At 38.4% G+C, this 62,682-nt stretch overlaps 3 protein-coding genes across 5 annotated transcripts; all 3 read left to right on the top strand.

The window, feature by feature from the left end:
• Nucleotides 1-2,553: 2,553 nt before the first annotated feature.
• On the top strand, nucleotides 2,554-18,732 carry NAE1 (NEDD8 activating enzyme E1 subunit 1). Of its 3 annotated transcripts, XM_063312831.1 has the most exons (20): nucleotides 2,554-2,646; nucleotides 3,222-3,325; nucleotides 3,409-3,469; nucleotides 4,919-4,949; nucleotides 5,790-5,861; nucleotides 6,449-6,528; nucleotides 8,082-8,191; nucleotides 8,787-8,896; nucleotides 9,663-9,725; nucleotides 11,003-11,066; nucleotides 11,312-11,403; nucleotides 11,511-11,570; nucleotides 11,679-11,812; nucleotides 12,622-12,697; nucleotides 13,980-14,019; nucleotides 14,930-15,016; nucleotides 16,545-16,637; nucleotides 16,975-17,089; nucleotides 17,172-17,221; nucleotides 18,437-18,732. In XM_063312831.1, the coding sequence occupies exons 1-20, from the start codon at nucleotides 2,576-2,578 to the stop codon at nucleotides 18,544-18,546; spliced, it is 1,623 nt and encodes a 540-aa protein (XP_063168901.1). In that variant the 5' UTR covers nucleotides 2,554-2,575; the 3' UTR covers nucleotides 18,547-18,732. The 3 variants fall into 3 exon arrangements, with proteins under 3 accessions (XP_063168901.1, XP_063168903.1, XP_063168904.1); XM_063312833.1 differs by lacking the exon at nucleotides 11,511-11,570; XM_063312834.1 differs by lacking the exons at nucleotides 2,554-2,646; nucleotides 3,222-3,325 and having other exon boundaries at nucleotides 3,432-3,469; nucleotides 4,919-4,978.
• A 6,610-nt stretch (nucleotides 18,733-25,342) lies between these two features.
• Nucleotides 25,343-42,475, top strand: TERB1 (telomere repeat binding bouquet formation protein 1). Its single transcript, XM_063313063.1, has 17 exons — nucleotides 25,343-25,451; nucleotides 25,574-25,702; nucleotides 26,542-26,673; nucleotides 27,425-27,485; nucleotides 27,576-27,688; nucleotides 27,795-27,917; nucleotides 28,921-29,073; nucleotides 29,534-29,665; nucleotides 33,850-33,975; nucleotides 34,592-34,755; nucleotides 35,840-36,213; nucleotides 36,946-37,010; nucleotides 37,471-37,554; nucleotides 38,244-38,474; nucleotides 38,581-38,681; nucleotides 38,811-39,020; nucleotides 42,158-42,475. The coding sequence occupies exons 1-17, from the start codon at nucleotides 25,343-25,345 to the stop codon at nucleotides 42,473-42,475; spliced, it is 2,625 nt and encodes an 874-aa protein (XP_063169133.1).
• A 311-nt stretch (nucleotides 42,476-42,786) lies between these two features.
• On the top strand, nucleotides 42,787-62,394 carry DYNC1LI2 (dynein cytoplasmic 1 light intermediate chain 2). Its single transcript, XM_063313042.1, has 13 exons — nucleotides 42,787-42,927; nucleotides 44,863-44,936; nucleotides 45,398-45,514; nucleotides 46,804-47,034; nucleotides 50,253-50,416; nucleotides 51,614-51,707; nucleotides 52,598-52,733; nucleotides 53,412-53,523; nucleotides 54,674-54,733; nucleotides 55,658-55,699; nucleotides 55,987-56,104; nucleotides 57,398-57,514; nucleotides 59,328-62,394. Exons 1-13 carry the CDS (start codon nucleotides 42,797-42,799, stop codon nucleotides 59,432-59,434), a joined length of 1,503 nt encoding a protein of 500 aa, XP_063169112.1. The 5' UTR covers nucleotides 42,787-42,796; the 3' UTR covers nucleotides 59,435-62,394.
• The last annotated feature ends 288 nt before the right edge of the window (nucleotides 62,395-62,682 follow it).

Raw genomic sequence — 62,682 nt, 5'->3', positions numbered from 1 at the left:
AACATAAAATTAAAAGCTATACAGGCTCATTCCTTTCAACAGGATGACAGCAGAAGAATTTTACCACATTGTGATAAATATGCTCTAGTCGAGAATCCTTTCCACTCTCATTTCTGAAACAGCATCTTATCTTTGTGTCTCTCCTTTTAGTTTACTCTGAACTTCATGATACTGTCTGAGCTACTATAAGAATACTTGTTCATGTTATGCTCTAAAGAAAGTTGTATGAGCTACTTCTTTATTATGAGTTATATACCTGAAATTATAGACAAATCTTCTTCTTCTTCCTAGCATTTTCCCATTGTTGCAGGGTCTGCTTTTTGGATCCTGAAAAGCCACTTTGCCCGATCATCTGCATCCTCAAGGTGCAGACCCTCAATTTGCATGTCCTTATTGATGGTGTCTTGCCATTCTCCATGTGGTACTGCTGGAAACTGCCCCCCATTTGGGGTGAGGCCGAGCTGAACATGGACCCCGAAGTCAGGCCGTGGCGACAGGTCGGTTGGTATTTCAGTCACAACAAACGGACTGAAATTATAGACAAATGCCACCCCCAAAATAAATGTTCTATTTAATTGATGTTTATACTGCTTCCCATATCAAGAATGATATCTTGAAGCAGTGAACACAGTATTTTAAAACGTATCATCATAAACATTACATGTATATAATTACACAGTAATCCTGGAATTAACATCTCAAAATAACACACACAGCACACAGTCAAGGCTGGGTATGCCAATTAGCCACGGTTTGCTTCAACCATGATGTTGCTTGGTTCATCCAACATGCTAAGCCAAAATTAAAAAAATGCACATTATGGCTTTGTGTGATGCAGGAACCAGGTCAATTTAAGTTCATTGTAATGTTATCTGTATTTTATTAATTTGCCTTTTTTTTTCAGACTACATTTTAAGCCTCATGAGTATTTGTTTATACCGTACCATGTTCTAGAGTTGTAATAATATGTGTGAGCTGGGAGGCTGTCTGAAGGTCTGGCGTCTGGTAAGAAGGGTGGTTTTGTTTTTACCTCTGTTCTTATTGGCTGTTGTGAACCGCCTAGGATCATGATATGAGATAGTAGCCATGTATTTCTGTAAATAAATAAATAAAGCAAAGATAGCTAAACACTAAAAGTCACCATCCCTGACCAGATGCTCTGCAGATGTTTGGACTACCTTCCATAGCCATCAACTCCAGTTGGGGAAGATTGACATTAAGAGCACGATCCATAAAGTTCTGATTAATCTGACCAGGGGAAATCATCAGGAACAATGTGTTCCTTTTGATTTCAACCAGCAGAGTGTCAAGTATTTAAACCCTTGTTAAAACTGCAAAAAGAGGAAGAAAGTTCTAGCAGAGCAAACAGAATGCACGAAGGAAGGGAAAAAGGGACATCAGATAAGAAAGTTGGGAAAGAGGAAGTCCTTCCTTGCTATCAATCTCTTCTCCACTATAAAGCATTACAGCAATCTTCTCATGCATATTTACCTAGGACCAAATCCCAGGGAACTTTATGGGACATGCCTCTGTGAAGACGTGAGGATGGAAATCATATAAATACTCATCCTGTTCCAACTGTCCTCAATACCTTTGTGTTAACTCAGGTTCCAAACCTAACATATAGTTTGTAACTGGTCACCAGGTTTGGGGTGGGAAGACACTGTAGAATCGGTTATGTTTTGAAAGAAAGTAATGGTACAGGTAGTCCTTGTTTAGCAACTGCCTCGTTTAACAACCATTAGCAGTTACAACGGTGATGAAAAAGTAACTTTACGACCAATCCTCGCATTTATGACCTTCGCAAAGGAACGCTGAAGTAAGCTCATAACCACAGTCATGGTTTCACTTAGTGACTGCTTCCCCTAACTACCAAGTTGCTGGTCCCAACTGTGGTGGCTAAACGAGGACTACCTGTAGAAAAGTTTCATCCCTGCCACGTCTGCAACTATAATTGCTTCCAGAAGCTTTTCTTGAATGTTAAAACCAATCTATTGGGAGTGAATGATGTGCATTGACATCGAACTTCCATATTGTACCCACGTGCCTTCTCCCACCCAACTCCTACTAAGTAGTGCTGGCTGAAGAGGAGGAACGTAAGACTTACTCAACTTGAGACAGGAAGATGCTCCCAAGCAGAGTTGGGCTCCGAGGGATTACATGCATACAACCATGCCCCAAATGCAGAAGTGGTTTGCCACTGCCCTCTTCTGATTTGGGTTTGTTTTCCCAATTTAGCCTGGCACTCTCCCTTCCTAATCTAAGAGGGTTTAGCTCCTCACGATCAGCTCCGGGCTGCCAGAAAGGAAACGACTGCAGTTATATCCGATGCTTGACGGTCCTAGCCTAACCCATCTTTGGCATTTCAGAGCGGACCCCGCGACCCTTCGGTTAGTTCTGCAGAGCGGGCGCCCCGTCGAGTTCTCGCCCGCGGGTCCGGCACCGCGCAGACGTCCGGGCGGACTGGGAAGCCCAGGCGGCGGACGGGTGGCCGCGCAGGCGCAGACGCCGCGCACTCGGGCGCCCTCCCCGGCGGCGCGCGGAAGCGCAGGAGGCCGAGCGGCGGACGGGAGTCATGGCGTCCGGGCAAGCGACGGGATCGGGCCGGCTCAGCCTGAAGGAGCAGCGCTACGACCGGCAGCTGAGGTGAGGAGAGCCGGCGGGGTCCGGCCGCGAGCTGTGGGGAAGGAGGGCTCTCTTGGCGGCGGCTCCGGGCGCTTCAGGCAGCGGGGCCGAGGAGGAGGAGGAAGGCGAGCTGGAGGAGAGCCTCTGCCTTGGGGCGCCCGCGGTGTGCAGCCTCCGCGGCTCTCTTTGGCCCGGCTCCTCCGGTGCAAGGCCCCTTTTCCTCCTCTCTTCCAGCCTGAGCCTCCCGGCCGCGGGGCAGTAGGCTGGGCTCCGGTTCCTGGGGCTCCCGATCGCCCGTATCCGCCAGACGGAGGATGGCCATTCATTGGCCCGATGGCCGGCCTGCCTTGAATGCTTATTTCTGGAATCCTCGTTTGTTTCTTTCTTCATCCATCCATTCCAGAGAAAAGAATAAGAATGCATAGTTTATATATGCAAATCTGTTTATATGTGCATATTTTATACATGCATATATATTCATGTATAGAATGCTGGGAGTCGAAGTCCACATATCTTAAAGTTGCCAAGGTTGAGAGACACTGCTCTAATTCCTTGGTCGTGGAAATCATCTTTGTATTTCTGTCTTCGTGGTGCAGGTTATGGGGTGATCATGGACAAGAGGCTTTAGAATCTGCTCACGTTTGTGTGATAACTGCAACGGCCACAGGAACAGAAGTTCTCAAAAACCTAGTTCTTCCAGGTACAAATAACTTTTAAAAGCTGTAATTTTGCCCCAGTGAAGTTGGAGTTTAGTGTGATCACTGACTTGGTTTCTTCTTTAAGGTATTGGATCATTTACAATTGTAGATGGGAATCAAGTCACTGGGGAAGATGTTGGAAACAGGTAATGTGTTTTCTACAAGTATTTGATAATTTTTGTATCATTGAATATTCCTCTTATAAGCTATGGAGCCATATAAAAGCGTATAAAAAGAGTCCCTCTTTTCGGGGGAGATGGGCAGTAGTAAAATTTTGAAAAATAAATAAATCAGATCAAATCAAATCTACGTCATTTGCAGCCTCCTAAATAGAATGAGGAAATAGACAGAAAATCCTGTTGATTTCTTCCCTGTTTGGTTTTGCTTGGGTGAGTGTGTCCAAAAAGGGTGGCCAATGGTCTGGCAGCTCAGATACACCCCAGCTGTGACAACATAAAATTAAGGTTACAGCTATTGCGGAAAAGCACCGGACTGCAAAAATGCCAGCTTGATATCCTGTTGGCTTCAGAGCTCTCAGTGCCTTTTATGTAGAAGGAGAAAGAATGACATGTTTGCAGCTGCATAGGGTCCTCTTGTAAAGGGCTTGTTTGTCTTTTCTAAATGATAAACAGATATACACAGCATATACTGAGAACATGAATAGGGGATTCTAATTACTTATGTGGATTCGAGGTAAGGGTTGTTTTTTTTTTCCAGTTACTCCACGAACTGCAGTAGATTGAGTGCCATTTTTTGCACTTCCATATTGTTTAACTGGAAGGAGTACTGATAGACTCATAGTGCTCCATGTTTATTTTCACTGTTTTAAGGCTGGTGAAAACAAAGATATGAGAGCCAGTTTGGTGTAGTGGTTAAGGCATCAGGCCAGAAACTGGAAGACTGGGAGTTCTAGTCCCGCCTCAGGCACAAAGCCAGCTGGGTGACCTTGGGCCAGTCACCCTTTCTCAGCCCTAGGAAGGAGGCAATGGCAAACCACTTCTGAAAAACCTTGCCAAGAAAACTGCAGGAACTTGTCCAGGCAGTCGCCGAGAATTGGACACGATTGAATGGATTGAAAAAAAAAAAAGATAATTTCAGGTCAATTTCAAACTCTTTTGGTGGGAATATGGAGCAAAAAGATGTGAAATGCTTTCTTGCTGCTGTAAATATAGTTTGCATTGATATGTGAACCCTTGCTGCTTACCACTTTTGATTATTTCAGAACATATCCATGTTGAACCTTAGTCAGTATTCATATGCCACTGTTCACCTCATTCTTTGACACCATTCTAATGGCATGGTAAAGACAAGTGGGATGTTAAGTTGTATATCTTTAAATAACATAGAGATTTGTGTAGACTAAACCTGAAACACTCTGGTTTTATAAATGGAACTGTAGGTTATATTTATGTGAATCTACAAACAAGAAAACATACTCAGGTGTATTGATTTCAAGCAAGTCTTTAAAATGTTGGAAGATTTTAGAGAGGAAAAATGTAATAGAGGTTTTCTATGGGGTGAATTGTTCACATAGTTTTACTTACAGAAATTGTAATTATAATAACATTCTAAAGGAATTATTTCTTCTTTTTTAGCTTCTTCCTTCAAAGAAGCAATATTGGTCAAGTAAGGAAATGCTAAATGTGTTTATTTATGTGAGTGATTATGTAATGCATAGGATACATTCAGTGAAATGTTTTTTTTCCTTTCCCTTTCATAATAAACATATATAGCCTGCATATCTGTAGAGAAGTGATCCCCTTTGTGAGAACTTATTCCTAAGTAAATATATGTTGGAGCCTAAATTCATGTACTTCTATGACACAGCTTTAATACCGATATGCAGGTTGCTTAGGTAGGAGCACATGAAATCTTTTACAAATGGTTTGTTCTGATTAGTTCATTCACAATGAAGATCTGGCCATGTGCATTTGCAAACAAGAGTGTTCTTCTGAACAAAACTTGAAGCAGCTTTTTGTCCCCTATTGCAGAAGTTGTGTGCCCTTCTGTGTTCATTGCTGGACATTTTCTGATACACCTCAAATCACACATGTCTGTTTTCAAAAGTAGCCTCAGGACTTCCCCTGATATTTCCCCATTAATCTTTATTAAAGCATTTTTATTCATATCTCTCTGAATGTAGTAAGCTGTCTAAAATTACATCTACCCAGAAATCCTTAACTTGGAAATGTAACATGCAACACAAGTTTGTGCCCATTTATTGTGCAATATCTGATTTGGATCCAGATTGAGGTATATTTGAAATAGGCTAGTTGAAATCAGTAGGACTTAATGGCTGGCTTAAGTTCCATCAATTTCAGCATGTTCATTTAAATATAGTAATTTTATTTGTTTTTTGTTTTTGTTTTTTTGGAATATTTCTATTCTCACCTTTTAGGATAAAATTTTAAATCTGTTTATGTCAGTCATAGCAATGTAACACATCTGCTTATTATTTTTAAACAGAATCGAGCACAGTGTGCCACAGAACTGCTGCAAGAATTGAATAATGATGTCTTTGGAAATTTTGTGGAAGAGGTTTGCATTAAACATTTTTACACACATTAATGTGCTAACAAGTTAGAAAAGTATGTAAGACTAAGTTAGGTATTACTACCGTACACAATAATATAATACCAAATCTTGCTGTAGTGTAGGCTTATATCAAAAAGCATCCTTTTTCTCACTTCAAGCAACAAATCCCATTTAAGATGTATGTGATTTGATATCATAAGCGACATGAATTCACTCCTATAACAGTCTGCCTTTACAGTGTGTTCATCAAAATCCATCATATCCAATGAAATTGATATTTCTTTTATGATGTGTAATGTGAATTTAATAATAGCCAAGCTAGAATAGTCTTGGTTGGAGAGACTCTTGTCTCACCTATGTAGGTGATGTATGCCAGTTGTAGGGGACAGATGGACAGAACTGGACTGTCTCTAGCACGAGGTGGCACTTAGAAGGGGAAAAAGTTTGAGTTTAGATAATTGTACATATTAAAAATACATTTGCAGTTCATGAAGAAGTGCACTGAGCTAGGAAAGGTTTTAATTTTGAATCCTTTAATATTGATTGCTTTATGCTGCAATACAGATGGATGTTTTTTATGTTTTCTCAAGAATCCAGATAAACTTCTAGACAATGATCCTTCTTTTTTCTGTCGGTTTAATGTAGTGATTGCAGCTCAACTCCCAGAAAGGTAAGCTGGAATGAAATTGATATTATTGTCTTTAAATACACATGTTTTATTTCACATTCGTTTTGTAAAAATGGAAATTGTATGTTTTTATTTTCAGCACGTACTCTCCATAACTGGTTATTTTTCTTTATTCTTTACTTGCTATATTGTTGCCTCAGTTCAAACATGGTTTATTAATTAAGCCATAATATCCAAGTTCACACATTATACCAAGTCAAAACCAAACATAATATTTGATTTAATGTGATGTGTGGTCTCATTGTCCATCTCTTTTCATTCCAATACACCATTGGCTTTGTAATTGTGTGAGTGTGAAACAGTCAAGCTTCCTTTTTATATCTTCATAATACATGAAGGTCAAAAATTGTCAGTGGGATGTTCTATCAAAAAGGCTGAATGGGAATTTTGCATGTGTTTGCTTGAAGACAAGTACAGTCCTTTTACTGATTCACATAGTACACTAAACCATGATGTGTGTTGTTGGGTTTTGGCTTGTTGCACTGTATGAATTCAACTATTATATGGTTTATAAAACATGGTTTATGGTTTAGATCTGTGTCCATACCCAGCTATTGGACTTTATTCAGTAAGCTTTTGGTTAGTATAATGTGGGAACTCAGTTTCTGCATGATTATGGGCAATGATATAGTGGGATTTGTAGTTGCATGGAGTTCTACTTATATTGAGACCTACCTGTTCAGTATAGGAACTTGTGCAGTGAAGGTTCTGAGGAGGTGCACATGAGACTGGAAAAGGTAGAGATAGCCTACATAACTGTGCCCTTTATACACTTTGAATCTTCCTACCTTCTCGGAGGATCAATAAACAAAGTTGAAGTATTCCAGGAATCTGAGTTGCTTGGTCATGGAAAAAGAGTAGGGTTAGAATTTGCAGGGGAGAAATTAAGACCTACCTTCTTCTATCTTTAGCTGGTTTTCCTCCCCTGTTGCAGGTTGTGTACTGTTACAGCTAGAGGAAAAATATTGCTTAGCACTGTGTGTTTGTAAATCATATAGAGTGTATTTGAGGAATTCTGGTGAACTTGTTTGATCAGTCAATCAAAATTTACGTACGGTCCAAGACCACACACAATAAAAGATCAGCGTATAATACAGTAAGAGAAAATTTTAAAAATTGCAAGAAAATCCTAAAGCGTTCAGCAGCTAACAGTTAATAGCATGAAGGAGGAACCAGACAGTTTCTAACATCTATAACTATTGATAACAATTTAGCAACCTTCTTAGAGGTTTTGTGTGATTCTGTCCTGTCTTGCCATCCAGATGTAACATGTCTTTCAAAGAATTGCTGTTTTATGTACAATATAAAATTATAAATAATTTAAATTGTTTAAATAAATAAATAAAACATTAGAATGTTATGAGCTAAAGGACCTCAGTAACAAGATATTCTTGCTTGTTCAAGAGCTTGTTGAAGTATGAGAACTGCCTATAGATGCGCTATACACCGAAGAAATATTTGCAGGTGGATTCTAGTGGCTGTGTATTTTCTGTTCATTGTTCTTTGATTTTGCCTGTACATCTTTTGTTTTTCAGTACACTGCTCAGGCTAGCTGATGTCCTCTGGAATTACAACATCCCCCTGTTAATTTGTAGGACTTACGGACTAATAGGATATATGAGAATTGTTATTAAAGAACATCCAGGTAAAATATGTAGTGATTAAAGAACATTCCATTGTTAAAGAACATCCAGATAAAATATTTAGTGATTAAAGATTATCCTGTATATGCAACCATTTATTAAAATGGTAAGTAGCAAAGTTTCTGTATTCATAACTGTTTTTTAATTTCATGTGGCTGATTTTAGGAAGCTACATCCTAAATAGTAGTAATAGATTTCTTTTATAAAGAATAGATTAGCTAATTCTTACTAGCCTAGTAACTTGTGAGACATAATATGTAATCAATTCCAAATTATATTTTGAAATCTGACTTGCAATACTCCTTGTAGTATGCTGTTTTTCCTAGGGATTTTACATTGTATGTTATCACCTCTGGATGCAATGTTAAGTAGCCATGGAGGGTCACATTGTTTACAAATCCATGTATAATCATTGAATTGTGTTTATTTAAAATATTTTGAGGTCATCTTTCAGAACAAAAGCCCTCCAAGGGCAGCTTACATAGTAACACCTCTCATAATAATAGTAGCAAAAATTGATGGGATCCACAAATTTTAGCAATAATGCTATCTTCAGCTTTGGCTTCCAAATTAAAACGTTGCTTAATGTTTCAATAGTTGTAGAATCTCACCCAGATAATGCATTGGATGATTTGAGACTGGACAATCCATTTCCAGAGCTGAGAGAACACATTCAGTCTTACAATTTAGAACATATGGAAAAAAAGGTTGGTACAGACTTGGCCTACTCCTCAGTATGTGCAGGCTTTAAAGATGGTTCCTGAATTTGTTCTAGAACTCCATTTTATGCTACATTTACTACATACAAAAGACATTCTTTTCAAAGAAGAAGATGGGGCTTGATTTAGAGATTGTCAGTGGATTCACCTGTTATAGTCAGATCTGATTTTGTTATGTTGAATGGCTTACTGAAGTTACATAGAAATTCATACAGTACCGGGTGAAGTCTGTTCTAGGAAAAAAACGAGTCCAAGCATGCTTTTTTGAACAAACTCCATTATTACAGATTTGCCTTCTCAATACGCTTCCAGCATAATTTCAAGGTGAGGCAGCCAGCCAAGAAGTTTAAATAATTCAGAAATATCTAAAATGCTTTGAATTTCTTTAAGGTGCATGGCTATATTTGGCTCTGTTGAGACTTTCCAACATATAACTGTGAATCCCTACTTTTTAACTGGATTTTCAGAATCAAATGGAAACCTGTAGAACTGAGGAAACTGTTAGATCTATCATACAAACTAAATACAAAATTCATTAGATCTGTCATACAAAGTGAAAGGGTTATTCAATGATTATTTTATAATGACTGTTACTGAAGGCAATTCTGTTTATTTATCTATTTTTTTGTTGCATTATGAATTGAGTTTGTACAGCAACACTACTTTCCAACAACCCTGCTTTCCAACTTTAGAATTGCGTTATTTTAGTTGGTTTCTTTATTTTGCTATACTTGCTTTAATTTTGCATTTGCAGGAACACAGCCACATTCCATGGATTGTGATTGTATCCCAGTATCTAGAAAAATGGTGTAATGAGGTATGTGGATACCTTGGTGGTAGTAGTAGTCTTACGTTACCCATGCTTTCTGCTGCAGAACTGGGAGAAGTAGGCCTTCCTCCAGAAGGGCTTATGTGCTTTCATATGCTGCAGTCTTGCTCACAGGCTGTTTGCATGCTGTTGAAGTCACAGGATTTAATCAGGCAAACTATAGGTGAGATTGGATTGTAGCTGGATATCAAACCCATCTCATGCCATTCAGATGAATTTTTGGAAGTCTTAACTTGGGCCTGTTGTAGTTAAGTGAAACCCCACAGACTTCAGTACAGCCCTCTTGTTCCCCATTCTCTCTCCTCCCCAATTAACTGGAGCACAGAAACCTATTTGCAGGCAGTGTGTGGAGGCATTGCAGAGAAGTGGGGGTTGTGTTCACCTCCTATACCCCATTTCAGATATGCCCCATTCTCTGCACCATGTAAGTATATATCCATATGCTCATGTTATATGGGTGGATGTGCCCATGCTAATATCATGTTTAACTGTATGTCTGTTTTTTTAATACAAGATCCTGCTGCTGAGCTTATTAGTTTTTAAGTAATGTTTTTAAAATATAAGCCACCATGAGTGCTTTGTTTAACCTAGCAACATGGTGTGTGAGAGATAATATATCTCTGTCTATTCATATCTGTATAGGTATATATATGGAAATTTTTAAAAATCTGATGTACACTGAGTCATTGAAATGAATGGGGCTTAAATTAGTCACAGCTTGTTCCATTGATTGCAGAGATTTACGCTAAACTTGATTAAACTTGGCTCTAACTCACTGGTGCACTCTGGCTTAAACATTTGGGCTTAAATATGAACTAGTTAACAGTCTGATGTGCTCCACTTTATATATTCTTGCTTGAACCATCTGCTAGCGGGCGCAGCTATCTATGATTTGGTTAGCATTACATGTAAAATGGGAATTCTGGCTTGTTTCCTAATAAAGTAGACTTTTAAGGCACATTAATTTATTTTTATTAATTTATTTAATTTTCATATTTGTTCTTGACTTATGACAAAACCAAGCCACATTCACATATAATGATAGATAAACCGTTGACAAACATTCTGTTCGCTCAGTTGCCCTTATTGGCAGGAGCACGTTGGTTTCTTTCTGATCGGCACTGAATACTAAAGAATCATGGTTCTTGCCTATAAACACAGTTATAATATTCAGGTATCATATCCTTGTTACTTTATTTGAAGTAACTTTTATTTGCCTTAATACCCAGTTTCATAAAATTCAAATCTCTGATATTTCTATTTAGAACAATGGTCAGATACCTAAGAACTACAAAGAAAAGGAAGCCTTCCGTGAGATGATTAGGCAAGGTAATACCGAGAGATTTTGGCAATCTGGTCTGTTTCTCTATTGCAATGTTACGTTTTTGTGGGCTTTAGTTAAAGATACATGTAAATATGCATCCTCATTCTGCTTCAGTGGCATGCAATATTATTAAGTTACTAAAAAATTCCCTGCATATTAATATGAACTCAAAAGAAGGAAAGAATGTCTGTTTACCACCTATTTCCTAGTTAATAAAGTCCTATTCAGTCAATTCTTCATTTCTTCCTAGGAATTTTAAGGAATGAAAATGGAATTCTAGAAGATGAAGAGAACTTTGAAGAAGCTGTTAAAAATGTAAACACAGCTGTAATTGCTACGAAGGTAAAGAAAAGTCTCTATCTCCCATCAGATCTTTTAGTTGCATAATGACTGAATTCCTAATGGAAAGAAACTGTGGAAACAAATATTTTGTTAAATTTGGCCTTTAGGTACCAAGCTGTATTGAAGAGATTTTCAGTGATGATCGTTGTATCAATCTCTCACAGCAGGTAGTAAATACAAATGGCTTGAATTAATGTCCAATATTCTGGTTCTCTAAATAAAAGAAGTCAATATTGGTTTTAGTTTTGACTTATTTTGTTCTTCTATGTTCTTAGACTCCACCTTTTTGGATTCTGGCTCGAGCGGTAAAAGAATTTGTGGGCAAAGAAGGTCAAGGAAATTTACCTGTCAGGGGTACAATTCCAGATATGATAGCAGATTCAAGTAAATTTATCAAATTGCAAAATATGTAAGTACTTTTCTATAATGGTTTAGTTTTATATTAGCATTGAGCTCCCCTTCAAAACAAATGTTTTCTGCAGACATTTTCAATGTGACTTTATCAGCTCCCTATTTTGGGGTGGTTTCAACTTTGATATCACTGTGCCCTTAAACTGATTGCAAAGTTTTGCTGCCCAGTATCTCTACATATATCAAAAGCTGCTTTTAATTCATAGTAAAAATAGTAACTCAAAATCGCAAAGGAAAAAGCTTTCTGCTTCTCTCTCTGTAGATATATGCATGCATCTAAGCAGAGGCAGTATACAATAATGATAATTTTTAGTGGGTTGGCTCCAGATTTGTGCTCAGCAGAGTTCCAGTGCTACTGGAAAAAAAAGTAAGGGCTATGCTGTTTGTAATTCCTCTACATACCTGCCACGACTCCTCAGATCTAGAGATTTGGGGGTCCCTCCAAAACATCAGGGGAAGAAGTAATACGGGGGTTTGATAGGAATAAAAAGAAAATCACTTCCTCCGTCCCTTTCTTGGAACTCCACTTTACTCATTTGGGGGAATGACAAGATTGGATTTTATCTAATTACAATTTCTCATATTCCTAGTTTTTCTCCCCAGAGAATTCCAACTTGAATATCAAAATATTGATAACACTTAGTATTTTGCACGCTTCGGTATAAATAACCCATCATAACGAAAACACAATGGCTTTGCATTCATTTGTTACTACTAATTAAAGTGTGAATATTCATGTACCTGAAGCCTATTGATTTTTGGATTAGAATTGCTGAAATTTATTTTTTGGATTTTATTTTTTTTAAGATACCGTGATAAAGCCAAGAAAGATGCCGATGCTGTGGCTAATTATGCTGCAAAGCTGTTGCAGTCAGTTGGTAAGGTGAGTTAGTAGAAAATACACTTTTCATTCTCTGCCCTTTCCTAACATGGAGTTAAGTAAATTATTTTGTAGTGGCTCAGTCCAAAGAATTCATTACAGGTAGTCCTTGCTTAACAACCACAATTGAGACCAGAATTTTGGTTGCTAAGTGAAGCAGTCATTAAGCGAATCTGGCCTGATTTTACAGCCTTTTTTGCGGCAATCATTAAGCAAATCACTGCAATTGCTAAGCGAATCACGCGGTTCCCCATTGATTTTGCTTGCCAGAAGCCGGCTGGGAAGGTCGAAAATGGTGATCACTTGACCACAGGATGCTGCAACGGTTATAAATGTGAAATGGTTACCAAGCGCCCAAATCATGATCTCATGACCACAGGGATGCTGCAACAGTTCTAAGTGTGAGCACCAGTTGTAAGGTTTTTTTCAGCACCATCCTAAGTCTGAACCATCACTAAACAAATGGTCATTAAGTGAGGACTACCTGTAGCCTTGCTCACAAATTTACATTTGATTAATGGGCCTAGTTGTGCTGCAAATAGTTAAAAAAAACATTGGATCACATAGATGCCTTATGATGGAACATAAATATGAGGAAGAATAGAAACTGCTAAAAACACAGCTGCTTCTGTAAAGTGTGTTTTGGGAGGGCCATAACTGACAACTAAACGTATTAACTTGTCATGTAGGAAGAGGGAAGATTTGGTTTAATTTAGGAAAGAACAAGTGAGGATAATTAGTGAAAGAACCTAACTCTTTTTCTCTGTGGTAGCCTTTCATTAGCAGGGGATATGTGTTACTGAGTCTGTTTCTTTCCATTCCTAAACTGTTCTATGCTTTAGCTGGTACTGGAAACAATTGGTACTGGAAAAGGGTTGAGAACTCACAGAATCCTTTAGCTACCATGCCTTTTTTCCAAATTACATATGGATTTATGAAACATAGATATTTGAACTATTGCATTCTATAATTAAGACACTCCACTAAGGGGTAATAACAATTATTGAATTCTAGGAATTCAAAAAAAAATCAGCTTTTTATAAATGAAGGAGGGGGGAGAGGAGTGGCAGCCTGAAATCTCATATAGCCATTCATTCCTTATCATTATTGATCCCATAAACGTGCAATTGTAGAAGATAGATATAAAATTATGATTGTCCAGGTGTGCGACCCCAACTCTGAATAAATGGTTAAATCAAATTCTGTAACAGGAATTTAGAAAACAGTTGTACTGGAGAGTAGGCATTCTAACTTTACGAAAACAACTTTGCATTTTGCTTCACAGGCACCAGAGTCCATTTCTCAAAAAGAATTAAAATTGCTTTGTAAGTATTTCATTTTTCTTACATCACATTAATAAGACTAAGTTTTAAGGAATTCTGTTCAGTTGCTTCCACTTGACTGCTCCTACTAATGGAATAGGCTAAACAAGGAATCATCCATTGTTTAATGATACACCCAAACTGAACTTTTTGGATTGCTCCTTTCCTAATTATTTATTTATTTTATTCAAAATTTATTACCCCCCATCTCCCCCAAAAGAGGGACTCTGGGCGGCTTACAATAAAATCAGGCTACAAAAATAAACATAAAAATCTCATAAAAATCAAACACATTACAAATATAAAATGCAATAAATATAAAATCCAGGAGGCTATAAAATTCCAAGCTGGTGGGAGGGGCTTTAGCGTGTGAGCCACCCCCAAGAATGGTTACCCACTTTCTTGCCCCAAGTGAGACGGCAGAACCAAGTCTTCAGGGCCTTCCGGAAGGTCAGGAGTGAAGGGGCCTGCCTCACCTCCGGGGGCAAGGTGTTCCAAAGGGCGGGGGCCACTGCTGAGAAGGCCTGTTTCCTGTACCCCGCCAGATGAAATTCTCTTATAGACGGGGTCTGTAACATGCCCTCTCTGGATGATCGGGTGGGGCGGGTTGATGTGACAGGGATGAGACGGTCCCTCAGGTAATTAGCCTTAATCATGCAGGAAGAATATTAAAAAAAAAAGTTTTGCTACTGTATAACTAAAAGCCATAGTTGAGAACTTTATAGAAAATTTTAAATCTTATACTTCAAATTCCATGGCAAATTTTTGAAAACTATCTTATAAGGAATGTAATTGCAAGAATGACATAACTGTCTCTTTTAGGTTGTAGGAATTAATCATAAAGATGTATCTTTATATTTAAAGTACTTATTCTCTTCCCATTTTCCCACTCTCCTTGGTATATTGTGTTTAGGCAGTAATTCAGCATTTCTTCGAGTAGTATGTTGTAGATCTCTTTCTGAAGAATATGGACTGAATACTTCAAATAAGGATGAGATAAGTAAGCAGACTGCCCAATGTTTTCTTGTGTCCTTTTGTGGTGTTTTCATGTACAAATCAAATATGGAAATTAAGGCCTTTTTGATACGGAAGACAGATAGCTATGTTTCTGCTTTCTTAAATATTCTTTTGCTTTAAGGTAGAGACAAGATAGAATAAGGTATATTTATGGAAAAATGTGACTTCTAAGCTGGCTGGTAGGTATTGGCATAAGTTATGGTTGACCATACAAAGAGCACAGAAACCATTACAGACTGTGAGCCTAATTAAGTACATTTTAATTTATATATAAATCTTTGACTAACCAATTGAGTGATTTTTTCTCATCTTCCCCATGCACTTTTAATAGTATTTTGATGAAAGGATCAAAGAAGACTACATATCTTTTGTGATACTTCGATATTGCAATAGTATGAATTATGGTATTATGGAGAATAGTTCTGACCATAGTAATATGCAGATATCCTAAATAGGAAGAATACATTAGTTCTTGGAGAATCCTGCAGTGTTAGCATTGTGTGCAGTTCCAAGAAGCAGAGCAAATTGGATTTTAAAAGTATGCAACTGTGGCAGCAGTCCCCATATAATTTTGTTCATTTGTGGCAGCACAACACCAATATCTTGTCTGAGCTTGAAGAGGCTCAAGAGGCTCAGGTTTGATTAATACTTGGATGGAAGACTCCCAGGGAATACCTGGTTTTTAGGTTCGACTGGGAAGTCAAAAAAATTCCTGCAAGAAGGCAGTGGCAAGCCTCTTGCAATCCTTTGCCAAGACAACTACTTGGACGTGATATAATCAGGGGTTGTGCTTGATTTGAAGGTCAAAGAAAGTAGGGAATTCAGTACCTTCCAGGTGTTTTGGACCTCAGTTCCCATTAGCCCCAGCCAACATGGCGAATATCAAAAGATCGTGGCGATTGTAGCTCAAAATATCCAGAAGGTACAGGTGGCCTACCTTGTATTATAGGATGCTGCTTTTTCATGCAATTAGCTAGAACTGTTTCTGAAGTCACAGTTCGTAAGATGGCTATGCTTGGTTTTGCCCTTCTCCCTCATATGTTTGGCACAGCTGTGTAGATCTTTCTATAAGGTTTCTCTGTGAGAGACATCTACACTCTATTTTAGAATCTACTGTATTTGCTTGCTGTTCGACACTTAAGGCATCTCATGTATTTAACTCCCAAGTGGTTTGCCTTATATATGTGGTGGAGGAGAAGCTTTTAAGCTCCTGCCATGTAGATTGATTATACGTTCAGTCCTTACCTATAAACCTATAAGTGACAGAGGGCGTATGCAGAGAATAGATTGGAGGAGTTGTTGCTTTAGATAAAAATATGGAAACATTCTCACTGCTGATGGAATGTGCTATGTGATAAGTTTTATTTACTTATTTCGTGTCCAGATCAAACTTTGCTCTATGTGATAAGTTGAGAAATAGGAAACCTGTACTTAATTAAGTTGATCTTAAAACTTCAACAATATTCTCTTGATTGTTAGCAATTTACATGTTGTTGTTTTGCTACTTAAAGCTTCCCATATGGATAATCCAGATAGTGAAATGGTGCTGTACTTAATGTTACGAGCTGTGGACAGATTCTTTAAACACAATGGTAGATACCCAGGTAAAATTGTTTTCAATATATCATATACTTTCTGAGATAAAAACGTATACTTTCTGTCACGTAGACTGAATAGCACTCTGTTCAAATTCATAAATGTATCACAGATTTGAAGTTTTAATGTTTACTGCATATATCATCATAATTGTGTATATTTGACAAATCCTTCGTAAAACCTTTATCTTTACTTTTCTGCTTTAGTATATCTTTACATGGGGGTAGAGAATTACTGTCTTCTCTAACAAAATTATACTTCATTTACTTGCACTGATTACACAGAATTATACTTCATTTACTTTGTTTACTTAGCTCCGTCTATAATAATACAACTTTTTTTTAGGAGTTTATAACTATCAAGTGGAGGATGATATTGGAAAACTGAAATCTTGCCTCAACAGTTTTCTTCAGGAATATGGACTGCCTGTAACAGTCAAAGATGATTATGTCCATGAATTGTAAGTGTTATATAAATTACAAAGATATTTCCCAAGATCTTATGATATAAACATGACAACTCTTGTTACTTTCCTTTTGTAGTTGTCGATACGGAGCTGCTGAGCCACACACCATAGCAGCATTTCTTGGAGGTAAAAAGATTGTTCTTTTTATGTGTCCAAATTGAACTACAAGCCAATTTACATGCAAAAAGATTTAGTGTACATTGGTACAACTTTGAATTCTCATGTCTGTTATGCTAATATTTTAGAATTGCATATTACATCGAATTAGAGATAGTAAGTATTCATTATACTGATATAATTCCCTTTGCTGTGGTAAAAATGGGTTTGATATTTAAAATTATTTCCGAAGTTTATACATGTGCAATAAAACACATACTAGTTTGTACTCCATACTTGTTAGTATATTTTGTTACATGCACTGAGATATTAAACATGTAAGCTATACACTACAGCCAGAATTCCTTTGTGGCAAATCTTAGATGCACATAAAACTCCTCAGATTAGATTGCCCTGTTTGAATTTTAATTGGGAGAATCAACTAAGATGAACTTTGAGTATGAAATACCACACTGATACTTATTCATATCATTGATAATATAAGATTACAGTGCAGTTAAATTGTCTCAAATACATTTTTCTGAACATGAGAAGCTGTGTTACCTTTTAGTTCAAGCCATTATTGTTTATTTGATGTATTAATTACATTTCCACTCAATGGAAGCTTGAAACGTTAAAAAACCCTTGATTGCAGTAATAGTCACAGATAACAATAAAATCTGAGACTGACATTTATTGTTGGAACCTCAGCAGAATAATGTTGCCTTCACAAGCTGCTAAAGAAAATAAGGAATACATTTCTTAGGGAACAAAGTTGGTAACCAAAGTTTCCAGGTCCTATTACCTCACTTCTCTTGTTGATGATAGGCTGAATAAGGGGTCTTAACTGACAAATTCAGATTATGGACAAGCTTGTGCTGGGAGAGATTCTCTTTCATACTGGCACTGTTTTGAGCTCTGTAATCCCTGAAGCCCACAACTAAAACGATACTGATGGATAGCAGTTCCCAATGTCTCTGGTAAAGATATTTTCCAACATCCAGAATTTTTTGACTGAAGCTGCCAGACATTGAACATGGAAAAAGTGCAATTTGCCACTGAGCTGAGTCAACAATGAGAGTGTCCATGCTCTGTTTCTACTCAGTGATGTAAGGTAGCAAGTGAAGAAAAAGTAAAAAGCAAGAAAATACATGTTTGGGTTTGAATCAATTGGCTTGTGAATGTGGTGTCAATTCTATCATATATTTGTTTTTTATTTATTACCATTTCTTGGCTGTTTTACAGGAGCTGCTGCTCAGGAAGTTGTGAAAATTGTTACCAGGCAATTTGTAATATTTAATAACACCTACATTTACAATGGCATGTCGCAGACCTCAGCAACATTCAAACTATAAACTAACCCACTGCATTGTTGGAATCTGTAACTGCTTTTGATTTGCATTCTGTTCTGTTAAAGTATTGCTGAAAAAGATGTATAATGCCAGTTCCTATCTTTGTATTATTTTTGTCCTTCTAAATTCTTTCAAATTGTAATAAAGAATGTATCCTGCATTTTAATAAAAGACACTGGAACATGGAAACTATGGCTTCTTAAAAATACAGATAGATTACCTATACTGATTCTCCATATTTTATATGTTAGTACTTTTGGGGAGGGGGATTGATTGACAGTAGACTTAGCCTGTCACAAAGAACATTTGCTTGCCTACAGGACTTAGGAAAGTGTTTTTAAACATTGTGCTGAATAGATACCTTCTTGAAGCAAGTGTACAGTAGTACTAAGCATAAGCTATGTTAGATGCTCTTGAATAACAGTTTCTTGCAGCCTACCGATACATTTCTCCATGAAAAGATTGATTTACAAAGAGGACTGAGGGTCCACTGAAACTTACTGGTGAAGAAGAAGGCAACAATTTTTAACTGATTTCTCCTTTCCATTGCTGACACAGTGCCCTCTTACACATTGTTCTGGAGATTTTTGCAATGCTTGTAGCAGCTTTGGGGGATATTTGGCTGCAGTGGGATGGAGCTGACAAAAAATTGCCCAGTTTTTCCTCCACAGACTGTAGAATGTTGTTGGTCTGAACTCTAGATCCAACTCATTGTAATATGCAGTGTTCTTCTCAATATTATTGATGTGTCCTTAAACCATTAAGAAAACATGTAAAACATTTTGGAAAAGAAGGGATTAAAAACAATCCATGATATGTTACACATTGTTCTGGCTTACATGCAATAACAAACTTTTTTAATGGGTCATGCAAGTTGTATTTATATTTGAGAACAAACCATTGTTTGTAAGTTTTCTTCAGAAGAAGAATGTGGGTCATTTGTAAAAGAAATGCACCTCAATTTAAGATGGTTGTGAATTGCTTCAGGGGATCCATGGAATCCCAAAGCAGATTAAATACTTTTTAAAAACATTTTATTTGATTCTCACTGCCTCAAAAAACAGAACCAAACTACTTGACTATATGAAGTCCAGCATATTTGTGACATCCAGTTCATGAAATGAATTGTATTAGATAACTGTTGGCTAATACAATTGAAACTGGGCTCATTAAAATGTTCCTTAATGGTTCTTATCTATCAATCTTGGAGTCAGTTTTGAGATTTGCAGACAAACCATTTTCGGGAAGGAACTTAAGAATTCAAATTATTAAAGAGGAAAACAATAGGTGAACCAAGGTTCACACCTGTAGAATTAAGCCATGTTTACTCATAACTTGGGCTTGTTCACCTGCACCTTGAGGAAAGATTGCACCTTTGGGCAGATGATTTCATATATTTTTCTCATTTGATGCTCAATCAAACACACACATTTTAAATAAATGTGAAACCATCCACTAGATGTTGAACTTCATGGATGTGTGTACATGTGTATTTTTCTAATCATCCCATCTCAGAAAGTTTTCCTGTACTGTACTTTATAGGCAAATGTCATACTTCAAATACAAGTCAATATACGTGGTATCTCTACTTAAATCAGGCTGGGTGGTGTGTACTTGGCCCAAGGACAGATTAGGCCCACTTGCTTTCCACGCTCAAAACCAGAGATGAAATGGGTTTCCTGCCACTAAGATGACCCTGAAATCCAATCTGAGAAGTGATGGACATGGCTGCAAGTCTCACGTTATGGTCCAGAGGACATCATCTGCAGCTTCCCCTTCATTGCTTGCTCGTGATCCAGCTGGTGAGCAGCATCAGCATGTATCTCAGGTCCTAAGGGGCATTATCCCCATTTGGAGGTTCCCAGTGGAAGAATTACTTGAAACACTTGAAATTTGTAATGCTAACAGCAAGGCCTTGATGTCAAAGACAAAGGAAGAGAGAGAGGCTTGGGGTGGGGGGGAAATAGGAGGAGGAAGGAGTTCCTCACCTTGAGTTATTTATAAAATTAATAAAGGCGGGGAAGATGGGCCCAGGGAAACATCCCAGACAGCCTGCTTGTTCCCTCACGGGCAGCCATTCCTTGGGTGGGAAAAGGGTCTGCCATCATTGCTCCCCCCACAGGAAAAGCCTGCACAGAATTTAAAGAGGGAAGCAAGAAAGAGGCAAGGTGTTCAGACTAGCAGGGGCCGATGCTGGAAATGTGGATTGATGGTCCGCAGCTTTCCCATCACCCAAGAGTCTTTTTCAGCCCAGGCAGCCATTTCATTTGCTTTCTGGGCTTGGCATCCCTCGGAGCCAGCTGAGCAGTGCTCCCTGAGCTAAGAATGCTGGGAGTTGTAGTCCCAATTTACCTGGAGCAGGCTGTAATTGAACAACATGGGCAGATTGGCAGGAGAGAGAAGTTTCTGTATGTGAGAGGCAAAGACGCATTTATTTTAAATAGATTTGGTACAAACTGGCCCTTCAAAATAACCCACTGCCTTGAAGACCTAAATAAAAGAAGACACTATTTGGAAGAAAAATGATAAAACTCTCCTTTGGAGTACAGAGAAATGTCTTTTCAGGGCTGGACTGCACTTATTTGTGAACATTTCAGGAGAGCGCAGCGTTTCACACAACTGATCGGCCTGAGAAAAACTCTGGGCCAGGGCCTTAAATTCAAGTTGCAGATCTTATTCTCATGATCGATTGAGTCTCATTCTGTTTTTATGGACTAGTATCGAACCCACTATATCGTTTCCAGTGGGAAAGGCATATGGTTCCGACCCTGAATATCCATTTTATTCTTCAAATAACTGGGAAGACGTTTTCGGTTACGGAGGGCTGACAGGCCCCATGAACTGGATTCATATGTCACATTATGTTATAACATGGTTTGCTTGGTTTGTGCGTAGTTTATTATTAGACAGCCCAGGGGTGTCTGCAGAGCGTGGTCCAAAGAGTCAAAATGGCGGCCCCAACAGTGTGGTCGAAGCTCCACCTGTTTTTTATGCCGCCATCTTGACGTTTTGGACCATGCCCTGCAGATGTTCCAGACCCAGCCTGTGTGTTTTGTAAACCCTGCTCTAAGGCTACTCTGTCTGTAAACCAAGCCAATTATTGCTTGCAAGATAAACCTTGATTAAATATGCCATGGCATAGTATGATGCACCCACTCAGCCAGAGTTTTGAAGCTGTGATTAGAGAGGAAATACTATTTCTTTTAACTAGATTTACATCCCATCTCTTGTTCAGGAGCTGAGGAACTGTTGCAAGACCCACTGACAGAGGCGTCCACTGGGGGATTGCAAAAGTCAAAATGGCGTCTGCCATCATAGGATGGAAGCTGTGCCCCGTGCCCATAAAAACGGGACGGAGCTTTGATGGCCCTCACCAGCTTAACTTTTTTGACCCCCACCCATGGATGCCCCTGCAAACTTCCACCTGCTCTGAGATGCAAGACCCACTGACGTGGTTCATGTTAATATATGAGCCCTATCCCTACCTGCTCTGAGGGGAATCTGGAATCTGGCTCCTATCCTTCTTCTAACTGATAAATATAGTTGTGATGGGCTGTCCCATTCCTACAAATTCCATGGTCCCCATTTTCCAGAAGAAGTAGCTTTGTAGTCTGTTGTAAGAAAGATAGTGACTCATGGATCTCGCCTCCTAAAAATTAATATATTTATTCTAGGGTAAACGTCCCCAGAGGACTGTGGAGTAGGCTTGATTGCAAGCTGCTGACTTCTTTACACATTATGGAAAGCCATCAATCACATGTGGTTCATGTAACAACCTTATGGCTGGGTTCACATGATAAGCTAAGACCCAAAGCCTGGTTAACAAGTATAGATAGTTAATTTGGGGATATGTGTAAGATCATATGATTAATCTTCATAGGTGGTTGGGCTTACTTTGCTGGTTTCTTTGAATATTTAAGTCACACATATTCAAAAAAAGAAGACAGAGCCCCTTTCTGATAAAGAGGGTCTATACAGCAAGGCTATATTTGTTTCGGATTATCAGCTCTGCTGTTACATTCAGATCATCTGCTGGCATTCTTTGTGAATTACATTTAGGAAAATTATCCTAAAAATGTTATACACAGATGGATTAGACTTGTAGTATGGCTCAAAAACTGTACATTGAGCAAATAATTTAAAAAAAATCTTTTTCAAGAGTTTATTGGTAGAAATGGCTGTTGCAGCTGAATTGTTGGATATTTAATTTTGTATCCTGTAGTGAGAACTGGGATACAAAAGGGTAAGAGTTTAGTAAACTGAATATGTTTGCATAATTTTTTTTCTAAAGGAAAGCTTTTTTTTCTAATGAAGAAAGTACTTGTGTGTTTTTTTTTCTCTTCCTCCTCCATTACAGATAAAAGCTGAGAAAAAATACAGTCAAAATGGAAAATGGAAAAGATAAGAAAATCAAATGTGGTAAGATTGGCATATACACACATGCACAAATGCATCTTGTTTGTACTTAGCCTTTACAGTTTTCCTTTGGGAAATTTTGAAGAAATTGTATTTGGTTAATTGGCAGAACAAAGCCCTTACATTTAATGGAAAATAATATTCCTTGAGTACAGTATGTATGTATTTATTCATTTATTAATTTTCAGTCATAGACCAGCATAAAACTAATAAAATAGTCACTCTAAAATAGAAAAATAAAAATCATATTGCTGGAATAAGATAAGGTAAAAATAAAATTAGTAAAATTGCGAAGTACAGGAATTGAAATCAGAGAGAGATCTATAAAATTTCAATCAATTTTACAATCAATAATCTAAATGCTATAGATTACTAAGGTAGATAACTTTAAAAGGACATGTAATACTAGGATTTGTAAAACACTACAAGACTGTAAAGCTACGCTAACTTATATTAAGTCTCATACTTGCTGAAGCTCTGCTAGGGTTTGTTGGGATTAAGACCATTATGATCCAATCAGCTATAACAAATAGCAAAACAAAATATAGAATGGTATGTATATATTTAAAAGGAAAAAAAAGGAACGGGGAGGAAAGAAAAAGAAAAAAGGAGATTTCATGAGCACTGTTTAATACTAAAAGAAATGTGGTGTTACATGCTCTTACGTCACATCTAGTTTTGCCTTGTGCACCCATTTCTTCCCTTAGACAAATATGTATTTTATACATTATTTAGTAATTTTGAGGCCAATTATTCTGATAGTCAAGAAGGAATGTAAAGATTTTCAGGAAGCATCTGTCAATATCTCAAGACAGTAAAAATATTGCAGCATTTTAATATAGTTTTGTGCCACATTACTGTGGATCTAGTGCAGAGGCCCATTGGAAATTTAAACAAATAGAACAAAATAAGAAAAATATATTTCATAAATATTTAGTTTTATTTGATAAAAACTTACCAATTTTTTATTTTCATATTTGATATTATTTTTAAATTTTATTTTATTCTTTGGTGGGACTGTAACAGTAATTTTTTTAAAAAGCTTTTTTGTTAGTAGGGAATCTTATGACACTGAGGCTGTATTTCATAGTTCCCTTGTTGATGAAAAAATGAGTTTTTGCTTTGTTTGGGAACAAAAGGAAAAAGGGAAGCTGCTTCTGTCTATTCACAAAAATGGTGGGTTGCAGAGTTTTGGCTATGAAGCAGAATGCCAGTATCACAGCTACCTTTAAGAAAAAAAAAACACCCAAAGTTTTAGACTTTTTTTTTTTAAAGGATGGAGAAGGCACTGTAGCCAAGAGTTTAGAATTTCTAAGACTCCCCTTAGCTTCATTTTCCTTCCCCAAAACTTCAAGAACCCAGTTTGAAACAACCTGCAGACAACTTCACTGCAACCACCTTCAAAACTCTGAAAGGGCCACATGATAAATTAGCTTCTGAATTGCTCCACAGCTGAGCCAATGCTGCTTCAAACTCTTCATTATTAGTGCAACTACCTACCTCTCGAATTGCACCTGGATATTTGGGCTTCTTTCTGTACAATAGAATTATCAGGTGTGCTTCTGTGTTCCCTTTAAATCCAACTTGGATGCTAGAGAGTAGCCTGTACCTATAGTATTTTTTTTAAAGTGGGTTTAAATCTTTTGTGTTTTCCTTACGTAAAACAGGTAAAAGGTTTCTGTTTTTCATCTTCTCTTTTTGACTCTAAAACTATTTTGGTCTTTTGACCCATTAATCTCTGCAACAGTGTTCAAGCACTCAGGAATGTATGTATTTCTCTGTGTTAGGACTATGTGAAAGAATGCCCACGTTTGGGAGCTCAGAATGGGTCTATTGTACTTAGTTGTTTTTCTTTTTTGTAATATATATGTCTGCATGTTAAATATGGTCAGCTATCAAATAAAATTTTTATTATGATAAAAGATTAATGCTGTAGTCAACTTTGGATATGTTTTATTAAATATTTTCCAGTTTAGAAATAGGTATTAGGTATGTTCATGGCCTTGAATTATATATATAAAAAGGTGTGATAAAAATATAATAATAATCCCCAATTTATTAAAGGCTGGTACTAAATCTGCTCTGTGTACCCACAAGTCTGGAAAGAGTTCTTTTTCTTGGTATTTGTGAATATAAAGGCAAGTAAGTTCAAACTACCATGTAGATAAAGACATGAATTAACAACAGCAATTCCCGTTTATTAAAATAATAAAATTTCTACTTAGTAAATACACTGCCTAGTAATTGTTTGGAATATTGATGGAAGCCTTAACATTAGTGCAATTGACTATCATGGATGGTGAGATTCTAGCCATTGATTACCAACTGTTAAAAAAAAAGGAAAATCTAAATTTTCTGAAATCTTTCTTTTATCCTTCCAGATATGAAAACTGATCTGAATTTACTCCTTGAATGTCTTAAGTATCAAATGGACCACCCAGCTTCTCAGAAAGAAGCCTTGGTTACTATTTATACAGTTTGTCAACAAAACAGTAAGCCTTGAATTTTACAGTTGTAGTTGTATTGTGTTTGTTTTGCTCTTTGGGATTATTAGTATGGAAATAATGTATTTTAAAACATCATCTATTGTTCACCGGGTCTGTTTTTGCTACAGGTGCTGCCTGTGATTATTTTAGAGAAATAGGTGGTTTGATGTTTGTGCGTAATCTTGCGAAGTCACAAGTGCAGAGTTTGGTTAAGGAAGCTGCTTTATTTACATTAGGAGGTTTAGCTGAGAATAGTGGTAAGACACAATTTCATTCTCATTTCATTATATCATTGTTTTCATGCTATTTACAGAATGCTTTGTTTTTATTGATCTATTCTTGCAGATCACTAACATAAAATGTGAATTTTTAAAATACTTTACAGTAGCTATCTGGAATCTGATCACCTGAAAAATCACCTTTCTAAGGAAATCTCCATGTAACAGTAGCTCAGGTGGAGGGGCAGAAGATGATGAGCCAGCTATTTTTTAACAGTCAACAGATGTTCCAATGCTGGCTTCTGTTTTCTACAGAAGGAAAAGAAATCCTTATTGAATGCTGTGAAAATAGTTTATCATGGAGAGTTCTGGTTGACTTAATATCAAAGCACCTTTAAGCTCATAACATAAGTGATTCTGCAAATATTAATAAAGAGATGCATTGATAAAATAAGTACTGTTAGAGTCATGGTTGTTATGCAGTTGCTTGAACTCCCATTAAAATAAGCTCCTAAATGTCACTGAAAATACTCTTAGAGTACAATCCTATCTACTTAGAACTACTCTCAACTGAGTGTGTCTAAGGTTGCAATTTTAGATTAGAACTCTAAAGACACTTACTTCAGAGTAAGTTTCAATTAAAAATAGGGTAAAATTTTGGTACTTGAATAAATTGAAACATTTTATGCTCCCAAAGCTACAATTATAATGTAGTTCTACCCATATTTCTGAAAAGTAAGTTCCATTAAGTAGGTGAGAATAGTGATTATAGTCACTATATTTGCTCAGTTATACATATTTATCAGAAAATTCAGTTGTATTTGATCAATTAATGCAGTACAATATAGTCTTATTAACAATATATTTATTTTTTTCAGTGTTCTGCCAGCAGACGTTATGCACAGCTGAATTATTTGAGGATCTTCATATGTTTTTAACTAATAAGGATTCTAGTATGAATTTGAAAAGAATGTCTGTATATGTCTTACTAGTGCTGGTTTCAAATAACAGTAAGATTTTTTCCCCTCCACATATCAAGAAATTGTTCAAACAATTGTCCTCACTTAACGACTCTAATTGGGACCGGCAACTCTATCACTAAGCAAAGTGGTCATTAAACAAAACATCATGTGAGCACCCCTCTTAGTGATAGCAGTTCCAGCAGTCCTGGTTGCAGTTATTAAGTGAATCACCCACAGTAGTTAAGTGAGACATCATGTGACCATGATTTGTGACCTCTTGCTGGCTTCCCCATTGACTTTCCTTGTTGGAAGCTGGTTGGGAAGGTTACAAATGGAGATCATGTGACCATGGGGGATGTGACCTCGTAAGTGTGAGGACCAGTTGTAAGTCATTGTTTTCAGCCCCATCATAACTTCAAACTGTCACTAAATGAATGGTTAAACTGGGACTCCTGTAGCTTAAATTGTAATAGGCAGCTGTCAAATTAAGATTAGGTACAACAAAGTCAATTACTAGAGTGAGGTTTATAGTATCAATATATTTTCTGTTCCTAGTGAGATCCAGAATAAATTATAAATGTTTGATCAGTTTTACTTGTTCTGACAAAAAAGAGAATAAACATAATACAACATACAAACACGAGTCCATAATAGCACCCTGGGATGAGTCAGGAATCCTGGCTTGTTTTAGGTAAAATGTGGAAAATGTATAAACACTGATTAGATTTCATTGAGTTATTAGTTGCTTGATATCTGAAGTGTTCTATTTAATTTTTTAAAATGTTATTTAAAAATATAGAGAGTGGACAAACATATGTGAGAGAATCTGGATGCCTTGATATTCTCCTACAATTATTTAGGTAAACTAACAAAAAAATTCCATTACACAAGTAATTTTTTATAAGCATACATGACTGTTTTCATTATGTGCTATCTATTTTGTCTAATAGAGCAATTCCTTCAGAATCTCACATGAACCTTCTGGATCATAAAATTGATCAGTATCATCTGTGGTCTTCAGTTTGTAGTAATCTTTGTGCATGTGTCAACAATCCTCAGAATGGTAATTACTTTATCAAGCATTTGCTTTTCTTATTTTTTTATAGTAAATATAGGAGGGATGGGATGACAAATGACTAATTTTCAAAGCATATTTTGTTCACCTCCAGAGGAAAATCAGAAAGCTTGTAGTCTGGTTTTTCCACATGCAAAAGACTGGTTACAAAGTTGTATGGAGCCTGAAATAGTTCGTCCAATATGTTCATTCATTGGGCTCACTGTCGCAAATAATTGTAAGTATCTAATTGTAAGTATCTAACTGTAAGTATCTCTGTATGAAAACATTTGCTCTATGGAATAAAATATCATTCATAAGCGGGGAAAAAAGAGACAGAGTGACCTGATGCATGACACAAACTCTAATGTGATTTGTTTCCATTTAGGTGGCCTTTGAGAGGATGCAGTTTGTAATAAGCAAAGTGATGATGTGAAGTGAGCATTGTGGTGTATGCGGCATGGCTGGGATATATTTTCCTTTTTTTAATTGTGTGATTTTTCTTTGTCTTATTAGGTCTGTTTTAAGTTTATGCTACAGTTTCTATTTCCTTTCTCAAAATAGCGGAATCCAAAATTTGGCAATACAATTAGAGGGGACTAGGAGTAGCAAAAAGAGATGTAAAGGCTACAAAAGGCATGATTTGATGCGTTCCACAAACCAAACATTTATTTATTTATTTATCTATCAAATTTGTCACTGCCCATCTCCTCCGACCGGAGGGACTCTGGGCGGTTTACAACACAGAATAAATATACAATAAAAACTCAGATAAATACACAGTAAAATTCCAATAAAATCCCATTAAAAACCAAAAAAATTTCTTAACTACCTCAGAACAATTATGAGTTGTTCAGAAAAACATGATTTAGAAATTTTGATTTAAGCTTATGTGAGAACATCATTATTTCTTACAGTTTCTCCTATACTTGTTTTATGAATCTTCTATGTAAAACTATAGAATAAGCTAGTTTTGTGTACATCTGCTTCATATTTTGAACATGTTCATCTAGCTCAGTTACAAGGGAGGTTTTTGAATCTAGTGGTATTGAGTTTGAGATTCCTCTGGAGGTTTTGGGTTAGCTAGTTTTTGTTTTATTTGTCTGCTTTAACATAATTATAAAGAACCAATTAAAAATTGTTCCGCTCTCCAAATCTTGAAAACAAATGTAATTAAGTCTATACATTTTTGTCTTAAAGCAAGCTGGTAACTGTTTGTTGTTTGGGATTTTTTTTTCAAGCAAGAATGCAGAATTTTTTTATTTCTATTGGTGGATTAGCTGTTTTGGATGAGCTTCTTGCCAAACTGATACATGGTTCATTTGGGAACAGTAGAAATGTAAAACTTGCTGTAGTGGTGACAAAAACTTTGGATGCCTGTATTGCTGATAACTGTAAGTAGTTTCTATTTGTAAACTTACTATTAATTACATAATGCATTCTGTGTATCTATGGGTTTGCATTCAATTCATTGTCTTATCTGACATATCTGATAGAATGTGATATTAGCAGATGATCCATTGATCTTATTGCTAAGCTCTGCCTTGCCTTCTGACTTATTCTGAAACAATTGCAAATGTGGTTGAAAGAGTATTTCCAGTGAAAGCTACACTGGAGATACTGTAAGAAGGGTAAGGGAGCTGAAAGTTGCTCAGCGTATTTTCACATCTCATAGCCAAGTCTTTATCATGGCTACTGTGCCCAGATAGCAAACTTTGATCTACGGAGAATGTTTGAGACACCTGGAAGCAACGATGCAGAAAGTTCTCCTAAATGTACAGCTTTGTATATGCCTTCATTGTATTGCGTACCTAAAAAGGCATGTTTTTCTTTTAATTTTTTTTGTGTTGATAGCTGCCATTGGCATTCATTTACCGAGGTATAACTTTGTGCCTAACCTACTGAAACTGCTTTCTTACAACATTTTGGATTCAGGAGAACAATTCAGCATTATACTTACTCTTGGACATTGTACAGAAGTCTGTGGTAGGGTTCTTAATGATTTATTTGTTTATTTAAGGGTAGCGAATGCTGCATTGAGGTACAAACAGCATTAGAATTTCAACACGTAATTTATAATAATAAGAATGACCAAACCTGATATTGGTAGAGTAATCTATGACTGATTTTTGAAGTTGCATTTAGCTTTCATCTAAATGGGAAAATCAGCCAGAATAAAATATTCGAAGTTCCAAGTGATGTGAGCCCAATAAAATATACATATGAAGTTATTCCAACAATTTAATAGAACTTTGCTCCCTAAATGTGGCAAATTTCAATTGTGCATGAATTGACCTGAAAGATAACTTCTAAGCAAATGCAAACAGGATTTCACAATACCAAGGAATTGAGTTTAGGTGTAGTTAGTTTTACAAGTGTGGAACCATAGGAGTCATTCTGATGTCTGACTTCTGCCAAAATATATACTGAACACCTTGAACCACTAACTGTGTTTGCACATTTGTTGTTTATTCGTTTAGTCGCTTCCGACTCTTCGTGACTTCATGGACCAGCCCACGCCAGAGCTTCCTGTCGGTCGTCAACACCCCCAGCTCCCCCAGGGACGAGTCCGTCACCTCTAGAATATCATCCATCCATCTTGCCCTTGGTCGGCCCCTCTTCCTTTTGCCTTCCACTCTCCCTAGCATCAGCATCTTCTCCAGGCTGTCTTGTCTTCTCATTATGTGGCCAAAGTATTTCAGTTTTGCCTTTAATATCATTCCCTCAAGTGAGCAGTCTGGCTTTATTTCCTGGAGGATGGACTGGTTGGATCTTCTTGCAGTCCAAGGCACTCTCAGAATTTTCCTCCAACACCACAGTTCAAAAGCATCGATCTTCCTTCGCTCAGCCTTCCTTATGGTCCAGCTCTCGCAGCCGTATGTTACTACAGGGAACACCATTGTTTTAACTATGCGGGCCTTTGTTGTCAGTGTGATGTCTCTGCTCTTAACTATTTTATCCAGATTTGTCATTGCGCTTCTCCCAAGGATTAAGCGTCTTCTGATTTCCTGACTGCAGTCAGCATCTGCAGTAATCTTTGCACCTAGGAATACAAAGTCTTTCACTGCTTCTACATTTTCTCCCTCTATTTGCCAGTTATCAATCAAGCTGGTTGCCATAATCTTGGTTTTTTTGAGGTTTAGCTGCAAACCAGCTTTTGCACTTTCTTCTTTCACCTTCATCATAAGGCTCCTCAGTTCCTCTTCACTTTCAGCCATCAAAGTGGTATCATCTGCATATCTGAGATTGTTAATGTTTCTTCCAGAGATTTTAACTCCAGCCTTGGATTCCTCAAGGCCAGCTTGTCGCATGATGTGTTCTGCATACAAGTTGAATAGGTAGGGTGAGAGTATACAGCCCTGCCATACTCCTTTCCCAATCTTAAACCAGTCCGTTGTTCCGTGGTCTTTTCTTACTGTTGCTACTTGGTCGTTATACAGATTCTTCAGGAGGCATACAAGATGACTTGGTATCCCCATACCACTAAGAACTTGCCACAATTTGTTATGGTCCACACAGTCAAAGGCTTTAGAATAGTCAATAAAACAGAAATAGATGTTTTTCTGAAACTCCCTGGCTTTTTCCATTATCCAGCGGATATTGGCAATTTGGTCTCTAGTTCCTCTGCCTTTTCTAAACCCAGCTTGTACATCTGGCAATTCTTGCTCCATGAACTGCTGAAGTCTACCTTGCAGGATCTTGAGCATTACCTTACTGGCATGTGAAATGAGTGCCACTGTTCGATAGTTTGAACATTCTTTAGTGTTTCCCTTTTTTGGTATGGGGATATAAGTTGATTTTTTCCAATCTGATGGCCATTCTTGTGTTTTCCAAATTTGCTGGCATATAGCATGCATTACCTTGACAGCATCATCTTGCAAGATTTTGAACAGTTCAGCTGGGATGCCGTCATCTCCTGCTGCCTTGTTATTAGCAATGCTTCTTAAGGCCCACTCAACCTCACTCTTCAGGATGTCTGGCTCTAGCTCACTGACCACACCGTCAAAGCTATCCCCGATATTGTTATCCTTCCTATACAGGTCTTCTGTATATTCTTGCCACCTTTTCTTGATCTCTTCTGCTTCTGTTAGGTCCTTGCCATCTTTGTTTTTGATCATACCCATTTTGGCCTGGAATTTACCTCCAATGTTTCTAATTTTCTGGAAGAGGTCTCTTGTCCTTCCTATTCTATTGTCTTCTTCCACTTCCGTGCATTGCTTGTTTAAAAATAATTCCTTGTCTCTTCTGGCTAACCTCTGGAATTTTGCATTTAATTGGGCATATCTCCCCCTGTCACTGTTGCCTTTTGCTTGCCTTCTTTCTTGGGCTACTTCTAGTGTCTCAGCAGACAGCCATTTTGCCTTCTTGGTTTTCTCTTTTTTTGGGATGTATTTTGTTGCCGCCTCCTGAACAATGCTGCCAACTTCTGTCCAGAGTTCTTCCGGGACCCTATCTACTAAGTCCAGTCCCTTAAATCTATTCTTCACCTCCACTGCATATTCCTTAGGAATATTAGTGAGCTCATATCTAGCTGATCTGTGGGTCTTCCCTAATCTCTTTAGTCTGATCCTAAATTGTGCAAGAAGAAGTTCGTGATCTGAACTACAGTCAGCTCCAGGCCTTGTTTTTACTGACTGTACAGATGTCCGCCACCTTTGGCTGCAAAGGATGTAATCAATCTGATTTCGGTGTTGTCCATCTGGTGAAGTCCATGTATAAAGCCGTCTCTTAGGTTGTTGGAAGAGAGTGTTTGTTATGCAGAGTGAGTTGTCTTGGCAAAATTCTATCATCCTATGTCCTGCTTCATTTTGTTCTCCCAGGCCATACTTACCTGTAATTCGAGGTGTCATTTGACTGCCCACCTTAGCATTCCAGTCTCCTGTGATGAAAATAACATCTCTTTTAGGCGTGTTGTCCAGTAGGTGCTGCAGATCCTCATAGAACTGCTCTACTTCAGCTTCTTCAGCATTTGTGGTTGGGGCGTATATTTGGATCACTGTGATGTTAGATGGCTTGCCCTGAATTCGAATTGAGATCATTCTGTCGTTTTTTGGGTTGTATCCAAGCACTGCTTTAGCCACTTTACTATTAATTATGAAGGCTACTCCATTTCTTCTGTGGTCCTCTTGTCCACAGTAGTAGATCTGGTGGTCATTTGATGTGAAGTGGCCCATTCCAGTCCATTTCAGTTCACTGACACCCAAAATGTCTATCTTTAGTCTTGACATCTCACCAATAACCACATCCAATTTGCCCTGGCTCATAGATCTTACATTCCAGGTTCCAATGATGTGTTGATCCTTAGAACATCGGATTCGCCGTTCACCACCAGCACCGTCGGCCGCTAGCCGTCCTTTCGGCTTTGAGCTAGCTGCGTCATCACGTCTGGGGCTAGTTGAGCTCATCCTCTGTTCCTCCCCAGTAGCATTTTGACCATCTTCCGACCTGGGGGTCTCATCTTCCGATGGTATACCGACATATCTCTGGTTGTACTGATCCATTTAGTTTTCACGGCAAGAATACTGGGGTGGGTTGCCATTACCTTCCCCAGGGATCGCATTTAGTCTGACCTCTCTGTCATGACCTTCCCGTCTTGGGTGGCCCTTCACGGTTTAGCTCATGGCATCATTGAGGTGCTCAAGCTCCAGCACCACGACAAGGTAACAATCCTTTGCTGAAGGTGTTTGCACATAGTAGTATACTATGGTTAGTTTAACATGGCTTATTGAAGAAACTATTAATGGCTAGATTTGCACAACATATTGAGCCATAGACTGTGATTACAAACTACAATGTGGTGGTTCACAAAACACCTTAAAATTATGCTTTATTTGATGTATGCATTCTGTGACTATCTTTTAGAATAAGTTTAGAATTGGCTTCTGGATAACTATGGTACTTCTAATCTAACATAAGATTCTTGAGTTTATAATATATCTTAACAATCAACTGCTGATGGTAAGTTGACAGTGATAGCAAGATGTGAATTTAAATTTTAGATCTTATTGGTGGCTTGAGGTTTCAAGTAAATCAGGTCAGATGTTCTTGAGTAAGCCAAGCTATGCTGAAAACTCAGAATCAATTGCTTTTTCTTAGAAAGATGTTTTCAGATGATCTTATTTAATTGTACAGTTTGGACAAATACGTTTACTGTGGCTGATTTTTTTTAGAGGAAAATCAATATATTCTGGTTAAGAACAATGGCCTTCCACTTATGATTCAAGCACTAACTGAAACGCAGGATGAAGAACTAAATAAAGCTGCTACCTTTGTGTTGCAAAACTGCAAACAGATCAGTAAGATTATCATTATTTTGATTTCTGTATTTAAAAGCACCTAGGCATGCTTCTAAATAGTCACTTGCCTGGCCATGGTAGGAAATAAGAACTGTATTCAGGTTATCAGTATTAGAAGCTGTTGCAAAATCAGTACTTTAGGTTGAAACTAATTATATTTATTAGACTGTTCTAGGGTTTCCAATGTATAGATTGTACAGTATTTTATCGTAAGCCTAATTTCAGATTGAGAATGTGTTTTTGTGAAACCAGTGTTATAAATTAGCAAATGTTTCTAAAATTTTCCAGGTGGCACTGAATGTTGTGACCCTCAGTTGTTTTATGCTGTGCTAAAACACTTTTTGAACAATAACATATATAAAAAGAAATACTAATCAATAATGTTTGGGCAAGATGATTTTACACTAAGATGTCTGGAGCAAGAAACTGCTATTAAACAGGCCATGTATTTTGGACATTTAGGTGGTTTCTTGTGTGAATAAAATAATTTATTTGATACAAATCATACCTTAAATATGTTACACATTGGGGGGGGACTGTAATACCTTAAGTCTTTAGTGCAAAATATACATCTTTATTTCTGTGAAACACAATTATTTCTATTCTTTTTCTCAAGCTGAAAAATTGTCGGTGAAGACAAGTCAGCGTTCATTCCTAGTGGATGAAAGAAGTAAATTGGAAGTAGATTTGCAGAACAAGGAAAGGATTCTTGAAGATTACTGGAATGAAGCAAAAGAAATTTTATATAGAATCAAAGGCCTTGAAAATGAGCATGAAGAGGTTTTTTCCTTCTCTATCTCCTTATTGTAGTTGAGGAAATCTGTCAAAATCAGAAAAATAGGGAGGTTTTATATATGTGAGCAAAATGGCATTACATAATTTATAAATGAAGAATGAAAACTCCCATAAGTTACTATTAATATAGTTATATAAACATATAATTTTTATATATCCTATTTATATAAACAATATGTCTACAATTTAGGCCTCACTGCATCTTACTACTTTGACCTTTCATTTCTTTAATTTGCTGGGAATTACAGCAAGGACATTTTTATCTGTCTATATAGTGATAGGGTAGCATTCTGCTGTGACAGCATGGTGCCTGATACTGCAATGTTTACTCCCCAAGTGCAAATTAGCAGAACAGTACTGTACAGAGGAGTGGTATCTTCTCTGCGGTCACTTGGATGAGGTGCTTTATGCTGTGACGGAGTGTATTTTTACTCAGAGTGCTTCATGTTGTTTCCTCCATCTCACTTGGCAGAGCCTGAAGGTGCAGGCCTCTGCCTGTTGGAAGTGCTGGTGAGAAGGATGTGAGGATTTGCAATGGGGATTGCTGCATGGGTCTTCTCCAGTACTAGCAAAAGCCAGGAGATCATTCTGTGCAGACACCATAAACACATAACAGCCTCTTCTGACATTCTCGGAAGAATCTGGTTGTATTTTTTTATTCCAGTCTTTCAATTCTTGGAATTAATAATAACTCAATGAGCTATGCTCATTTGCATTTTAAAAATGAATACAGTGAAATTCCATTCCCTTGTCAGTGCTTGATGGGCCCTTAGCTATTTTGAGTGTTGTTTTACATATAAGTTTGATTTCTTGAAAGCAGTAGCTGCTGGGGAAATTATTCAATCATGATACTAATTTAATGAATTACATCCAAGCATTAATTCATATTATTGAGCTTTCTTGAGATCAGTTTCTCATGGGCTTTCCTGTTGTTCTTATAGTCAAGCAGAAGGTATAATATTTGTTTTGTTCTATTTAACACCTACAATCATGTTGGATCTGGTCCTGCTCTGCAGGTTTGTTTTCTCTTTATGCATTTGTTTTCTTTCACTGCTGTTTTTGAATGTAGGAAAATGTCAGAAGAGAAGTATTAATTGATGATGATATCCCTCAAAAAAAGCTTCTGCAGGCTATGACGAAACATCTTCAAACAAATTCCAGCAAGCAGCCTTCTGATAATGGCAAAATATATTCAGAAGTGAAGAGCCCACTACAAAATTTTATTACTAATGTGCAGAATAGTTCTAAATTTGAAAATAGTTCTTCCAGCATAGAACAATTGAAGTCTGCCAACAGGAATTCAACTGACGCTTTACTCACTCAAAATGATCCTAATAATCTTCTTCATGCAACTGAAAAAATGACAACATCCAGCACAAATGAAGTCTACATTACAAATAAAAACAGTTTTCATGATTTTAGAAAAGGTGATGCTCAAGCAAGGTAGTGTACCTAGGAGCTTCTGTATAAAACTGGCTTGCTACTTTGATCTTAATTGTAAATCAGATTTTCAAATGAAAATGTAGTATTGGGTTGCTTCTAGTTTTAGTTATGCTTTGATCCAGTTATTTTAGGTTACAAAGGTTCACTTAAAGTATCTTATCCTTCTGAAGCTTTGTAATGAATTCTGAACGGTCTAGAATTCCATCCTAAATTGTACAGGAAGCTTTGCTGTTATCTAAACGTTTCTTTCAAAGTTAGAAATCAACTTGCATCTGCCATACTAATTCATGACTTCTGGATAATGCCACATACAGGAACTATGTATGCTACTCTAAGGATTTTTTTCTGAAGCACGATATAGATAAATCATAGGGTGGGGGAATCTTCCAAATTTGAGTCTGAATGTGAAATATGCACAGTATCATCTGCTGGGGTTGTCAAATTGGTCAGTCTGTCAAAAGCAGTATTGTGTTGTCACAATGCAAGCCCTGTCCATTTGGTATGTGTGTCGTGGTGGTGTATGCACATTCAAAAGAGATGAAGTTTGTGGCACAAAAGTGCAACATTGCTTTTATCATTTGACAGACTCAGCTGAAGCTGTGGACACCCATGACCGATCACTGTATGTTCCTCAGTTAGCAGTGCAGTATGAAAAACTGAAGTACTTTTGAGGCAACTGTCTATCAAATCTCCAAACTAAAAATCTCAATAATATTCTTTTAATCTTTTCAGTGAATTCTTTTTTAAGAGACCAGATTTTGTAGTAAAAAGCCCAACCCAAAAGATTCAAAGTACAGGTAGATATAATTTATCTAAATATTACTCTAATTTCAATTTGATTTTTATAAATTATATTTTTTATATGGATGACAAAAAGGGACATAGCTACATGCTGTGATATGCTACTCAAAATGGCTAAGTGCTAGAATATTACATCGATAGTAAGTTTGCTTTCCATTGAAAATATGATTTTAATACTTTTTAACAATCTTTTGAAGGACTAGAATCAATTTTAAGCTAAATATTATCAATATAAGCCCTATGTTGCTGTATCATACAAAGAAAACTAGTATATCTGAGTTAATGATTAAATTAATAGATCAAAAGTTTAATCTGGGAATGTTAGTTGGCAACTGGTGTTTATGTATTTTGGCTGTATTACAGTATTTCAGTCTAATTCTTTTTAAATACATTGGCAATATATAAAAGTAAATACATCCATTTATCAATGCATTTCGCATATTTTATTTTTCAAAGAGCTACAATATCCAAGCAGCCCAAGCAGAAGGGTGTGCCGTGTTCTGACTGTTCCTGCTAAAATAAGAGAACTCAGGTGTTCAGGTAATTTTCTAAAAACTTACTTTAAAGATGCGCATAGGATTTTCTGTTCAGAAGGACGTCCCACTGAGTTCAACAGTAATGACACCCCAGGTAGGATTTCAGCCAGTCCGCCAATCCAAAGTGGCCAAAATTGTCAGGAGGTTTGAGCCAACATTCCTAATATTAGTCATATCAATGTGGGCGTAGCAAGATGGCATGGATAATGAGAATTATTTTCTGGGACTGCCCTCAATCTGGTCTGGCTATGTACCAATACCATGCCCTCATCTGGGGTGTTTGCTATTGTATAACTTGGCTCCTTCCTCGCCCAGCAGAAAAGTCATATTTTGGCTTTTCTGTGAGGATATATTGGCCTGCAGGGCAATTCTACAAGCCCATCTTTGAATTAGGTTTGCCCCATAAATTCCTTCTTTCTTTTGCAAATTCAAGTATATTTTAAAATTAAAATTGCAACTTTTTATTGCAACTTTTGAAAACTCATGCAAAGAAAGTCTTTTTTTTCATAATTTTGTATTTTTGGCTGGTTATAGGATATCTGTGCTAGATCCATTGAACATTTTCCAATAAGCGTTTTCTAGGTTTAGTGATGGCATTTATCATAATATGATTAAAGCAGTCAATAAATCTGAAATAATTAAGTAGTTTAATGTCCTGTATCTGTAACATTTTATTTCTATAATATTTTTCAGGTTGTAGAATAGGAGGACTTTCCTTAAACAGCCGAAATTTTAGCAAGACTCTGCAGTCTTGTCAACATTTATGTGAACAACACAAAATTATTCTAGAATATGAGATGCAATATAAAAGGAAGTTGAAAAGATCTATTATCTCTAACAAGAATACTCCTACATATAATGATGGTAACCACGATGTCCAGAGATTCTTTTGCAAGAGAAGCTCAACAGCCGGGAAAGAGTTAGGTGTGCCAAGGCAACATTACCTCTTGTAGTAATATCTAGTTTAGCCCCACTCTTTTGGTAATTTTCAGAAGTTCTGAATAAGCAAGTAATATTTTGTTTCAAACAGCAAATCTTAAATGGGATGCATATTCAAAGAACCAAACAATGGAACAGAATTATAGTCTTCAAGACGAGGACCTGAGTGAAAACCATCCATCTGAAGATGAGGTATGGCCACCTGAATCCCAACATTTTGTATATTGATATCTGGCTATAAATTTGAACACCTGATACAGTGTTCTTTGTTGAAAGGGCTTATACTGAAACTCTTGGTGTGCTGTTTTAATTACATTGCAGAATACTGAAACTCATCTATCAGATAGGTCTGCAACAACCTGGAAAAAAAGGAGACGGAGAATCAGGAAAGATTTTACATCAGAAGAAATAAAATATATTTTGGAAGGTGTAAGGAAAATGGGGCATCATTGGAATTCAATTTTATGGGCCTACCCATTTCAGAAAGGACGGACAAATGTCGATCTTGCTAAGAAATACCGCAAGTTACAGGTATTTCTGTTTTTGTAGTTGTTTTCTACATGGGCTGAGAGTGAGTGAGGGAAACATTGGGCTAACCATGAGTATTTACTCTCTTAGTGGAATAAGATTATCCTCTTGCATTTCAGAGAAGGCTATGCAACTGTCATGCTTGTGACTCTTTATAGTGGGAAGAGCCCACTGATGTTTCAGAATGCAGTCCTGCTAAATGAAAAGCATAGTTTGGAACTAAAGAGGATCAAGCATGAAGTAATTTAGATAGATGTTTGTACCTCTGAAGCAAAGTTTAACTCTGTATGTATACACTAAAAAAAAAATCCTGAAATTTGATTTGATAGAGCTACATTGCAATTGGAGTCATGGTGATAGCTTTTAGTTTTGAGTTTAGTTTTTAAAGAGTATTCCCCCTGGTCCCCAATCTCTCATCTGGGAATTGTTTAATTAATTAAAAAATAGGAAAGCTTTTGGTAGCAATACATCCCGAAATGCTGAAAAGTAACATCAGTTGGTAGACTCAGCTACCATTTCATCCATCTAGAAAATGTCTGTGAATCTTAATTTGAGCTCTAACCCTTTTACAAAAATGGCATAAAAAGCTGGTCAGTGACTGCAGTAAAGATACTAACTAGTAACATTTAAAAAATGGAAGTGATTTATCTGCAGAGATGGGGAACACCTGGCTTCCAGGTGTTGCTGAGCTACAATTTCCAGCAGAATCTGGATGGCCACATTTTCCCCTCTTCTTGGTTAAGACTGCAGTGTCAGTAGCTGCTTTCACGTTTCATGTCGTTCGTCTTGGTTTAATAACATCCACTTGATAAAGGGGAAGAGAACCCATGTGGGACATTATGAAAATGAAAGTTGGAATATTAGGTTGGAACTGAAAAACTAAATGAAAACTTGCCCTTGAGCTCTACTAGAATTTTAGAGAACTAGTACACTATGAGGAACTACTTGAGGAATCCAAGGCTGGAGTTAAAATCGCTGGAAGAAACATTAACAATCTCAGATATGCAGATGATACCACTTTGATGGCTGAAAGCGAAGAGGAACTGAGGAGCCTTATGATGAAGGTGAAAGAAGAAAGTGCAAAAGCTGGCTTGCAACTAAACCTCAAAAAAACCAAGATTATGGCAACCAGCTTGATCGATAACTGGCAAATAGAGGGAGAAAATGTAGAAGCAGTGAAAGACTTTGTATTTCTAGGTGCGAAGATTACTGCAGATGCTGACTGCAGTCAGGAAATCAGAAGACGCTTAATCCTTGGGAGAAGAGCAATGACAAATCTCGATAAAATAGTTAAGAGCAGAGACATCACACTGACAACAAAGGTCCGCATTGTTAAAGCAATGGTGTTCCCCGTAGTAACATATGGCTGCGAGAGTTGGACCATAAGGGAGGCTGAGAGAAGGAAGATCGATGCTTTTGAACTGTGATGTTGGAGGAAAATTCTGAGAGTGCCTTGGACTGCCAGAAGATCAAACCAGTCCATCCTCCAGGAAATAAAGCCAGACTGCTCACTTGAGGGAATGATATTAAAGGCAAAACGGAAATACTTTGGCCACATAATGAGAAGACAGGACACCCTGGAGAAGATGCTGATGCCAGGAAGAGTGGAGGGCAAAAGGAAGAGGGGCCAACCAAGGGCAAGGTGGACGGATTATATTCTAGAGGTGACGGACTCGTCCCTGGGGGAGCTGGGGGTGTTGACGACAGACAGGAAGCTCTGGCGTGGGCTGGTCCATGAAGTCACGAACAGTCAGAAGCGACTGAATGAATAAACAACAAAAGTACACTATGAAGTAGAATTATAGCAGGTCTAAAATCTCCCTAGTTGTCACCTTCCCCAGCAAGCTGGGCACTCATTTTACTGACCTTGGGAGGATGGAAGGCTGAGTCGACCTGAGAATCCAGCTTCCGCTGGAATCAAACTCGGATCATGGGGAGAGTTTCGGTTGCAATACTGCCACCTACCACTCTGCGCCATACAAGGCTCCGACGACTGGGGAAGGCAATGGCAAACCACCCCGCTATAGTCTGCCAAGAAAACATCGCGAAAGCGGCGTCCCCCCAAAGGGTCAGACATGACTCGGTGCTTGCACAGGGGACCTTTCACCATATCACTGGAGATATGATGACATAATCAGGCAGAACCTCTGTAGCCCAGAGCCAAAGTCCTTTGGCTTCTGGGATATTTTTGGAGAGAAATTTTTATCCCAAAAAACTTTTATACTATACTTTTTAGAAATTTAATGTAACTCTGGTACTTTCTGCTCAAAAATGGCAGAAGTGGCGAATGACTTTTGTTTGACAGTTTGTTTACCCATATTTGGCAGCCCTGGAGGCCTCTAGGAAAAGTCTCATGTTGACGGATCACTCATATTTTCTGTAAGGCATCAATTTTCAGCCTGTAGGTGTTTAGATTCAGTTTTGTCACTGGAGGATGCAGCTTTCATTGGCTAAAACTGGTGCCGTAACTCTGAGGTACTGGAACAAGATATCCAAGCATAAATTAGCATGGCCAAACTCAGTCCAGGATTTGGCCCTGAAATCATTATTAACACAGATCTTGGGTAAGATGTTGGCAGTATATCGTGTTAGAGTTAATAGCTTCTGATCCATTTCTGAGTGCAGTTTGCAGTTCATAATCCTCCCATAGTAGACCATCCCAAGAGGTCGGGGGTTTGGTAAAAGAACTGTAATCCTGAATAATACATTTTTTTTGAGCTAGACATCTTAAAGTTAATAGCTAGTTGGGCAAACCAGCTAAGAAAGATTAGGTGGTGATGGGGGAAACAATCAAAGCTAGTTGTATCCCTTTCCTGATTGCTTCAGCTCTGCAACCATATTAGAAGCAATGAGTAATCGACACAAAGATTAACATATGAATCTTGTATTATTTTTCTTTTACAGAAGAACGAAAAGAGCAAAAATACCTAACCTCAGTGAAACTGGTGTATAACATAAACTGAATATATGTTGCTCAAAATGTATGACTTTGGCAGCTCCATTTACACTTAATTGTGAAGATACGCCACTTGCCCAGTGCGATTATGTTGCATATTGATGCTGTATAAAATCAAAATGATCGCATTGTCTTTTAAGGAAGCATGTAACATGATAACATTTGTAGAAATAAATATGAAAAGAATGACTACGGAGCAGCTATTACCACGACGGCTAAAGTTTATTATGCTTTAAACATGCGCTCGCTCTCTGCTTTTGTGCCCCTGCAAACTATTTGGGCGCTTCACGCCACTGCTCTTGGCTCAGCGCGGAATTCAGCCCTGCATCTCGCGCTGTTACAAAACGGCGCGGCCCCGCAAGCCCTGCATCCTCCTCGAGGTGTGATGAGAAAGGGGCGGGGCCAAGCCGAGCTATTCATCTTCACTCCTGTATTGTGCGGGAAACATTCGGGCGTAGCCAACGAACCTGCAGTGCCCCATGCCGGCGCTAGGGGTCCCTAATTGGCGCAAGCTCTGGGCGGCGGCCCCGAAAATCTTGAACTCATCGTCCGGCGAAAATCCGCTGCTGTTGGTGTCCTCGAAACCGCCTGACTGGAAGGAGTGGATCAGGCTCCCGTGGGGAAAACATTACCCCTCCAAAGCCACTCTGCCCGTGACTGCTGTACTCCTCCAAAGCCACGCTGCTGATGAAGCGACGAACGAGCGTCGAGCGGTCGAAAAGGATTCCAAGAGGGAGGCAAAGATCAGGCACCAATTGGGACAGGCGGGGTCCTTAACAGAGCGTGTGGGAAAGTCGGGGTCCTCTCGGCGGAGCCTGGGCGGATGAGGTCACTCTTTGTGGCGGCTGCCGTTGGCAAGATGGCCCCGGTGTTGGCAGAGAAGAAGCTGCTGGAGCCGGACGGGCCCTTGTCTGCAGACCTCCCTAGCGAAGAGGAGGAAGGCCAGAGCCTCTGGTGAGGGGCCGGGCCGGGCCGGGCGGAGGCTTCGGACTGCGCAGGGTGGACTTCGGGAGGCTTGGTGCGGGGACGGAGTTGCATCTTTTCCCTCTCGGGGGATTCTGCCTCGCCGCGGAGGCTCGGCTTTAGCGTAGGGCGTCCCGGGCGGTCTCTTTGCCCTTGCACCCCGTCGCCCCCGATTTTCCCGGGCACTCTTCCCTGGGGCGAGGTGGGTCGGCGTCCTCCGCCCTTGGGAGGGGCGCCTCGTGCCGCTGAGCCACGGCGAAGCTGCCCTGCCAGGAGGGCGGGAGGGCTGCTCCCGGCTAGCCAGCCCTGCCCTCCCTGCACAGGCGGTGGTGCGCGGCAGCCTCCCCCGGCCCGGTGCCCGCCAGATGGACGTGACAACCCCACCCGTCCCCCGCTGCTGGCCACCCCGCGTGGAGGACCCTGGGTTGGGGCAGGTGGTTTGCGCCTCGGGGAATCCTCTGCCCGAGCCGGGGCTTCTGGCGCTGCACCTTCCCTCCGCTTGGGGATGCAGGGCCGGCCCAGGGTGAAGGGCGCTCTTTCTCTGCAGCCCAGTGAGTTGCTGGCAGCTTGAGTCTGGGCTGCCTGGCGGCCGCTGTTTCTAACTACTATGATATGCTAAAACGGCAGGCTCGGGTCTCTGGGTAGGGGTTGAGAGCCGGTGCTGTCGGGGTGGATGCCCCAGAGATCTCATCCTAAATAACCGGAGCCTTAATCCTATGCGAAGTAGGCTGACTGCTGGAGCTTTGGCGTGGCAGTTGCGTCTGACCTTTTCACTCGGTAACTGCCGCTCTGTTTTTATAACTGTAGCACTTTTTCTGCTTGGACTTCTCTTCAAAATAATAAGTGTCCCCTATCTAGTGTTATTGCAGGATGCTTGGCTGACGTTGCTTTCCATATTGGTTTTGGTAAATCAGTTACGGCATTTTCTTATTTTATCTGCGGATAGTCCCTTTATTTTCATGGATAGTGCCCTTTATAATGATTGGTGATGGAAGGGAAGAAAATTGAATATGTGCTAACTATGGCTATAAAATAGCTTAATGAGATGCATGTATTCTGAATCCTTCTAAATATATTTTATTTAGAAGGAGCAGCTCTTAACTCTAACTTTGTTTTGTTTTGTGACTCACAACTAATCTGTTGTGAAAGAATACTCTAAGATAGGTCAGTCAGTGAGAATAAGCCCTGTTTGTCTATGTACTATATTTAGTGTGTTTCTAGACAGTTAACTACGCAAAACACATGTCGGGGAGTAATAAATACCATTTTTTGTTTACTACAATCACAGTAATTTCTCTTAAGAATTGAAACACTGCAGAGTCAGATTCTTTATCACAGAATAGGTGATTTCCTGCAAAAAGCAGGGTCATGCCTTTGAAATGACTTTCTGGTACCCAAGTCTGGTGGGAAACAACCTTCCATAATATATGCAATAACTAACCTTTAGGTTCTGATTTGTTTATTTATTAAATTTATTTAGCCACCCATCTCATGTTGGGACATATTTATAACGGTTGATCTCAGAAAACATAACATTACACTACTGGTTCATTGTCAAAATCCTAGTACTGTTCCAACACTAGTTCATAGAAGGTAGGCTTTCCCTCAATATGTCTAAAAAGTTTTATGGTTTAATAGTCTGGTATTATAAGGCCTAACATGTTTGAGCATACGGCGTAAAATATAAGAGATTCTTACTGAGCCAAGGGTTTAAGCATTTCTTTCATGTATGGAGATGGCATTTGGACACATGAAAGCCATAGAAAGCAAAAAGAAAAAAAAAGAAATAAATAAAAAAGTTTCTTTATTCAGTTTTTTAAAGGATGGGAATCTTCACTTCTGTTTCTCTGTCATTGTCATTGATCCCGTTCCCTTGATTTGTGTCATCTTTCATTCTTGACTAAAAAGGATGTCACTTCAATGCAGGTTCTCAATATTGAGTGAAGTCTCCACCCGGTCCAGGTCTAAGTTACCATCAGGCAAAAATATTCTTGTCTTTGGTAAGTATCAGTGAATAGCTGGGTAGGCTTTTAGTTCTCCAGTAAGGTTAACTGATGAAAGAAAAAAAGCCATTTAATTTTGTTGAAAGCCTCTTGAGAGACTGAATATATGCCAGGCAGGCTTCAGTTGGTATTGTATATTTTGTGATGTAAGGCCTTTGGTGCCTGTTACAGGCTTAATGAAATTTTTTCAGACAGTTTTTATTTTAGAGAAACAATGTTCCCTTTTTGAAGAGGAAAATGAAAGGTAATTGATATTTGACTTAGAAAGTGGGAGAAGAAGTATACATCAGACTGGCATCATAAGGGGGTCTTGCTTTACTTAGCTGTTCTGTGAAATGATGTGTTTCTTCAGCTCCTCTAAAGGTACATACAACTTGTCAATTCAAAGGCACAACTTTTTTTTTTCTGTTAAAGATTAGCTTCTTCCTGTCTTTTCTCTTCCCTGCATATACTGGCAGGTGATGATGGTTCGGGCAAAACAACCCTGCTGACCAAAATCCAAGGAGCAGAGCATGGCAAGAAAGGAAGAGGGTTGGAATACCTGTACTTAAATGTCCATGATGAAGACAGAGATGGTAAAGTCTTTGTTTTACCCGCATTTCTTTTGTGTAAAGTTCAAGGCCAGCTCACCTCACAGACACTGTTGGGTTGTGGAATGTAATTATTTAAGTCAGAATTTTAATTATATCAAAGTTTCTTTGTTTCTGTTCACTCTCTTTTTCCTTTGGCCCCCACATTCAGGCAATTAGCAAGACATGCTATTCCCATCACAAAATATGGTCCTTAATTATCTGTTACCACACTCAGTACATTCTACCTTTATTATCTCATCATGATATCATTGTCATCGCCATCACCTCTATTAGTGTTTTGTTGTGGAACTTACCATCTCCACTTTTCATTTAAGTCCCCATTCTGGTCTCCATCCATTCCTCTGTCCTGTATACGTTCTTCAGAATCCTCCACAGCCATTCTCCTGATCTCCTTGTTCCTCCCTTCTCACAACCTGAAACATCCCTGTCTGTGACATTTACTCATCCAGCTTCACTGTTTTCAGATTTACTTGACCCTTTTATCCTTTTTGCCCCCAATATTTAGAATTGCCTGTCAGAATGCTTCAGCTGCCCTGTTTTTTCTAAACTTGTCCTCAGAACTCACCTTTGAAAGAAGCTCTGTACTGCAATATTTCCAAATCTGATACACTCCAGATCATCCTTTTCTTCTGTGACCATAATGGAGTGACTTGTGGAGAAATCTTCACAGAAGCTGACCTAATTTATAAATTAAAACAGAATTATGCATAAATAGTTGTGGTTTTCTGAATTTTGTGATGCAATTCTCTAATCACGAAGTATGTAAAAATGTACATAAGGAAGATGTCTGCCTCCAAGTGCATATGTTATTCAAAATAACATATAAAGGCACAACGTTTAGGGAACATTTCTTGCAAAAATCCATGAATTAGGAAAAATACCAGTATTGGAGAAATGCTCATAGAACTTCTGAACATTAGTGTGGTGTTGAGAATGTATTCAGAGTAATGCAAATTGTAGCAATAAACCTGAAGTAAGAAAAATGAAACAATGAAACCAGCAGATTTATCTATCCTTACCAATTTGGAAAGGCTACCCTAGTATTTCAATGGAAGAATGTCTGCAGTAACGCACATTCTCTTGCTTGCTCGGCATCTGCGTCTCTCCTCTTTCTCTACCTCTCTGATACTGAATTCTTGCTTGTACTCTCCGTTGTATTATATGTAGTGCTGTATGTGTAAGGAGTAAGTGCCAACTGTAGTGCTGTATAGTGCTATATCCTTTAACGGTGAGAAGGATTTCTTACTAAAAAGGAATTGTCCTCTTTGCAGATCAGACCCGCTGTAATGTTTGGATTCTTGATGGTGATTTGTATCACAAAGGTCTCTTGAAGTTTGCCGTCTCAGCAGAATCATTGCAAGACACCCTCGTAATCTTTGTGGCAGATATGTCTAGGCCATGGACTATTCTGGAATCCTTACAAAAATGGGCAAGTGTCTTGCGTGAACATATTGATAAACTGAAAATCCCCCCGGAAGAAATGAGAGACATGGAGCAACAATGTAAGTTACATGAGGCTGACATTTCTTTAATGTCTGTGCACTTTACCCAGAAGAGTGCTCATAACTATATTGAGTAAGGCCACAGGTCCACCAACTAAGCACTGTCCACCCTGCCTATCTGCCTGCACCTTGTGGTTGAGTCTCTTTGTTTTAAACAGTATTGCTAATTATGTGGATTTTGTGACAGGGCATGTACTCTTTACTTGTTCATCTAATGAAGAATTTGTCATCTGGGGAAACTAAGGTTGTAAATAAATAACATTACTATTCCTTTTACAGTACAGTTAGATAAGGGTTGAGCTGATACAGGTAGGGTAGTTTATGTGAGTGTTTAAATTAACGTTGCTGAGGTTTACTCTAGGATTGAGGCATAATGGGTTAGATCCAGATTTGACTGTGCGCAGAGTAGAACATTTGACAGTGATGGCTCTTCAGTTAGTCATTACAAAGTTGCCGTGTTGATGAAGTGGATTTGTTCTAAGCAAGATTGAGTCTCAGGAGTTGTGTGACTTGTAAGAAAAACATTATGCAGAACTAAATATCTTAAGTTACCACAAGCTTTCAAGTTGCCACTTTCCTTTTAGAAATGTTTGAGAAAAGTAGTATCACGGAATGATACTCCGAAGAGCTGCTTTTGTTGGGATTGAAGAGAAACTGTTTTTCTCAGTTGTGACAGAGGGAAGTCATACAAAGCTGGTACCAAGACTCTGTGTTTTTACCCTGATTTTCCAGGTAGTCATCTTCCGCTGCTGATAGTCAAGTGTGAGTTGATGTTTGCCTAATACTAAATTTAGCCTTAATCCTCATTTTCCCTTCCCTGTTGGCCTTGCTGGGCTTTGTGCTTTAATTTGTGCAAAATCTGCTCCGGCAGACATTTATTTGTTCCAATATGGATTCTTGGCAGCTCTTGTGCAAAACCCAATTAAAGTATTTTCAGGTTGTTGGGTCTCTGTATTAGTAAAGTGGGCACTCTTCAGGCGAGCTTATTCTCTGGTCGTTTTGCTGAGTACCCATGATGCTCCTTCTCCTCCAGAAAGTAGTAAAATCGCAAGTCATGGTCACGTGACGTTTTGCTTAACGACCACATTGCTTAGTGATGGAATTGTGGGGTCCCAATTGTGGTTGTTAAGCAAAGACTATCTGTACTGCAATTCACACAGAATGAAATGGTTGTTAAAAATACAACTTGTGAAGTCACTTGGTTGATTTATTTACAGGTTTTTCTAAAATTGCTGTTGAAGATGAAAGAATTTCAACAGTAGAATACATTGAGTTCCAACTTACTGATTGATATAACTTCTATTGTATTTCTGAGAATTATTTCAAAGACATAATTATGAATTCTCAGTCCTCAGAGCACTCCGCTTGCAATGTGCATTGAATTGAATGGTGCTTGCACTGTACCTTAAGGACTGCAGTGAAGGAAACCTTGTTTGTGGCATGGACTTGGTAGAAAGCCAGTGTCCAAAATCAAATAGCAGCAGCATTTTTAAATAACCAGTTTATGACAAGTGTGTATGTAATATGATGATGATCATAATAATGGTTGATTTATAGAAAAGCAATTGGGCTATGGACTTCTGGTGGTCTGTCAGCCAGAGAGAAACTAAAGGTGATGGAAATTCAGTCATCATTATAAAAGCATTTTCTAAAATACCATGTCTTGTTAGAATGACAGTGTGAGTTATCAAAATTTCTATTCCAAACATTTGGGCACCATTGTTCTTTTCAAGAAATGTACTCCGGCAAGCATCTTCCACTACTTGACACAAATACCTCTGGCCTCAATGTGACGCTTAGCTCACGTTAAGCCACTGATGGAAAAAATCCCTAAGGCTTCTGAAGCTATATCATGTGAGTTCCATTAAACCCATAAATAATTTAAAATACAGTGGATAAAAGAATCCCTTTCTTCTGCCAAGAAAGTATGTGCTGTGGATTGTATCATTCCATATTTGTATGGAGACTTAAATGACCATGTCTGTTAGTGAAAAAGCGTCTGCTTCTGGAATTTTGCAAAATGCCTAGTCATTTCTGTGTCTTCCCTGGATGTTGTAGTCATTGTTGAGTATCTGTGCCTGGGCTGAAATGGACGTTTCCAAAGTAAGCTGTTGAAAAATGCAAGAAGAGGAGCAGTGCTGTGCTTTTTCCCCGTAGAAGGATTTGTTATGTTAGCTAAGGAAGCAGCCACGTAGAACAGCTGGAGCAAGACTTCCCATGAGTGAAAGCTTTGGGTTTTTAACCCTAACCGCCCAGAGTTGCTGGGTGTCAGGTGGTGCACTAAATAAATAAATGCAGTTGTGAACAGGTGCCTATTTTTTTAAATACCTGTTCTTTCAGTGTTAGCAGTTTAGAGATGAAACCATTTGGTATGCTAGAGCTATTTGACTTTCTTTGGCTGCCGTCAAAGAAAAATTTGACTTGGCTTCCAGCAGCCTTCAAGGATAAATTGAACTAAAACTCCATAGAAATGGATTTCAGTGACTAAGGTACTCCGTTTGTGCTGATGGAGTTATGATAAATTTTCAGCACCATTTGATGTTGCACTCAATGTTTTGGGCATTTCCCCCCCCCCCCCCAGTAAGGCAAGATATTCTTACACTTCGGTAGAAGATCTCATTAAAGAGGAAGGGAGGTATTTTTGGAAGTGTAGTATCTACCAACTTGAAAAATACCTGCAGCTGTTGGGATATTAAGTATAAAACCTAGGAGTAAAGTTTCTGAAAACCTATTAAAGAGAAGCCTTGTTTTCTGCTCTTCAGGTCCTTTGAATTTTTTCCAGAAATCTTCCAGGGTCTCCTCTTCCAGAAACCCTGGGAGAGATACAGCTTTCTTTCTTTAGCTATGTGTAGTAGTTATTGACAAAGCCCTAAAATAATGAAACATTGTTTCAGAATGAGGTATACAAACGTTTTTTGAAAAACAATTTTTTAAAACTGTTTTTAAATTATGGGGTGAAGTGTTCTCGAGGACCTGGAAGATGAAGTGGCATAACTGGAAAACTTATTTTTTAAAAAAATGTATTCTGAGAAAATTTTCGATGGTGTCTTTAAACTTATTTACAAGTGGCTTTTATACAGTAGGTGCTTTGTCCTGATTCTTGCTCTTTGTGTAATTTCAAAAAATGCTTGCTTTTTAAAAATAACATTTGAAACAGTGCCTGGTTTTTAACATAAAAGACATTTTTAAAAAATACATATGTATATGTTTTGCTGTAGTTGTAAAGGTATTTCAGGAATATGTAGAACCTGAAGAAGGTTATCAGGGATCCCCACAAAGAAGAGGTCCATCTGGGCAAGATGAAGAGAATGTTGCTTTACCCCTTGGGGAGAATGTGCTGACTCACAATCTTGGGATCCCTGTGGTGGTAGTTTGCACAAAGGTAAGCTTGAATTCCCACTTTACACAATGGAATGTTACTTCAAAGAATGAAATCTCAATTGTGGGGAAGATGGTTTTAGTTCCCTTCCCACCCCACCCCACCCTCAAGCTGTGGGGTGTATCAATTTTTTTTTAACACTGTACCTATTGGTAACAATACTTTGAACACTTCTGCATGTTCTTTTTGATTCCCATAACAGTGTCATGTTTCCCATTCTACAGTCCAGGAAGAACATTAGTTCAGCCTGTTTTCTTTTTCTTCAGGCTTCCCTTTTGTATATTCTAATTTTAGATTAATCTGCCAAATATTCAAAGTCACAGGAGATCTCTGTTCTAAATTTATACGCCTATAGTTGAAGTGTGACAAATAGCAATCTGATCTAAGAAGATGCATATTTATATAACTTTGTGTCTTTGCTGCAGACCTAAATTTGTATTGGGGCATATGATACTTATGAACTTCGGGTGCTTCTGCATTTTAAAAGGAAGATTTCCCCAACTTTTTGTGATAACATCCGACAGGGTGGGCATGCTCCAGGTCCTGTTGCTTAAGCAGTGTAATCTGGTGGGACCCAGGAGACTTGCCTTCTCCACCACAGCGTTCCTCCTCAGATTTGGATGCCCCAGCCCTCGCTGCTTTCAGAAATTTTGGGAAATTTTGTGCCCATCTGGATTTTTTCTGAATTGGTTTTGTTTGGATGAAGCTACCTTGGGTGCAACACTTTTAAAAAAAAATTATTTGGGAGAGTTATTGTGTGTTTTTATTTGTGTACACTGCCCTGAGTTGTATGTTGATCAGGCAGCTATAGGAATTGACAAAATGAATAAATACAATTGAAGCTTTTCCCTTAATAGCTTCAAAATTTGCTCTGAATATTGATTTACCCAAAGGTCTGTGTGTTCTGCACTCATTTTGCTGAATAGAATAGAATAGAATAAACTTTTATTGTCATTTCACTATACATCAAAGTGTACATTAAAATGAAATTCCATTGCAACTGGCTCAAGCAATAAAATAATACCATAATTACTATAATATGTAATATTCTTTACCCATTCCACTTCTCTAGTCTTGATCCCTAATTAATATCAGTCCTACACACAGCATGTGTACCCATGGAGTGAGAAGAGATTATTAAGACTTTATTATTATAGCAGACTTTCAGAACTGCTGAGATTTTTTGAATTTTTTTCCCAGTGTGATGCAATGAGTGTGTTAGAAAAAGAGCATGACTACAGGGAAGAACACTTCGATTTCATCCAGTCGCATATCCGTAGATTCTGCCTGCAGTGTATCCTTTTTCTTAAGCCAAAGTGGTACATTAAAGTAGTACTTTAGAAATTCAAACTGTGTTTTACGTTAATCTAATTCTGTTCTTTAAGTGTGTTTTGTTCCCACTATTGAGAAACAGTCACCTCCACTGTGTTTCATTTATTGTAGCACATATTTCAACTTCAAACCACAAAGGTCAGCATTTTCCATTCTCTTGATTATGGTGAGATTTTGCATTTCCAGTAATGGCTGGTAAATTAGCACAAGTTTCAGATTTTCTGTATCTTGCAGTCAACAGGACAATCCCATCAATGCTGACTCCGAGAGAAATCCTGCTGCTTTCATTGATTCTACATGCCAGGATAACATGCTGCTGCCGGCTCTTAAATGGAGCTTTCCTGGTGTCCACATTTATAGAATTACACTGCAAGTACAATTAGTTAACTGGTGAATTATGTTTAAACTAATAAACTAATTTTGCTACGAAACAATATGGCTCCTTTAGGGATTGTTGCATTTCTTTAGACTTCCTGTGTTTTTAGCCTTGTTGTAATAATTTTTGACTTTTGAAACTTTTAACATTATGTTCATTTCTGTATTGTTATGGCTTACAATTAAATTGATGGGCTGTTTCAAACCATTAACATTTGGGCCCATTCTGTCATCAATATAAGGTAAATAAATATGTGACCATGATCACATGGTCGTTGACCAAGGTGACCATGATCAACTGTTGCTGAAGGAGGAAGGAACAGTACGTATACTGTCTTGAATTTCTGAGACAAAGGCAGGATGTAAACTTAGAAACTAAAATCATTCAGAAACAGTTAATTTTGAGAAACTTACATGTATGTTTAGTGCTTGAAATTCAGTACTATGCTCGGAATTTTCCTTAAATGAAATGAATAGATGGAGCAGCCTTGATCTATACATCTGTTAAGGAGGAGAAGAACCTTGACTTGTTATATAAGTACATTGTACATAAAAAATATGGCTTTCACTTTACCACCCCTGCCTTAGTGGTAGAAAAGGATGCAGTTTTTATGTAAGTTGAAAGGCAAAATAAGAAGCACCAAAAGGCTAGTTTAACTGGAACACATTTTCCTGGCTGGGGGTAGATGAAACATAAAAGATGCAAAGTGTCTGTCACAACCCTAATGTAAATCATTCTTGAGTAATACTGTCTGGATGGGAATTCTAGATGCTGTAGTCCTATAATAATTGAAGAGCACCACTTTGGGACAGATATGTAGTTTCCTGCTCTGTGTAGACTTGTGTAATTTCCTGGGATTGGGCTTTTCTGGTTAGCATTTCATCTTCATGCCTTTTACTCTTTTGAGGAGTACACCCAGTCTCTGAATTCCCTTTTCTTGCCAATTTCCAGAATCTCCTTTGACAATCCTATTGGATTTCAAAGGAGGGTGGTGTGATTTCCCATTAGGGTGATAAGCACTGAAATCAGTTTCATTCATTTAATCATAAAATAAAACTTTTCCCAATTCCCAGAACCTCTTGGTTCAGTCCATCTGTTTAATTTATATAGTAAATTCATTCACTGCAGCCCTCTTCTCCCTATCCACCAAATAAATTGTCTATCCCAGGTTAATCTACAATATAATTGCCTCTCTTCAAGGGGAATGAAAGGCAAGCAAGCCACACATTCATTTTCAAAATGCATTTCTGAAAAAGGATGTGCTTGCATGAGTGGTATTTCTTCCTCTAGACCTGCTGGTTGGGACAATGAAAAGAAAATTTCAATTCTGCATGAGAATTTCACAACAGTGAAACCAGAAGATGCGTATGAAGACTTCATCATAAAACCACCTGTAAGAAAGGTGAGCTCCATATTTTAAACCACAGTAAGGATGTTGAATCTTTGGTTTGGCATCAGTAATTTGGAGTAGTTAATTTGGTAACTGTTCAGTTATGAAATACTTTGAGAAATGCTTATAGGGACTCAGTTGAACTAACAAATAACTTATAAAAAATAGAATGCTACTTTTCACCCCAGGCAATGTGTTGTATTTTGGTATGGAAAAGGCCAGAATAAAATGGCTTGGATCCAATTAATCATGAGTGGAAGAGTGTTCTGAGTCATAGAGTGGTTCTGAGAAGGTCTTTAATGTATGTTTCTCCTGCCTCAAGCATGGAATTTTGCAGGAGGAATCTAGATGTTTCCTTCTAAACTGCATAAGTTTATTGGCCTGGCAGCATCTTTGTAGCCGATCAGCATCTAATGTGTGCAGGCTGTTGCTGCTTGTGTTTGTATGGTTTACAAATGCTGATGCTCATCCAAAGGTGGGCGTTAGTTCTTACAGGGATCTGCTCAAGGAAGTGATTGCTCCTTAGTTGTATCTGAGTGGAAGAAAGACAATCGCTCTGTGCAGTAGGAGAAGCCCCTCAGCTTCTTTTGTATGTGGAGAGAGAAAAGGGCTTTCCTAGAATAGAGCAACGTGCCACCCCTTTTCTTGCACAGAAAATGAGGAGATGCAGAGTCTCGCTGAAATGTCCATAGACCATCTCCAAGCCGCCTTATCTGTGTTGATCCCGGGCGAGAGTTACTATTCACAAGGATTTCTCCATGAAATCCCGCTGAAATTGAAATCCTCCATTACCCCATTTCTCCAAAACACCATGGTAAGAAAGGAAGTGGAAGGGAAGGTCTTATCGTGGCCAGAATTTTCCATGTGACTCCCCAAGTTCTGCAGTTTCCATACTTTACATCACAGTTTGGCTGGCTGCAGGGCTAAATTTGTGTTGGTTGGAGGAACATCCTTGTGTATTGCTCCTTTCCTTGTGTATTTTTTCTAAGATCCAAACAGGTGTGCGCATCCACACACACATGCTGCTTACATTTATTGCACCAGATGCCAAGGAGTATAGTAATTCCCCCACCCCATGTGACTGCTCTTAATGGAGATAATTCCAGAGATCTGAACATCTGTTTGTGAGAAAACCTTGTTTTCTTTTCATTCCCCTTGTCAGTTAGTTCATGATAAAGAACTTGCAGCAGAAGATGAACAGGTCTTTTTGATGAAGCAGCAGGTAAGTGACAAAAATGTTCTGCTTTTGCTTGTCTCTGGTGCTTCGGATATTTTAAAACAGGTGTGGGTAACATGAGGCTTTAGGTCTCAATGCAGCCCCCTAATCCTCCCCCTTTTTTGTAGCCCCTGCAGCCCCTTCTGATCACAGTTGCAGAAAACTGTTAGCATAGCTTCCTGGCAGGTAAAGCTCATAAAATTGAAATACGCACCTTAAAATAACCTCCCTTCCCAAATTAAAAAGAGCAACATCTTAGTCTTCTCCACATACCAACATGGCTTCACCTACTTTGCATTATCATTCTACCCACTACAGACCTGAATCCTCATCCTTTTTTGCGGTATTAAGTGTCCAATTAATCCCCTATAAACAGAGCCCTTGCCAGGAGGATCAGGGTGCAAAGCTCCCAGGGGGGAAAATTGTTCCCTGAACTTACACAGAGCCAAAATACAGCTTTCTCTACTTTGCATCTTGGCTCTCTCTCAAACAGTTGCAGTGCTCTGATGTAATGAAAAAGATCCCATGTCCTATCACACTGGGCTTCTCTAGTTCGTAGGGGAGCTGTTTCCTTAGGCTAGCTTTGAGTTTTAATGTAGAAATACTGCTCATTTGTAGGCTTTTTCGTTTGAAACTAGTGACTGTGATTCATTCTCATCAGATATATATAGCATAGGTGCACAATATTCAGTCACCCAGATGTTGCTGAACTGCACCTACCAGTTTCCTTCACAGTTGACCATGCTGACTGGAGTTGTGTACAGAAACATCTGGAGGGCTGTGCATTGTGCCTCCATGAATTACAGTTGTGTCGCCTTTCCTCTTTAACAATACAAACTCTCATTAGGAAAAAAACAATCTTTCTAAAATGTAATGGTGTATTGCAGCGCTTTGGATAATCAGTTGACAAGACTGTTACTTTTCTTTCAGTCGTTCCTTGCTAAGCAGCCTGCAACCCCTACCAGAGCTTCTGTAAGTACATAGTTGACATTTGTTACATTCCAAGATAATGCAGTATAATCAAATAAGAGAGAAGAATATTACAAAGAGTAATCCACGAGTGAGTGTCTTGGGAATATGAAGTTGTTTGGCAGATGGGCTCCCTTGTATGAGCAGATGATTGCACCAGTGAAGTTTGTATTCTATTATTTGCTTCAATTTGTTGCTGTGCACAGCTTTCAAAAATCGTAACTGGAGGAGATGGTATAAAAAAGGTGACTTAAATAAACCACATCTTGTTGCCTTCTGTTACTGCTCAGGAATCTCCTGCTCGTGGGCCTTCTGGCTCCCCCCGACCGCAAGGCAGGACAGGCCCTGCTGCTGTCCCCAGTGCCTCTCCGATAGCATCCGTCAAGAAACCAGATCCCGCTATTAAAAGTACGTATTCACCTTAGAAACTTCGTTTTCTTTTGTTTTGAACTTTCCCTGGGCCTAGCATTTTTATAGTCTGTCAGTTCAAAGGCTGGTATAAATGCAGGAGCAGGATATTTGAAAAGCTGTTGGTGAACTGCAGCACTGAGAATTAACAGGCACAATTAATAAAACTTGCCATTGTAAAAAATAGTTGCGGAATCTATTAAATGTAATTGTCATGAGTAAGGATGGCAAGCAGGGGGCTCCCATCCAGACTGTCAAGCGCATGCGTAGCACTGATGAATTGTTCAGCCATTCAAAGAGACACAGATCGGGACCGCCTTAACCCTTGGGGGTTATATGTCTGGGTTTTCCCACGCTTCTTCAGTTTGTTAGGATTCCTGTTAAGTACTAGCAATAAATATTAGAGACCAGTTCCTTGTCTCAGTGTGTTTCCTGGTTGTTAGGACAGTAATTATAAAGAATTAGGGTTTTTTAAATTATAGCATAAAAAAACACACCAAACCCTGCACCCTTTTCTATACTTTATTGGATATGGGACTTAATAATTGGAGGTCTATATTCATAATAAATCCATGCCCAAGCAAGAAAATAAAAACATTTTTAAAAAGCTAAGAGGTTTTTGGAAAAGTAGTGGATCTATAGCTAGAAAAGACAACAGACTACCCCCCACCCCCCAAAATACCTAACTTTACTTACACGCTTATGTACTTACTACTTAAACTATAGTAAAATAGTATGTTTCAATGAAGATGTCATGGTTTTATTGTCTGCTGAATTTGAAAGCCAGTCTGGTCTAGTGGTTAAGATGCTGGACTAGGAGATAGGAGACCCAGGTTCTAGACCTCCCTCAGGCCTGGAAGCCAGCTGGGTGACCTTGGGCCAGTTACTTCCTTCTTAGCCCAAATCAGCATCAGTCCTTGTGGCGTTGACTGAAAAATACCCCCCCCATGCACACTGATGGCTTTTCTGCAAGACCTTGGTGAGCCCAGTGCAAAAAGAAAAGGACCCTGCAACCAAATGGGGAAACTGGGAAGAAGGAGAACAAGAAGAAGATCATTGTCTGTTGAATTTATGTAAACTGCTCAAAGTCCGTATGTAGTTGGTAATATACAAATGTTGCTTACATACACATACGTACACATTATTTTCCATATTAATTTCTTTGACATCAGAAAGATATCCGTATCTTGGTTTTCTCATCTTTATTTTTTAGTTTCTCTTTTGAAAACCATTTTCTTTAAGGGCCAGTATCCTACCTTTACACATTGTCAATGTTTGCCTCTTTCTACTTAGATAATGCTGCAAGTGAAGGTGTGCTAGCCAGTTTCTTCAATAGTCTCTTGAGTAAAAAGACGGGTTCTCCTGGGAGTCCTGGTGCGGGAGGAGTGCAGAGCACAGCCAAAAAATCAGGTACTGTCCAAAAGAAGCCGTTTTTCCTAATTTAACTGGGTCGATTTTCATGTAATGCTTTGTGATCCATGGTTTGAATTGGCTTGGCTTGTGTTAAAAAACACCAGAATGCATATCTTAAACCAGCAACCCTCCCCCAAAGAACCCACCACCAACAGTGCTATCTTGCTTTGAATGTAATGTTGAACACTTTTTTATGAAGCTTAAACATGGTTGAAGAAAAATTCCCAGCTTTGTGAGTTGAGGACAGATGGCACCATGCACACTTGATCCCTTTGTTTTGTTCAGATTCATCCATTTTTTGCTTGAAGACGGGGGTAATCTCAGCCCATTCTGCTGAGATTATACTGCAGATGTAGACAACTTGCAATGCTCCAGACTGGAGTACAGCCTAGCATCATTGGGTGTAATTTCCTATAGATGCTGTGAGATGTAGTTCAGTAACATCTGGACTTCCACAACTTGCCTGCCCTTTGTTGTATTGAAACCAGAGCAAAGTTTGACCAAGAGTAGCCCATCTTGAAAAGGAACATTATTCCTGAGTGTTTGGAATCTTCAGTTAATGTAAAATGCGGCAACTAGATTGCTAACTGGTACCCAATTCCAGGAGCATGTTATGACCATGTTAAAAGGTCTGTGGTGGTTGCCAGCTGTTTCTCTGGCCCAGTTTAAGTGTTGGGTTCACCTTGAAAGCTCTACATAACTTAGGCTCTGACTCTCTTAAGAGACAAGAGACCACCTCTCTTGATACAAACGTAGAGGCCTTTTAAAGATGAACTCCCTTTCTGAGGTGCATTTATTTGGCACAGGATTCTTCTCTTTATATATTCCTTTTCTTTTTCTTTACTATATTCTTGCTTTTCTTTTTTATTTCTATTCTTTATGTCTTTTTCCTTTTTGCACTTTTTATTCTATTTTTTCTATCTATTAGTTTGTATTAGTTTTTACTATTGTAATTATAATCTTTAATAAAATTACTTGAGAAAAAAAAGGAGAGGAGGTCTTTCCTTATGTTGCTATGGAACATATTCCTTTGGGGCTGTGTTACCTCCATACTGTCCACTTTTAGGAAAGGAGTCAAGACCTTCCTCTTTAGCCAGGCCATTGCAGTTTGAGCAAGGGTTTTAATTAATACAGGTAGTACAGGTAATCCTCAATTTATGACCACAGTTGGGACTGGAACTTCGATTGCTAAGCAATGCAGTTGCATCACGTGACCATGCCCAATTTTAATGACCTTTTTGCTGCGGTCATTAAGTGAATCACTGCAGCTGGTAAGAGAATCATGTGGTCGTTAAGCAAATCTGGCTACCCCCATTGATTTTGCTTATCGGAGGCTGGCTGAGAAGGTCGCAAATGGCGATCACATGATCCAAGGGTGCTGCAACCACTGTAAATACAAGTCAGTTGCCAAGTGCCTGAATTTTGATCATGTGGGATGCTGCAATGGTTGTAAGTGTGAGGACCAGTCACAAGTCACTTGTTTTCAGTGCCGTCATAACTTTGGATGGTCGCTAAAAGAATGGCCATAAGTCGAGAGTTACCTGTACTTGTGTTCTGGATGTTTATCTGCTTTCCAGGTTAGAACGGCTCTGAAAGAATCTAGCAGTGATTCAAACAGAGAAAATCCTGACCAATAAACTTAGAAATTCAAAAAGACCTAACATGCAAGGGAAAGAGAAGCCCCTCTGTGGTTGTGAGGTTCTGGACGATAGTTGAACTTTCAACAAATTGTGGGACTTCAAAAGCAGGACAGAAGGAATGTCTAGAGCTGATGTTTGGCATAAATGTACTCTGTCTTCCTTTTTGATAGGGCAAAAAACTGTTTTGACAAATGTTCAAGAAGAGCTGGACAGGATGACTCGCAAGCCAGACTCGATGGTAACGGCCAACTCCTCTCTGACAGAGAACGAAGCTTGAGAATCCTTGAACCTCCATATGTAAATGACCAAATAGTGATGTACATTGACCTGATAACACCAGGAGCTTCCTGCTGTGGCAGATGCTATCAGTTTTTTCTTGGGGAACTGAAATTTAACCTTCATTGGCTTGTCCCAGTGTCAAGTGCACATTCAGGAAGTTTTGCATATAAATTTCCTCTGTTTTAAGATAACCATTTTAGAGTTTAAATAGGGCAGTTCTCTTATTTGGTTGCAAGCAATAGGGAGAAGCGCACAGAAGTAAGAGGTGGAGTTCCTGCTGAAAAACCACTGGCTGCTGCTGGCACGGAGGAAGTGTGAAGTCCTCTTTTTCCAAGTTAACTGGAGTTGGCCACGAAATGCGTACTTGTGTTTGTAGAGGGTGCAACGTAGCCGAATGTTGGTTCGATGATGAGTGTACAAAATGCAGTGTTTTGAAAGGATAAATGCAAGAGCTGATCAATAGATGCGAAAAGCACGTTGGATGTAAATCAGATAATCATGTTGGAAAAAATAAATGCCTTTACAATTGGGAAACACACTAAACATGAACATCATGGGAACTCTTCCTATGGCATTTTTTTCAGTTCTAATAAGAAGATACATAAAATATGGTGGGCGCTCTTTTTGTCGTAACCGACATGGGGAGAGACTTGTTCAGACCAAGTGCCTGGCACAGTGTGAGATGTGTCTTCTAGAAGGTGCTTGAACCTTTTGTGCACTATTGTACAAACAGTGTCTGTTTGATTTTTATTTTGACTCAGTAACTTTGATAGCAGGGTTTAATTTTGCATCCTTTTTTTTTTCTTGATAAGTTTTGCTTTTTTTTTTTTAAAATACCAACCATCTGGCCTGTTAAGAGAAATGAGTGACATATCATTTCTCTGTAATGAAATAGAATGCAAATCTTTCTTTTGTATCCACGAGTTAATTGCAAAGGTCAACACTGAATTCTGCCTTAAGGCTTTAAACCCCTATGGTGAGTTTTGGTAGCCTCCAAAATTCTTGTTTCAGATTGGACTAAACAATGGGTTGTAGGAATTCCCAGATGAAATGTAGAGTTGTATGACTTCATTACTGTACATTTGTGTTTTACCCCTTCAGTGTTGTCTTTTCAGTGTGGAAATAATTTTTACAGTTGACCCTTGTTGCTGCTCAGATAAGTTCCCATAGCCACTTTGAGCAAGACTCCCACAGTTAACTGAAATGGCACTTTTGAGTTTCTGTATGATCTATTTGATGGAGAAACACTACCTTATTTGTACCAAACTTGTTTGTAAGCAACACATTGGAGGGATATACCACCATTTGAATTATGCAGAGTTTACTTTTTATTGATAAAGGTTTGTGTGTTACGTTAAATCATGTTTCTGAATAGAACGACCCTAATATTTATATATCTATATATCTATATATATTGTTATATATACAAAATGAATTGACCACTAACACATTACTGGATGTAATTGCAACCCCTGTGTTATAGAGAGAGGCCATTTCTCTTTGTTTTTGTAAGTCTGTCTAACACTACTTAAAAAACTAAGAGTATTTACTTGCATTAACATAAAAGTATGTTTACTTATGTCAGTTACATTTTTTTAACAATACATGTTTAAGTACATTATAAAACTCAGTTATGTCCATTGTGACCTGGATCTTAAACTGAGAAGTTGTGATCAGGGGATTTGGTTTGTGTTTTGGCTGCCATTACAATCCAGCATAGATTTTACTGTTATACTACTGTAGCCTTGTGCCATCCCAGTAGTAATGATTCAATCTGTCCTTATAGCAGCAGCTTTAAGGATATACTATTCAGTAGCTACAGGTTTGGTGCCATGTATACATGTAGAGTCAGTGAGCATATTGGGATGATTGAGTTCATGCTTGGGTCTAACAGATGGAATTTAACAGCAACCAATTTTTTGATAGGTTGGCTGCTCCCAAGATGATGATGGCAGCCTGATGATATCTTTGAGTTCTGGAGAATAAAACCTTAAAATCAAACTTTGTAGAGAGGGACACAATAGATTATTTCCTAATGTTCTATAGCACTAGTTAGGCTTCAAAGCCCAAATGCTCTTATTAAAGTTTTTATTGTGCACAGAGATCATTTACTTAGTATATATGAAAGCTATAGACAACAGGATTTTTTATTTGCCTACGATGAATGTTGGGTCTGTTAAAAATGAGTAAAGGCCAATAGCCCATTACTTTCAAGTTGTACAAAAGATTACTGGGACTCAAACAGAATTTTGAATGCCCCCACCCCAACTCTTCTACTTTGCAAGTGAATGCTCCTAGTTTTTCAAAAGAAGGAAACTGTAAGTGATGTAGTGTTTGTCAGTTGCCAAAGTCTAGAAACTTTGGAACTGCACAGTTGTCTTTTCTGGTGTTCTCAAGCATTAGAACCAAAGGCCAAAATGCAAAACAGCCTTTATGTTTTAAAACTACAATTAACTTTATTTTCAGGATTCACTTTTATGGAAGACTGTTAGACTTACTACATGGCTATATTTATATTGCATATAATAATTGCATCTACTGTTCATGTTTAAACTAAAGTAATAATATATTGGACTTGAAGATAAGGCAAATATAAATCGGTAAGGATTGGCCTGCCATCAAAATTCTGTTTATGCTGCTTGATTTTTAAGTTTGCACTTCTATTGGCATTTTAAAACCTGTTTAAACTGAACAGAACTTGTATGTATTTAATTTAATTTAACTACATTGAAAGTGACTGAACTTAACCATACCCATGCTGTAAATGAAAGTTCACTCTCCTGTATTCAGTTTATTGATGTTTTTAACTTTTCAATGGAGACTGCAGATGTATCCAGCACAACCCTTAGTCCAGTTGTATGGCTTTAACCAGGTGCAGTCCTGTGGAACCTTGCTTTCTAGTGCTGGCAAAAATGAGGACATGTCTTTAATGGCTTCAATAAACACCAACCAAGATGGTTTGCCTGTGTCGAGTCACCTTTTTTTTTTTTTGCAAAATGGGCCACTTTGAAGAACAAGGGTTTGAAGCAAATGAAGTTTCGAACTCTAGATACAGAAATGTGGTTAGACTGATCAGCCTTTTTTGATAGCAGGTAAATTTTGTTCTCTTTTGCTGAGAACGTAGAATGGACTGTAGCTAAGCAGAACAACTGAGAAAACACTGAAATCCTGGAGAGGCAGAGTTGTTCAGCTTACCAGGGATGGGCAATATGCAGATGGCATGGGTCCCAGTGGCTGAAATTCTTT

This window comes from Candoia aspera, chromosome 11 (genome assembly GCF_035149785.1).
Source record: "Candoia aspera isolate rCanAsp1 chromosome 11, rCanAsp1.hap2, whole genome shotgun sequence".
NCBI lineage: Eukaryota > Metazoa > Chordata > Lepidosauria > Squamata > Boidae > Candoia > Candoia aspera.
Note: the sequence above shows the minus strand (reverse complement) of the source record. Positions and strands in the feature narration are given on the sequence as shown.

What these genes read in the sequence shown, in the direction of transcription:
- NAE1 (XM_063312831.1), top strand. Translation starts at nt 2,576, where the DNA reads ATGGCGTCCGGGCAAGCGACGGGATCGGGCCGGCTCAGCCTGAAGGAG. An exon ending in CGCTACGACCGGCAGCTGAG is followed by an intron (nt 2,647 to 3,221) that starts GTGAGGAGAGCC and finishes TTCGTGGTGCAG; the next exon opens with GTTATGGGGTGATCATGGAC. An exon ending in CAAAAACCTAGTTCTTCCAG is followed by an intron (nt 3,326 to 3,408) that starts GTACAAATAACT and finishes TTCTTCTTTAAG; the next exon opens with GTATTGGATCATTTACAATT.
- TERB1 (XM_063313063.1), top strand. Translation starts at nt 25,343, where the DNA reads ATGAAAACTGATCTGAATTTACTCCTTGAATGTCTTAAGTATCAAATG. An exon ending in ATTCTCCTACAATTATTTAG is followed by an intron (nt 27,486 to 27,575) that starts GTAAACTAACAA and finishes TTTGTCTAATAG; the next exon opens with AGCAATTCCTTCAGAATCTC. An exon ending in ACATTGTACAGAAGTCTGTG is followed by an intron (nt 29,666 to 33,849) that starts GTAGGGTTCTTA and finishes GATTTTTTTTAG; the next exon opens with AGGAAAATCAATATATTCTG.
- DYNC1LI2 (XM_063313042.1), top strand. Translation starts at nt 42,797, where the DNA reads ATGAGGTCACTCTTTGTGGCGGCTGCCGTTGGCAAGATGGCCCCGGTG. An exon ending in TGGTGGTAGTTTGCACAAAG is followed by an intron (nt 50,417 to 51,613) that starts GTAAGCTTGAAT and finishes TTTTTTTCCCAG; the next exon opens with TGTGATGCAATGAGTGTGTT. An exon ending in GAAAAGGATGCAGTTTTTAT is followed by an intron (nt 52,734 to 53,411) that starts GTAAGTTGAAAG and finishes TTCTTCCTCTAG; the next exon opens with ACCTGCTGGTTGGGACAATG.